This window comes from Panthera uncia, unplaced genomic scaffold (genome assembly GCF_023721935.1).
Source record: "Panthera uncia isolate 11264 unplaced genomic scaffold, Puncia_PCG_1.0 HiC_scaffold_1315, whole genome shotgun sequence".
Lineage (NCBI taxonomy): Eukaryota > Metazoa > Chordata > Mammalia > Carnivora > Felidae > Panthera > Panthera uncia.
In genome coordinates, this window is record NW_026057937.1 from 1 (window position 1) to 70,088 (window position 70,088).

General features: G+C 38.3%; 2 protein-coding genes across 2 annotated transcripts; one reads left to right on the top strand and one right to left on the bottom strand.

Annotated features, from left to right (window-relative positions):
• Positions 1-814: 814 nt before the first annotated feature.
• On the bottom strand, positions 815-9,000 carry LOC125916913 (probable dimethyladenosine transferase). The gene is made up of 10 exons (XM_049623156.1): positions 8,918-9,000; positions 8,520-8,593; positions 7,067-7,153; positions 4,886-4,947; positions 4,710-4,803; positions 4,574-4,623; positions 3,357-3,480; positions 2,891-2,983; positions 1,788-1,852; positions 815-1,014 (listed from the first exon to the last, which is right to left on the bottom strand). Exons 1-10 carry the CDS (start codon positions 8,994-8,996, stop codon positions 828-830), a joined length of 915 nt encoding a protein of 304 aa, XP_049479113.1. The 5' UTR covers positions 8,997-9,000; the 3' UTR covers positions 815-827.
• Positions 9,001-20,545: 11,545 nt separating this feature from the next.
• Positions 20,546-59,411, top strand: LOC125916912 (importin-11-like). Its single transcript, XM_049623155.1, has 5 exons — positions 20,546-20,799; positions 40,066-40,209; positions 43,777-43,877; positions 56,562-56,634; positions 58,215-59,411. Exons 2-5 carry the CDS (start codon positions 40,072-40,074, stop codon positions 58,434-58,436), a joined length of 534 nt encoding a protein of 177 aa, XP_049479112.1. The 5' UTR covers positions 20,546-20,799; positions 40,066-40,071; the 3' UTR covers positions 58,437-59,411.
• The last annotated feature ends 10,677 nt before the right edge of the window (positions 59,412-70,088 follow it).

Consider the following 70,088-nt stretch of genomic DNA (forward strand, 5'->3'; position numbering starts at 1 on the left):
GGTCAGTTTCAGGATTAAGGTACTTTATGTCACAAAATAAATCAAGCTACAAACTAAATTTTAAAGCAGATGTTATTCCTTTAAAAATAATCTCACATTTTCTTGGCACAAATTTAATTTTACCAGCCAAATTTTCTCAAAGAGATAACCTCCAACCTTTGAGAATATTAAATATTTCATACCACACATTTTTTTCTCCAAATATTTTTCTTAACCCAGTTTAATGTTTTCCTACCCAGGCAGATGTTTTATGACTTTGTCCATAAGAAGAGAAACTGAAGGTAGCAATATATTAAGCTATATAAAAGATCTGAGTCCAAAAATACAATGGAAATTTGGTTTTATCTTTCTGCTGTTTAATTAATTTGAATTAAAAAATTATCAAACATCACATAATTACTATATAGTTATGTGTAGGTGGGCTTACCCACATACAACATTGGTTAAAGAAAATGCTGCACAGATAATGATAAAGAGGCTCATAACCAAAAATCTACTCAGCCTATACTTTATTCTAATTATGCCAATGGATTTAAAAAAAAAGTCACAGAATGGTAACTTTAAATCTGGAATTGCTACGTGAGCAACAAACAAGGAATGATCACAATTCAGAGTATAGCAAATGGTACATAATTTGAGCCAAGCAAACTACACATGCCTAAAGCTTTAATAAAATTACGAGTCAACTGAATCTCTTTTTATGTCTAAGAACAACTGTACAGTTAAGCTTAGTGGTGTAATCCAGGCTGCTCAGCTCTGGTCCAAGAATATACTGCAATACTGACATTAGGGTTCAATATTAAGGTTGTGTTAGTTTAATATCACTTTTAAGGATCGCATGGAATGTGCAAAATTAGTAAGCTAGCGATGAAAAGGAGTAAGAAGTAGAGGGGCATTTTGAAACACAGCAAATCGAAACCGAAGAGACCACAGAAACTTTTTTTGCTTACAATATTATGGACCGAACAGTGAATTCTGTAGTTTTTTTCCAAAAGCTGTTGCACTGCACTTGACCTATAATATAAAGGAAGTGATATCACTATTACTCCAAAATCAGAGATTATAAATAATTTCCTTTCAGTTTATTATAAATTTAAATCTATGTTCCACATGGTAAAATTAAGGGACTAAAAAAGGTGTTAATATTTAAACTTGTGAAACAACCACAAACTGGTTATATTTAAAAGGTAAAGTTTCCCAAGTAGGTCCCATGCGGTCAGTGGCAGCCCGATGCTGAGCTAGATCTCATGAACCATGAGGTCACGACCAGAGCTGCAATCAGGAGTTGGATGGCTAATTGAGCCACCCAGGGGCCCCTTTTTGAAATTCTTAAAGGAGTTCTAGACTCTCCACAAAACATCACCTCAAAAAGAAAAAAAGAGTGAAATTACAGCTTTCAGAACCTCTTTTTTTCCTTTAGGCCTCAAATTGCTCTTACAGAATTTTTTCCAAGTTAATAAAATTGCATCAATTTTTCATAGGTGTGGAAAGGACCCACTACCCCATTTTTCCAAGGAAAAATGAGACAGATGTGTGGTCAGTTTTTGGTTTTTTTTTTTTTTTTCCGTTTTGCCAAAAAACCTGATCTAATTCCAAATTCCTAGGAACGTTCTTTGTTAAATTTTCCTGCCTCCCAGAGTACCAAGTTAGTGTAAAAGGTAAAGTATATCTGGACACGGATAATCTTTACACTTTAGGATATCTGTTCAGGTATCTGTTACCAAATTCTAATACTTAGTTTTTACAGCAATAGTCCTTCATATATCATAAATGAGAAAAATTCTCACTTAAATGCCGCAGACAGTGTCTTGTTCTTCCTAACAAAGGTGATCCTTACTAGGCCATCCCATTCCTGAAACAGAAAATGGATCATTTGTTATAAAATATCAAACCTTGCCTATGTCTTCTAGGTATTGTCTTTTAATATATAAAACTGAAAAGAACCTTCTGAAGTTCTGTATTTTGATCTAATTGACATGTGTAAAATAAGATATGTACTTGATTTTTGCACTTTTGTGCACTTCACTGAATATTTTATCCTCAATTTTAAAAATAAAAAATTATTCCACATCTGAATAAAGAATGTGACATTTATTAAAATCAAAGTACCATTTTCAAAAAACATAATTCCAAATAGGATTTAGAATATAGCCTATGCAACATCCCTAAACGACCCAGAAGAGGTAACTAACCAGTCCATTTACCACTGGTTACTGACCACACAAGAAATCATGTTTTTATCCAAGCCGACCGCAGTATGGTTTTACATCCAGTGATCTAACTACTTAATTGCAGAAACATGAATTTTGATTAAAAACTGCTACCCAGAAGATTACTCAAATCCAACTATTTTTATTTTATCTTGTTTTCTATCTTGTTTATTCAAATTTTTATTTGAATAAGTCGAATAGATACAGGTTTTCCATGCAATTATGTATGCATAATGCAATTATGCACTGGCATTCTATTTTTTTTTTTCTGAAAGGCAGAGAACGTGCAGGAGAGGGGCAGCAGAGAGACAGGGAGAGAGAATCCCAAGCAGGCTCCAAGTTGTCAATGCAGAGCCTAGGATGGGGCTCAATCCCATGAACCATGAGACCATGACCTGATCCGAGATGAAGAGCCAGGGGCTTAACTGAGCCACCAGGCAGGCACCCCTGCAATAGCATTCTAATCTGCACTTTTTGCAAACATTTTCCACGCTTTTTTGTGCTTTTCACAATGATCTTACATCCAATTATTCCATCTACTCAATTACACAAATGTCATAATTAGCATTTTCCTGCTTGGACATTTAGGTTGACTCAATATTTTCTGCTGCTAGAGACCCACATCTCCCAGCTTGGTCTTTTTTCCAACTTTATTGAATGACCTAGTATTTTAATCTCACCTGAAAATTGATAGGTGGTGGTGGATTCTTGGGTTCTATTCTTACGACACTGGATTCCACCTTTGGTGGTGGCCTGAAATTGTTCTTTCCAACCTATTAATCAGAAAATAAGGAATCCTCTCAAAAACTGCTTGTTTTTTTTGTTTTTGTTTTTTTTGAGAGCGAGAGAGCGCATGTGCATGCACCCACAGGAGCAAGGAAGGGGGAGAGGGAGAGGGAGAGAGGCTTAAGCAGGCTCCACTCTCAGCACGGAGCTTGATGCAGAGCTCAATCTCATGACCCAGGGACCATGACCTGAGCCGAAATCAAGAGCCAGACACTCAACCAACTGAGGCAGCCAGGCACCTCCCTCCTTTTTTTTCAAATACAGTTTTAAATTAGTGATTAAATATGCTTTCCTCACAGAAGGCACAACTAGATGCTCAAGAATGAGGTAAGCCATATTATTTCACTAACAGTCACTTACTTTCATCAGATGGTCCACACGTGCTAACAGCTGTGTATTGATAGATAGTCTGCAGTATAATTTATCTCCAGGCTTTGCAACTAGTCGGAGAGCAAATTCTCTTTGAAACATAAGTACAGCACATCTGAAGAGACAGTAGTAGAAAAGAGTAAGGAAAATGGTCACTTTTAACTGTAAACGTATCTTAACTTCAATTAATTGTCTTAGGTGGGAAATAGCAGTGCAAGATCTGTGGTTAATGAGAATTCATTCAGCTGCTGAGAAGGCAGAACAGTTTCAGATTTAGCTTTATTACCATAAAATGATCCATCTGGCTTTTCTTTTTATAATGGCTGCACCTTCAATCCTTGCGTATGTAAGCCCTCGGCGATCAGATGAGAAAGTATTTCAGATAAGCCCGAGTCCATTACCCTTGCTAAGAAAACAAAACCCAAACTAACAAAATTGGCTCAGGAGCCCAGTGGTATTTATAGGGTAGCAAACACCCTTATGGAAGGAGAGGCAGGAGAGACAGATTGTGACGTTGGCGTCCTCCGGATATAACAGGTAAGGAACGTGGGCTTTTTATTCGGCAAGCAATGGGGAGGCTTTTCGGAGGCTCTTGAACTGGAGAAGAGCACCTTCAAAGCTGGGCTTTGACTTTCAAATTTTTTTGACAATGAATCAGACCAGGAAATACCTTTGACATTGCAGGCCATGCCACAACTATCTGTATTATATGTGTTTTTATGTAACTCAAGCAAAAGTTTCATAAAATTATAATCACCTGGGCCACATGCAATGCATGCTCTCTGATATACTCTATGCCATGTGATTTAAAAAATGACAGTCATGACTCAAGAAATTTAAACTACTAAAAGGTTTTTGACTTGGAATTTGAAAACCCCTGTTACATATCGTGCTAGAGACCAGTTAGGAGACCACTGCAATTGTCTAGACATAAGGTAATAAAAGAAGTCTGACCTGGACTAATGGAAAGAGTATTAGAAAACAGGGAAGGGCTGCCTGGTCTCAGAAGCGGGATTTATACCACACCTCCCCCAAATAACTATGTCAACTGAATAAAAAGGAAACAAAGACCTCCATACAAATAGATACTTTCTACAGAACACATTCTTGATTCTCCAACAGTTTTTTAATTGAATTGACTTTCATCTTTGGCTGTGTTTCATCTTTGGCCCAAGATATGGCGGTAATTTTGGTCTTTTGTCACAAACCTGAAAAAAGGTCGGTGCAGCAACAGCTTGAAGACAAAGGGGGAAGAGATCTGTAAGAGAGTTCACGAGTTACTTCTGAGAAAGACACACCACAGAAGTATGTTTGTATAATGTTCCCAACAATTTGGACACATACCTGATATGGCAAATTTGCCACACAGGCATCAAAGAATGGCAAATCTGTTTTCAACACATCACCCACCAGTACTTGAAGTTTGCTGGCCAGAGGCCTAATAATAAGGAAAAAAGCAATTAAAAAAGATAGTGTTTCACAAGATTGAAATGCACTCTAATTCTAACTTGCATACTCACGTGCCCTGAACTCTTTTGTGAAGTTCAGCTACTAGTCTTGGGTCAAGTTCACAGGCAATTACCTATGTTAAAAAACAACACAACACAAAACAAAAAACGGTATTTGGGGGTAAATTATGGAGCGTAAATCTTGTTATCTCAGTCATAACTCTTACATGATTAAGAGGAATTAAATTTTTTTCCCCATTCTACCATTAATATTCCTTCATTTATACTCTACTATTTCAAACAAAAAAACCCCCACCATTGAGATAAGTAGACTCTGAGTGGCACCTGTTCAACGGCTCCCCTTCTTACTGGGCTCTGGTAACACAGTTCCCTCCTTGTGCCCTTGAGGCCTCTGGATAGTAACTCTCTGGCTGTTGCTGGCCTGTGGGTATTTCACTAATGTGTACTGGTTCCCTTAACCCCACTTTGAAATTTTGGATGCATTTAATTGGAAACTGAGACACAGAAGGTACCAGCAGCAGCCAGGCAGTATCCCAATCTCAGAGACTCATGCTTCAGCTCTTCAGATCTGCTCCTCTAGCACCCAATACTCCAGCCTCCTTGCTTTGTCCCCTGGAGCCTAGAGGCGGTAGCTACTCTTTGTAATTATTATTTTTGGGTTACTTCAGTGTTTCCATTTTATTCTTTTAGTCACCTAACAACTTTGTAACTAATTCCCTCTATTAAATACCCTGTATTGAAATATCTAACATGGGTTCTATTTTCCTGACTGATCTATCCCATACTTTTTTTTGTAATCCATTTTTTTAAATTGAGATATGGTTGACATATAACATTCTATTAATTTCAGGTGTATAGCATAGCCTATATTTATATTGCACAGTATGTATATATTTTGAAAAAGTCTAGTTAGCATCCATTACCACACACACAGTTAAAATTTTGTCTTGTAATGAGAACTTTTAAGATCTACTCTCTTTGGGGTACCTGGATGGTTCAGTCGATGTAGCGTCTGACTTCGGCTCAGGTCACGATCTCACTATTCATGGGTTTGAGCCCTGCATCGGACTTTGTGCTGACAGCTCAGAGCCTGGAGCCTGTTTTCGATTCTGTGTCTCCCTCTCTCTCCACCCCTCCCTCACTTGTGCTCTTGTCTCTCCCAAAAATGAATAAATGTTAAAGAAAACAATTAAGAAAAAAAAAAAGATCTACTCTCTTAGTGACTTTAAAATATACATACAACAAAAGGAGCGCCTGGGTGGCTTAGTCAGTTAAGTGTCTGACTCTTGATTTCAGATCAGGTCAGGATCTCCTGGTTGGTGAGTTGGAGCCCCATGCTGACCTCTGTGCTGACAGTGCAGAGCCTGCTTGGGATTCATTCTCTCTCTCTCTCCCTCTCTCTGACCCTCCCCTGTGCACTCTCTTTCTCTCAAAATAAATAAATAAATAAACAAACAAACATTATACACACACACACACACACACATATATATATGTGTGTGTATATATATATATACACGTATATATATATATATATGGGCACCTGAGTGACTCAGTCGGTTGAGCGTCCAACTTTGGCTCAGGTCATGATCTCACAGTTCATGATTTCAAGCCCTGCACTGGGCTCTGTGCTGACAGCTCAGGGCCTGAAGCCTGCTTCAGATTCTGTGCCTCCCTCTCTCTCTGCCCCTCCCCTGCTCACACTCAGTCTCTCTCTCTCAAAATTAAATATTAAAAACATTTATATATATATATATTATATATACAATGCATGTTATTAATTATAGTGACCTGCTGTACATTCCATTTCTAGGACTTACTCTTTTTATACCTGGAAGTTTGTATCTTTTGACCACTTTCACTCATCTTGCCTACATCCTGCATATGTATTTTTTAATTAATTAATTTTGAGAGAGACTGAGCAAGGTAGGGGCAGAGAGAGAGGGAAAGAGAGAATCCCATGTAGGTCCCACATTATCAGTGCAGAGCCCAATGTGCGATCTCACGAACCACAAGATCATGACCTCAGTGGATATCAAGAATTGGATGCTTAACTGACTGAACTACCCAGGCGCCCGTTGCCCATATTTTTAAAGATAAAGCTTTTAGCAAAGGATCAAGGGTTGCTGTTAAAATAACAGCAATTAATTAAAAATAGATTTCTATTTGTAAACCAGGTGAGCTTGCCGACATAATGATTTCTGATACCAAAACACAAAATTCCCTTTTTACCTTTTTTGCCTTTTCTAGCAACTTTACAGTCATATTGCCAGTTCCAGGTCCAACTTCCAGCACCACATCAGTTGGTCTTAAGGCAGCCTGCGAGCAAGCACGACCACGTTAGCTTTACTAGCACATATGAACACATCATTTAATTTATACCTATCTTTGCTTAAAAGCATATGGTTAAGAGATCTTATTCTGATCCACTGTTATGAGTCCTTCATGATCTATGTGCTTAACAAAATTTTCTCTTTAACGTTAGGTGCAAGTGGAAATCTATCACCTGTTGTTTTTTTTTTAATGTTTATTCATTTTTGAGAGACAGAGAGCACAAGCAGGGGAGGAGCAGTGAGAGAGAGAGAGAGAGAGAGAGAGACAGAATCCAAAGCAGGCTCCAGGCTCTGTCAGCACAGAGCCCGATGCGGGGCTCGAACCCATGAACTGTGTGATCATGACTTGAGCTGAAGTTGGATGCTTAACTGACTGAGTCACCCAGGTGCCCCTCTATCACCTGTTTTAAGTTGGGGCAGTTAGGAGTCAGAAAACAGTTAGGAATCAGAAAAGCAGGAATAGCTATTCTTTCTGGGAATGGCTTTCTGTTTGCTATCTTACAAATGATTCCAACAGCATCTTTTCACCAACTCTGTCACTATCAGCACGTTCAAACAAGAAAGGACTATATATGAAGAGCTCGCCTGAGAATTGTAGCATGTTGTACCAGCATTTCTCAATTTTCAACTCAGTATAGTTTCAGGGATAGGAATACTTAGAAATTGTACACAAACCTGGGTGTTTGTATGTACAAAGCTGCAGTGTCCTGGGTACACACCTTTCATCAGACGCTCAAAGGAAATCCATGAGCCAAAAAGGTTAAAACATTAGGCCTTCGTTTTGCAAATGACACTAAGTCAAGATGAGATTCTCTAAATACATAATGCTCTCTCTACAGCTCTAGGATGCTTCCTTTGTAACCGTGAAAATATCCTGTACCACATAAATTTCATGTTCTAGTACTCAATCATCCAGAATAGTAAGAGAACATCCATAACTCATAAAGGAGGCACTGGATTGTACCATATAAGGTTCTTTGGGGGAAAAAAAACTTCCCAAGCTGTCATTAAAACATCTTTTTAGGCTCTGGAGTAAACAAAAATTGATAGACGGTGTCTATAAAAAGTGATTAGGCATAGAGTAATAATACTAATGTGGAACTGAACAAGTCCATATGTCTACCTATGAGGTAAATAATCTACAGAAAGAATTTGGAGGCAGGAGAAACCCAGACCTACAGAACAAAGCAAATCATGCCAAAGACAGTCTGTGAATCCTAGACAGTTCTTCGATTCATTCCACAAGTATTTACAGAACAATTGTTTTGTGACAGACATCCTCTATGCGCTTTAGTATTCCTAAGAACAAAATCAATAAGCCCACAACTCTCATTTTCCTCTTCCACACCCACCTTATCGATAATACTGTTAACAATGAGAGGATTTTTCAAAATATGTTGCCCAATCCCCGTGTTGAACATGAGTCCTGGAAGAAAACACGGAAGAGCCTTAATTTCCCGACGAAAAGTAGACATTAGACCGTCCTAGAGAAGAATGCAGGGTGGGTGGGGGAAGGTGTCTGCGCCAACCAGAGGCACCAAACGTCATGCTAGGAGCCTAGGTGACACCCTGTTCAAGTCCACCCCTTCTGCAGGAAAGGAAGCCAGAGGCTGCGCAAGGCCTGCGGCCGTCGATCCAAGAGCGCCGCGCCACCGGCCTCACAGTCCCGGCCCAGATCAGGGCCCGCGCCCCCGACTATGTCTTGCCCGGTGATCGGACCTGAGCATAGCCCCTTCCCGGCTGTCCCCACCTCCGGCGCTCTTCAGCTCCCGGCTCTGTTTAAGTCGATCGCGGCGGCGGCCGCTCGTCCCCGGCTTGATCTTTGGCATCACCACGGGCGCGGACCTACAGGCCTTGCAGATCAGAGAGGACCAAAGCCGGCTACCCCGTACTACACGTGGGAACTTGCCACCCTAGGAGTGCCTGGACCACTCCCCGCCACGTGGGGGATGGGGGAGGGCCCGGCCCCTGTTCGCCCTGGGCCCCGCCCCAAGAAAGGGGAATGACCTTGAGCCCAGTGGTCGCCGGGAATTGTAGTCATGAGCAGGCGGAAATCCTAAACTCGAGAAACTACAGATCCCAGAAGACACCGCGCCGCCGATTCTGGCAGTTAGGATTGGCTAGTTTAGAATCGAAGCGGGTCTCTCGCCTAACTGCGCGGAGTTGGTCAAGTAAGTTTTGGGGTGGTGATCTCCATGTTGTGGAGGAGGTTTAAATTACGTGAGGCCTTTAGGATTGTGGATGTTTCCCTCAAGCCAGGTCCTGGATCCCTGAAATCCAAAAAAGGTGTCTTTCCGTCATGCACCTCCCTCCTGTTTCCCAGCAAATTCTGGAGTGGGAAACCTAAGATCTCGGCTTAAGGAGCTTGCTCTTGGGGCGAGCGAGTTCGCCTCTTGGGTTGTGGAGGGGAGCTCCGAGAATGTTAACAAATCTCTTGTTGAGCTACGGCGTCTAGTTGCTTTGCTCCCTTTTTGTGCCATTCATTAATTACCTAAATGTTTATCGGGCTCCAACTATTAAACTCTACTGGGTGCTGGAGATTCAAAGTTTATACAGGAAACCGCTCTTCTCAGTCTATTCTATTGGGAGCGAGAGGCAGAAAGTCCGAAACGCTGTAAATGTAATAAGTATGGATTGAGTATTGTTGTAGTACGGTGTATCTGACTGTAAGCTCCATGCGTACAAAGTCCACGTCTGTTTGGCCACGTTTTTTATTTTTTTGTGTGTACTCTATTTTCTTGAAGAAACGGTTTGAATTACCAGCGCTGCCTCTTCCTTGCTAAATTAACACGTGTGCGTTCCCCAGCGTTGGCCTCTCTTTGCTGTTATTCTAATTCAGTAAAAAACTCATAACCTTAGTAGCATCTTCAACTACTTATGACATTTCATTAATGATTAATTTATTACACAATTCTGGAGAATCTACATTATTCCAGGTACTGCGTCAACTATTAGGAATAAAAAGCGACGTGATCTCTGCTTTTAGGGAACCTTCTGTCAAGAGAGGGAGACATGCAAGTTATTACAATAATAACACCATTTGGTGTTCAATTACATGCCAGATATTTTGGGTACATTATTTAATCTTTTCAAACAAGTCTCTGAAATAGGTCTTATCATTATATCCATTTTACAGATGAGGACGATGAAGGATAAAAATGTTTATTATCTTGGGGCACCTGGGTGGGCCAGGCGATTAAGTGCCTGACTCTTGATTTCGGTAGGCTCAGGTCATGATCTCAGGGTTAATGGGATACAGCCCTGAATCCAGCTCTGCCCTGCTGCGGATTCTCTCTCTCTGCTCCTCTCCAACTTGTTCTAACAAGCTAAAAAAAAAAAAAAAAAAAAAAGCTTACCTTTAAGAAAATTAATACCTTGCTCAAGTTCACACAGTAAATGACAGATGCATCTGTATTCCAAAGATTGTGTATTTGTAAAAAAAAAGGTATGATCATAGCACAGTGAGGAACATTTTCAAAATACAATATTTGAGTGGAGTCTTGAAAGACAAAAATTAGCAAGGGGAAATTTGGGAATTCAGAGGAAACCGTACTCACAAAGCGAAGATATAAACGAGTTTAAGGGAGAAAAAGAAACGTGGTATAGCTGAGGAATTAATAGGAAACATAAATAGGGGCTTACTGCAAATGGCCGAAAATGTTACGCCAAGGAGTATTGGTAGAATCAAAGTAACCATTTTGCATTTTCTCCTCCTCTCTAGGCTGTGAGAATTGTGGGACATCACACAGTACCATAGGTAGGAGATATTCATGGGCTCCACTTTTAGCTGGGTTTTGAACCCTGCCCAGCCAGTGCTTTTGAATTTCCTCTAATCCTTTCCCATTCTCCATAAAAGATCTTCAAACCTGAATTCTTCTCAGGCCCGCTTGCCTACCACCTCCCCAGTTCCCTTTCAGCAGAAGGCCCTGCCTTTTACTTCACAAAAGAAATGCAAGATCACCTCAAGGACATGCTCATTTTCCTGGGTTACTGTTCTGCACTCTGGGGATACAGCTGTGAGCAAAACAAAGCAGAGCTTACCCTCTAGTGGGGGGAAAACAGACATTCTGAAGGTGGTGATGAACATGCAGGGGAAAAAAGCAAGGCAGAGGAGCTAGATAAAGATCAACAGGGTGTGTGGGAGAGGTTATTTTATATAGCATGGTGTGGCGAGACTCCCATGATGGGGATAATTTGATCAGAGACCTTCGGGCACAAATCTAAAAGTGACTCACAGTACATCTCACACTCTGGCCGTTTCTGCTACAACTAACTGCAGGACTGAGGAAAGCTTGAAGGTAGGAGATACTGTGAAGGTAACTACAATGGTATGCTAGAAAGAAAGAGGGGTGCAGGTTTTGCTAGGAGAATTCATATGGATAGGCCAGGGAGAGCTTGAAATTTTGCAGTGGGGAGATAGCTCTACCAGTTGGAAAAAAAAAAAAGTGGTTTAGCATTAAACTCATGGGTGAGTCTGTGTCCTAGACGGAATCCCTCTTTTCATAGTTTAGGATTCTGCAAAAAGGAAGTCCCCCGTTTGCTTTTGCTAAAGAGTAAATAGGGTAGACCATAAGGATGGAAAACCAAATGATAGCCAAATGCTATTTTTTTAGGCGTAAAATAGCAAGACCCTCCTAGAAGAGGCTACATCTTTTAAGCCACAGAAAACAAAGGGACGGAGGTGACTGTGCACAGTTACCTTGCCTAGAGTCTAAATTAGTGTTTGTCTAAATATGAATCTTCGACCACCTGCATCAGAAACACTAGGGCACATGTTATGGGCTGAATTGTATCCTCCCAAAATTCATATGTTAAAGCCCTAATCTCTCGTACCTCAGAATGTATCTATATTTGGAGATAGGACCTTCAAAGAGATGATCAAGCAGGAGTGAGATCACTAAGCTGGGCCCTAATCCAACAACTGGTATCCTTTTAAAAGGACGTTTGTATACACATCTGTATACACAGACGTTTGTATACACATCTGTATACACAGATACCAGGGTCATGTGTGCACAGAGAAATGACCTTCTGTGCACATGGAGAAGGTGGCTATCTATAAGCCAAGGAGAGAGGCCTTAGGAGAAACCAACCGTGCTGACACCTTGATCTTGGATTTCTGGCTTCCAGAACTGTGAAAAATACATTTTTGTTTTTGCAGGGAGGGAGAGAGTGCAAGGGAGGAGGAGGAGAGAGGGGGACAGAGGATCCGAAGAAGTGGGTTCCACACTGATAGGCTGATGGCATCGCCCGATGTGGAGCTTGAACTCACACCACAAGATCATGACCTGAGTTGAAGTCAGACCCTCATCCGATTGAGCCACCCAGGTGCCCCTATATTTCTATTCTTTAAGCCCCGCAACTTTTCTAGTGGTATTTTCTATGGCAGCCCAAGCAAACTAATATAGCCCATAATGAAAATTTACATTTCCAAGCCCCACCTTGAACATTCTGGATCAGAATAGGATTGGGCCCTGGCAAATGCATTTTTAACAAACCCTCCAGGAAAGTCTGATGTACACCAAAGGTAAGGATTTATTGCTTTCTGCAATAAAATAAAGTATGTTGAGGAATTTCTACAGAAATGAAAGAGGATGGGGAGGGCTACCATCATAAGCACAGGGGTCCCCTTATTACATAATTACATAAATAAAATGGCCATATGACATCATCTTTTTTTTTTTCTGTTAGTTTCAAGGCGGCATTCAGAAGTGAGACAAAATGGGTTGCACCATGGATCCATGAATCCTAGGAAGTTGTGTGACACTGGGTTATGAGCTGCATTAAAGAAATGAGAATTGGAAATTGATGCTGGAATGTATTTGAGTTATCTTTGCAGCCACGAATGGCTTTGAATTATATAATCTTATGCTTTTCTGGTTCATGTTTATCTCCATTGTTAATTAAAAATATTTATTTTTCAATTTGGAGTTGCACAATGGATTCATTGCCATTTTTATTTTATTTTATTTTGTTTTTGATATAATGTGTCATAACTGGAAAAAGAATTATAATCGAGGCGCCTGGGTGGCTCAATTAGTTGAGCGTCCATCCTCATCTCAGGTCATGATCTCGTGGTTTGTGAGTTCGAGCCCCACATCCGGCTCTGTGCTGACAGCTTAGCACACATTCTGTGTGTCTCTCTCTCTGCCCCTCCCCTGCTTGTGCTGTGTCTCTCTCTCTCTCAAAGATAAATTTAAAAATGTTGAAAAAGAATTATAATCGCAGTTGCTTTGGTAGAAGAGGCTTACTTAAGTTTACCAGCATGCCTGAAATGATAACATTTTAAATGTGCCAGGGAATACAATAAGGAATAACAATAAAAGGTAAGCATTTTCCTGTGTAAAATATATTTCCTTATACACTTTTAATGTATTGAAAAGTCATAGGAGCGCCAGGGTGGCTCAGTCAGTTAAGCGGCCTGCTTTGATTCAGGTCATGATCTCACAGTTCTTGAGTTTCAGACCCACTTTGGGCTCTGTGCAGACAGTTTGGAGCCTGGAGATTCTATCTCTTTCTTTCTGTGCTCCTCCCCCACTTGCAATCTGTCTTTCTCAAAAATAATATACATTAAAAAAAAGTAAAGAGAAAAGTAAAAACATTAAGAATGTTTGAATTTCACACTTTTAACACATTCATTAACATCTACTGTGTTCTTATGAAAAAGGAGTATAATTCGCTTGGACAGAAAACAGATTGAAATCTAATAATATCAATTGTTCAATTTCATTAGAACAATGAACGTTATTGTGCCAATATTCAAATCTCAATGGTAAATAAAATTATACCTTACAAAGCTGGACAATTTCAAAAAAGTACCTAGTGTCTTAATTTCTACTAGGCTGTTTAAATCTTAACAGAAAAGTATAATGAAATTTGGCTGAAAGAAGTTAATATACCTTGAATATTATGGGCAAGATTCTTCTATAAACATACTCTTAACTTTTTTTCAGATCATTATAAATGCTATCTTAAATTAAGAAAAGTAATTAAGAAACACAATTATGGCCTCTGTTTATTATCAGCAGGAGTCTAAACATTGTCACTGAATATCTAATATCTAATAATTGTTTCTCCCCAAAGTGTCTGTCAGATAAATTTTTTCATATCCTCCCCATAAAATAGTATGTATCATGTTACAAAATGAAGTTTTTTGAAGTTTTACAAATATAACAAAAATAAATTATTATCGTACTAAGAATTCTACTTGTGAATTATAATAGAGCCTGTTATATATTTTATTTTAAGATCTACAGTTATATATTTTTATATTCTGTTTTATGGATTTTGAAGTGCTTTTCACAGAATTTAATTTTCAGTGAAACCCTGGGAAGTTTGTTAGGGCAAGCATGATTACCCTATTTTACATAGGAAGAAACTGAGTCTCACTGAGATTAAAGGTACTTGCTTGGGGTCCTTCAGGTAGTAAGCAGCAGAGGAGGAAGTGGAAGCCTGTGCCCATCCCACAACAGGACACCTGCCTGCATCTGTGAGCTCCGTTGGTCTGTAGTTTCAGCTGAATGTGAACATTCGAGTCATTTGCTCTCATCACTTGTGGGAGATCAGGGAAGTAAAGGATACTGAGTCATTCTAAATCCAATTTTCCTTAAAAAAAATTTTTTTTTTAAATGTTTATTCATTTTTGAGAGACAGAGCGCAAGCAGGAGAGATGCACAGAGATAGGTAGACAAAGAATCCAAAGCCGGCCCCAGGCTCTGAGCTGTCAGCACAGAGCCTGACACAGGGCTTGAACTCACTCACGAACCATGAGATCATGACCTGAGCCAAAGTCAGACACTTAACTGACTGAGCCACCCAGGCGCTCGAATACAATTTTACTTTTTAATAACAATCTAATATACTTTTACATTTTTATAATTTTGTACTTTTATAATTTTACTTCAACAATCTAAATCAATTTTATTTTTTAATAACAATTTGATCTAAGATTCATGATAAACAAAATACATTGTAAACAACATAACAAAATAACATTGTAAACAAGATAACAAAACCAAAAATTTAACTTGGAAAAATCTTGGAAGATACAGAAACTAGGAAGAAGATGAAAAATTTACCTATAATCTCTCCATGCTAGGATAACCTCTGAACATTTTGACATTCCCTGCTTTCTTCTGTTGTTTTAGCAACACGTAACATAATTGAAGTCATACAGTTTACTGTTATTTTTTGATAAAATATAGTAACATGAAAAGCACTTTCCCAGGTTGTACAGTATTGATCACCAGTATCCAAAGATGCTGAGGAAGATTTCCTCTTGTGAATGTGTAAGAGTTTACTAAATCATTCTCATACCATTGTTGTAAAAAAAGAGTCATGCACACTTTAGTACATACGTGAAAAATATTTTCTGTCTTTTGATAATTTCCCTATTACAGATTTCCACGAATGGAATTATTTTGTCAAACTGTATGAACATTTAAATCTCTGGGTATATATTAACAAATTACTTTCTTCTTATTATTATTTATTTGAGATAGAGAGAGTGCGTGTGAGCAGGAGAGAGGGACAGAGGAAGAGAGAGAATCTTAACCAGGCTCCATGCTCTGCACGGAGCCCAATGCGGGGTTCGATCCCACAACCCTGGGTTATGACCTGAGCCAAAATCAAGAGTCAAACAGTCTTGGGGTGCCTGGGTGGCTCAGTTAGTTGAGCACCCGCCTCTTGATTTCGGTTCAGGCCATGATCTCATGGTTTGTGAGTTCAAGCCCTGCATCAGGCTCTGAGCTGACAGCATGGAGCCTGCTTGGGATTCTCTCTCCCTCTCCTCTCCCCACCCCCACATGTGTGCTCGCTCTCTCTCAATAAATAAATTAAAAAATAAATAAATAAACATTAAAAAAAAAAAGGGTTAGATGCTCAACTGAGTCACTTAAGGGCCCCAACAAATTATTTTCTAAAACAATTGAATCAGTTTTTGTTCTTACCAGTAGGAAAAAAATGCCCATTTCACTGAAAAAAGAACTATAGGTAGAAGATGTTCTTACATTTCCTTTTCCAAACTAGAAATTTATTTATTATTTTTCTTTGTTTAATTTTATTTAGATCCAAGTTAGTTAATATATAGTGTAATAATGGTTTCAGGAGTAGAATTTAGTGATTCATGACTTACCTGTAACACCCAAAGTTCATCCCAACAAGTGACTTTAACGCCCATCACCCATTTATCCCATCCCCCCAACACCCCTCCAGCAACCTCAGTTTGTTGTCTATAGTTAAGAATCTCTTATGGTTTGCCTCCATCTCTGTCTTTATCTTATTTTATTTTTCCTTCCCTTCCCCTGGATGTTCATCTGTTTTGTTTCTTAAATTCCACATGTGAGTGAAATCATATGATATTTGTGACTTATTTCACTTAGCATAATACATTCTAGTTCCATCCACATTGTTGCAAATGGCAAGATTTTATTTTTTTTGATCGTCAAATATATATATACATATATTTATATATATTCTGTGTCTCCCTCTCTCTCTGCCCCTCCCCCACTCTTACTATCTCTCAAAATAAAAAATAAACTTAAAAAAATTAAGAAAAAGACATTTATATTGTTTCAAGTTTTTAAAAACTCATAAAACTGAATCTGCTACAAATATTAATATTATTACCAAGGGCAGATCAATTAGTTTCCCGAAGACTTATTTTCCTAACCTGGTTAGCATTGATGAGTTTTTTGATAAGCATGTAATGAGAGCTATCTTAAAATAACAGAGTTGCCCAAGACCTAATTTCACACAAGTTGCATTATTAGCTCAAATGTAGCACACTGGAAAGCCTATGACTTGGAACATGTGTTAGTTTTCTTTTAAATTTTTATTTATTTATTTCTTAATGTTTATTTATTTTTGAGAGAGAGAGAGACCATGAGCAGGGAAGAGGCAGAGAGAGAGGGAAACAGAATCTGAAGCAGGCTCCAGGCTCTGAGCTGTCAACACAGAGCCTGATATGGGACTGGAACTCACAAACTGTGAGATCATGTCCTGGGCTGAAGTATGCCGATTAACCGACTGAGCCACTCGGGCGCCTCATTTTTTTTTTTTTTTTTTTTTTTTAATTTTTAATGTTTATTTATTTTTGAATTTTTTTTTTTTAAGGTTTATTTGAGAGACAGAGACAGAGTATGAGCAGGTGAGGGGCAGAGAGAGAGGGAGACCCAGAATCCGAAGCAGGCTCCAGGCTCCAAGCTGTCAGCACAGAGTCTGACATGGGGCTCACACCCACGAACCGTGAGATCGTGACCTGAGCCGAAGGTGGACACTTAACCAACTGAGCCACCCAGCTGCCCCATTTTTAAAAATTTTTAATGTTTGTTTATTTTTGAGAGACAGAGACAAAGTGCGAGCGGGGGAGGGGCAGAGGGCGAGGGAGACACAGACTCTGAAGCAGGTTCCAGGCTCTGAGCAGTCAGTGCAGGGCCCAATGTGGGGCTGCAGCTCAGGAGCCTAGCTGTGAGATCACGACCTGAGCCAAAAGTCAGGGGCTTAACTACTTAACTGACTGAGACACCCAGGCGCCCCCATGTGGTAGTTTTCTATTGCTGCTGTAAAAAATTGGCACAAACTAGTTTAAAACAACACAAATTCATTATGTTAGAATTCTGAAGGTCAGAAGTCTGAAATCCTCTGCAGGACTGAGTTTCTTCCACAGGCTGCAAGGGAGAATCTGTTTCTTTGACTTTTCCAGCTTCTCTAGACTGCCTGTATTCCTTTACTCATGGCTTCATATCACTCCCAACTCTGCTTCCATGGTCACATCTCTCCCTGACACTCCTCCCTCCCTCTTATAAAGCACCATTATGACTACATTAGGCCCACAGGATAATGCAAAATAATCTTTCCATCTCAAGATTCTTAATTTAGCCATATCTGCAAAGTACCTTTTGCCATGAAAACTAATATATGCACAAGTTTTGGGTTATTAGGATGTGGATATCCTTTTATCCTACCAACTATAACGCATATATCTAAATTTGATTCTGGGTTCCTCCAGAATTTGAACCTAGACAAATGACAAATTCCCATCATCTAATCTGTAAAATAAGGAAAAGGATACTCTCCATATAGGGTAGGATGAAAATCAATAAAATAAATTATGTGAAATGTCTACAGTTCAATGTCAGACACTTAAAAGACACTTAGAACTGGCACATAGGAAATATTTGGTAGTAGTTAGTTGTAATTATTGATGCAAAATGAGTTGCATTGTTGTTACACTTATTTGCATCTTGGAAACTACTTGAGATTGAGAGGTGAGTAAGCCAGTGTTTCTTTAGCATTTGCTTCCTCAACTTTCTTCTTTCTCTTCAGTTCTCAGGTATTTAGGGGGGAAAACACTGAATTTATATTTATATTTCAAATATATTCTGAACAGACCCAATGATGATTTAATTATTTGTTTGCCCTTTCCTCTAAAGAATCTGAGAATATAAGGACATAGCAATGAAATGCAGTAATATGAGGTTATTTATCTAGGTGTACATATTTCTCTTGTACATAGTATGTGAGTAGGTTTTACATTCATAACAGTTGAAGCTAGGACTTCCCAAGTGCATTTTATTGGGAGTCCGGGAGTTGTAGGCAAAATTTGTATGTGTGCATTTTTCTAAGTTATACCTTTTATTAAATTTCCAAAGGATCCATTATCCCATTTCATATATATATATATGTGTAGAATTTAAAAAATTTTTAAAAAATGTTTATTTTTGAGAGAAGGCGTGATTAGGGAAAGGGCTGGTGGGGTGGAGGGGAGGGGGCTCTATGGTGACAGCAGACAGCCCAGTGCAGGACTCGAACTCACAAACTTCAAGATCATGACCTGAGCTGAAGTCAAATGGTTATCTGACCGAGCTGTCCAGGCTCCCCAGAAAAGATCTATTCTTCTAAAGCAATTTCTTCATTTTAATTCAAATTAGGTTTCATATGTATATTTATACACATACACACACATATTTATTGCATATTCCTAATAAACTTGTTACTCATTGTGTGATCTTTGGACCAGTAGCATTGGCATTAACTGGAAACTCATTAGAAATGAAGACTCACCTCAAACCAACTGAATCAGGATCTGTATTTTAACAAGACCCATGTGATTCTATGCACATTTAAAACTTGACAAGTATTACCTTAAGTAAAATCAGCAGATACAATCAAGCAAAACAAATAAATAAATGAAACATGTCCACATTACCATTCAACTAGTGACAAACCTTGTTAACATTTTGGCATATATTTATTTATTTTATTTTTGGCCCCATATAAAAATGGGGCTATACTTAACCTAATTTTTTGTAAACCACTCTTTTCCCAATGCATTGTGAATGTGTTAGCATGCAACAAAAACATGGCAACATAATTTATATTGGCCAATTTGTAATTTATTATATATGCATGTATCATGATTAGGCATTCCTTTCTTGGTGGTTATTTAGATAGTACTGTATTTTTACTTTAAAAACAGCCCTAATGTGAACATCCTTGTAATGTAGGTCTTATGATTGATTCAAATCCTAACAATGTCCCTTACTAGCTGTGTGACTTTAGGCAGATTACCTGACTTCTCTGTGCTTCAGTTTCTTCACCTATAACAGTAGCATAATAGCACCTCACAGATTGTTTTGAGGATTAAAATACATGATCATGTTAAGATTTTAGAATTGTACCTGGCACATTCTAAATGTTCAGTAAATGTTTACTATTATTTTTTATTATTAATGTTTATGAACCCTCAACCATGTCTTTACAACTTCTCTTTCTAAGGAAACCTTAGAGGTGGCGCCTAGGTGGCTCAAGTCTGTTGAGCCTTAGACTCTTGATTTTGGTTCACCGTCCCTGAGTTGGGAGTCTGGGATCCGGCTCTGCTGAACAGTGCGGAGCCTACTTGGGATTCTGTCTTCCTCTCTCTCTCTCTCAAAAAAATAAATAAAAATAAAAACTTTAAAAAAAGTAAGAAAACTTAGGTCACTAGCTAGTAGCAGAGGCAGGCAGAACTATACTTCCACTCCTGCTATCGTTCTGGAGTAGAGCGCCCAGCAAATTTAGGACTTGAAAAAAAATATTCACGGGAGGTTTGACCAATGGGAGTAAGATTATTTTAATAACTCATTTACGCTGAGACGCACTCGGAAAACAATGCAGTTTAGAACCGATATCCGGAACGGGGAAGGGAAAATGGTTCCGATTCAAGCAGGCTTCAATCAAACCAGGAGACAGCGATTTGTCCTGGGAATTGGGCTACGCGGGGTTAACGTTTCCATGGTTACAAATCCGGCTGGCTCCAGGCGCCACGCTCTGTAATGCGCAAGCGCAGATAGCTGCTTTAGCCCCCCGGCGCCTTCAGTTTCGAAGGGGAAGCACCTCCCTCCTCTTGTGCAGTTCTCCTATCGCCTTCTCACTTTGCCAATTCCACGCGTTCCGGGTGTCTGTGACGCAGTATTCCTGCGTCCGCGTCGTTTGGAGCCGCGACGCTGAACATGGCGCGTTCCTAGAAGCCGCTTTCGGCATCAGTAGGCGGCGGCGTGTGGACTGGAAGCGTGAGGCGCGGGACCAACCGACTTCGCTTCGTGTTGGGGACTGGAAGCGGGAGAGCCGGGGTATTCCGGACCGAACCAAACGGTGAGGCCTGAGAGCTACAGAGCGCGCGAGTGGAAGGGAGGAGTGGGCTGGGCAGCGGAGACGGGAGAGGCGAGGGAAGAACGTTGGGCTAGTCGGAGAGGAGAGAGAGCAGAAACGCGGCGAGAGCGGCCTGCAGGCTTGGCTCTCTGCGTAACCCTAGGAACTACTTGCAGCTGGGGCCTGGCCGAGTCAGCCCTGGGAGGGGGAGGCTTGGTCGAGGAGGAATGGGGGTGCAGGAAGACGGGCTGGGTGCCAAGATGAGGAGAGCATAGGGTGCCCATTGTGGCTGCGGTTGCGGGCCAGGGTGGTGTATTTGCCCTTGGGGCATAGGTGATGCCCATTTTGAGAGAACGTGGTCAGTTTTAGTAGAAAGCCACTGTATATTGTTAGTGCACACAGCACATTGCTGCTAATAGCAATGCTGTGAAAGCTCTAATTAAACATTAGACCCTTCCTTGCCTTTAATGAACAGGTGCAGGAAGTTAACACATTTTCCGAGGAGCCGCTTGCTGAGGTATGGCCGCCAATGCTCAAGCTCAGCGACTTCTGCAGCTTTATATTGAGGGTATTTGTGATTCAGCAAAACTATTTTGAGGCCCATTGCATTTGTCATTCTTTTTTATTCTGTTGTTACATAGTGGTGAATGAGGGAAGTATTATTAGTTGAAAGTGATTTGAGTAAATTAGGTAGGAGTGGTAAATTGCCTGCAGGTGACAAGATTGCAATGGACATACCTTCTCCCCACCCGAGTGTGAGCGAGCTCGTTTGTAGTGCTGTAGTGCTTTTGAGAATTGGTTATTCTTCAGTATAGGGTAAGAAAGAGCAGTTTACAGCCCTAATTATTTTTTTCTTTCTTCCTTTTTTTTTTTTTTTTTTTTTTTTTGGTGTGTGTGTTGGTTAGAGAGTTCATGCCTCCGTTTTAACGTTATTTTAAACTTCTCTTTTCAGTATAGAAGCTTCAGGTTAAGGGTAGAGTGACTGTAAGGCTTCCATTGCATGACACCTTTTCTTCTATCTTGCATCACTGAAGATTGCTATGAAATTAGAATGAAAATCCTTGTTGGTTGTGATACGATTGTGGAATTTTTTCCCTCCTATAACCTAGTACAGGGAATAGTAGAAACAGTTTAATTAGAGCAATGGTTTGTGGCCATATATTATAGCCCTAGGTCAGCTGGGCTGTCTCTGTCCTAGTTACGCTTCCTGAAGCAAAAGAAAATTCTCATCACAGATGAATTTAGTTGTGGTAATAGGATTGGAGGTTCTAAACAAATGCATGAAGATTATTTGGTAATTAGTATAAAAATCTTTAAATTTTATGACATTGAATGTTAGTATTCAGAATCCAGAATGCAAAAGAACCCTTGTAGGCATGTGGCAGTTAGAATATACAGACTTGTCTAGAGCTAAATGTTTTTCTAGAAATAAAAATATTCATGTTTTGAGAAAGATAACATGGTTAGATGGATTTTGACCATTGTGTTGTGTGTATGTGCATATATGTGTGCATGGTGTGTATTTATATTGTTCTTGTTGAAGTATCGTTGACATACAGTGTTACATTGGTTCATGTGGTGTTCTGATCAGTTCATGCTGATTCAACACTTCTATACCTTATGCTGTGCTCCCCATGATAAGTGTCGTTACTGTCAATATACAGTGTTGTTACAGTATTATTGACTATATTTCCTGCACTGTACTTTTCATCTCTGTGACTTACTTTATAACTGGGAATTTGTACCTCTTAATCCCCTTCCCCATTTTCTGTGCATTGGTATTTAATCTTGCTTCTCCTAATACGGTGTTACTGATTCCAGTATTATTCATTTCTGTGCTAATCCTATCTGTACCAAATGATGACTATCATCAAGTTAATTTCAGAGTGTTTTAGGGAATGGCAAGACATACTTAGTGCAGGTGTGAGTCTGGAACATCTTTGTTTTTGTTTTCTAAATATCAGGCTGATTACAGATAAGCCCACAATTATAAGCTTTGTAGAGCTTGAGTTGGATCAGTGTTCTGCACCGTTCCTACTCTGAGTATGATGTATGGCATCACGTCAGTGTTTGCTCAGAATGCCCAAGCTTAAGCTTAACCCTAAACCTAATGAATCAGAACCTGCATCTTAACAAGCTTTCCAGATGATAGGAATTTATGTTAAAACTTGAGACACCCTACTTTGGTTGGGAAGAGTTGGAAGACTGAGGTCATGGGTAAAGCTATGTAAAATTAGAGCATTTATTTTGATCTGAGGTAATCCTTTGCTGCTTATTGAGTCTGATTCATCTGGTTGAAGAAACAGACCTGGCAGTGGTAAGTAACTTGCCTGATGTTCATAACCCGGGTTCAGACTTACTCGAACGCTTTTCTTTTGCTATTTATTGCCATTTTAAAATGGAACTAAAGCTTTCGTGAATGAGAGCTAGGAATCCATTCCACAACAAACATTTACTGAGTGATGGGCAAGCAGTCCAATAATTCTGTGTTTCTCTAGAAACTGCTGTTTCCTATGGTGGTTATGAACCCACCACATTCCCTCCTTATTCTTTCCTGGATAATGTCACTTCTGCATGACAGAGGGGGGCACCTGGGTGGCGCAGTCGGTTACACATCTGATTTTGGCTCAGGTCATGATCTCACGGTCTGTGAGTTGAAGCCCCACGTCGGGCTCTGTGCTGACAGCTCGGAGTCTGGAGCCTGCTCGGCTCCCTCTCTCTCTGCCCCTGCCCTGCTCACACTCTGTCTCTGTCTCTGTCTCTCAAAAAGTGAATAAACACTAAAAAATATTTACATGACAGAGGAAATGAAATACATTGGTGGCATTGGTTACTGTTTTTTGTCCTCTTGCACTTGCAAACATGTCTACTTCTATCTGGTCATCTCTCCTGTGCTCTGAGTTTTTTCTCCTCAGGGACAGTGTTTCCTTGGTGTATTATGTTGTTTTTCCAGGGCTGCTGTAACAGTACCACAGGCTGAGTGGCTTAAACAATGGAAAATTTTTTTCTCACAGTTCTCGAAGCTGAAAGGCCAAGATCCGGGTTCCAGCAGGAGTGATTTCCTCTGAGGCTCTCTCCTTGACTTAGAGGTAACCACCTGCTTTGTGCACTAGAATCTCTGGTATCTCTTTCTTATTAGGACATCACTTGCATTAGATTAGGGCTCTACTCTAATGACCTCATTTTAACTTAATCACTTCTTTAAAAATCTTATCTCCAATTCTGAGAGTCCTGGGAGTGAGGGCTCCAACATGTGAATTTTGGAGGAATGCATTCAGTCCATAACATTTGGTTGGTCCTGTTTTACTTTGAATGGGCACTAACTTATTAGGGTTTAAAAAAAATTCCTTTAAATACACTCTCACTCTAGATTCCTCTTCAGTTTCATCTGTAATTATTTCCTTTAAGTTTCTGGAAAAGTTACCTATATTAATTTTCTCCACCTCCTTATTATTTGCTCCTCCTCCCTCCCCAATATATTGAAGTCTAGCAGTCCAAGTCCCTGAATTTGGCCACCATTGATCGCTTTGTGGTGAAATCTAATGGAATCCGTGTCATCATTTGACATGTTGACATTTCTCTTTGAAATTCTCTTATGCTTCTGTGACACTGTGGTCTCCTTATTTCCATGTATGTTGGCCAGTCTTTCCTTGGTGCAGTTTTCTGTCTTTGACCAATGTTGACCAGTGACGCACAGTCTTCTCTCTTCTGCCTCTACCTGCTCTTAAATGGTCTTATCTCTCATGACTTCAACTATTGACTTTATTTTGATAACTAGCAGATCTCTGTCTCTTTAGCACAGATTACCCTCCAACTGTGACACATTATGTGGTTGTCTTAAGATATATAAAGTTCAGGTAAAAAATTAGATCTATCACTCTTTCTGAAGTTGCTTCTCTTCCTCCTATGATCCATGCCTGCCAGTCAGTTGGAGATGCCCCAAGTCTTAACTCTACCCTCTAATTACCCTTATGTACCACCCTGCCCCCAGTCATTTACCAAATCTTCTACGTCTTTCATCTATTTTTCCTTGCCAGTTACTACCTTGGTTCGGATTATCATTAGTATGTGGACTTTGGTGTAAGCATTGTAAATAATTTCTTTGAATCTGAGAATGGATATAATCCCTCTAAACCCTTTCTTGTTTTGTAGACAGATTGTAATGTTCTTCTGCCATGCAGGCTTTCAGATTAAAATCCATACTACCAAATTTAGGAAATAAGGACCTTAGTGATTTGGACCTTGCTTGCTTTTTGCTTTCATCTTCTGTTTCCTGCCTCACATGATTCTGTCATGCTGAACTATTTGCAATTCTTCAAAAGTGTTTGAATGTTTTTTAAAGTTGAGACATCAGTACGTTGTGTGTATTCTGCCTAGAATATACCTATCACCTTTTTGACAACACATACAACCTACTCATTTGGATAACTCCTACTCAGCTTTCATGACCCAGCACAAATGCTATCTTGTCCCCCTTTCCTGCCTCACCAAGCTTTCCCCAACCTGTTTAGGCTGAGTTAGGTCTTTCTCTTAGGTGTTTCCAAAACAGCTTTGTTGTCTTTTTTTCTCTTAAGACTGGAAAGCAAAGACTCTCTTGTTTGTTTGTTTGTGGACTAATGTAAGTTATTTATTTAAGTTATATCCTGCCATAACCAAAGGGATGGAAGATCAGTATACTGGTCATCATTTGAGGCAAGTAAGGAAGGTGCACTTAATGTCCCGTATACTTCTGGTCCATGTGCGGAGTCATGGTCCAAACCGCTGCTGTGGTCCCTGCTGGGTAGTGGTCCAGGTTCTCTTTATTCATCCTCATAGCCAGTCGGGAGTGGATTCACATGAGGGTTAAAGGATAGAGTAATCATACTCCCCTGGAGTAGGACTTGGAAAAGAACTCCCCCTGGAAAAGGACTTGGACTTGATGCGGAGTTGTGGGTAGGTGATGAACTCGGATCTCTCGAGCTCTCCATGATCAACTTCAGGAAGATGTTCAGCATGCTCACTTTTACGTATGAGAGTGCTATAAAGTAGTGAGTGGAGCTGTCCCTGCTGTGGGTGCTACTTGACATGGATTGCTGTAGCTGTGCCCTGGATCATTCTAGCAACCCTGAAACCTGGGACCCAGCTGCAGTCATCATTTTTGAACTGGAGCTCAAAGACTATTTATGTTTGTATGTATGTATGTATTATGTTTAATTTTATTTTTGAGAGAGAAGGAGAGTGCATGCACACGCGGGGAGAGGCAAAGAGAGAGGGGGACAGAGGATCTGAAAGGAGCTCCGTGCTGACGGCAGAGAGCCTGATGGGGGGCTTGAATTCATGAGTGGTGAGATAATGACCTGAGCCAAAGCCGGATGCTTAACTGAGCCACCCAGGCGCCCGACTCTTTTATTCATTCTTTATCTCTCAGAGTAATGCCTGGCCATTAGAAGCTGCTTCCTTGTTGAGTACCATGAATGCAAGTTGAACTACCAGAGAGTTTACGGGAGCCGGGGTGGCTTAGTCGGCAGAGCATCCGACGTCAGCTCGGGTCATGATCTCAAGGTTCGTGAGTTCGAGCCCTGGGTGGGGCTCTGTGCTGACAGCAGCCTGGAGCCTGCTTCAGAGTCTGTGTCTCTCTTTTTCTCTGCCCCTTCTCTGCTTGTGCTCGGTCTCTCTCTCTTTCAAAAATAAACATTGAAAAAAAAAAAACAATTACCAGAGAGTTGAAACAAAGTGGGATGTTACATACTCTGGAGGTTAGTTTGAATGGGCTTGAAAAGTCAGAGATGGGTTCAGATTTGAGACTTTACACAACTGTATGCAGAGATTGGGATTTAGTAATTGAATTCATTTATTTAACAAATATTTATTCATCACTTTCATATGTGCCAGGTGCATTTTTAGATTCTGGTGATACATCTTTGAACAAAGGAAGTTCCTGGTGTCTGGACCTTAAGTTTTAATTGAGGGAGTCTGTACAATAAACACATAGATATTAGAATGTCAAATAGTAAAAAGTGTCATGCAGAGAAATTAAGAAAGATATCCAGAAAAGAGAGATTCTGGGTTGAACGTAAGAGGGTAAGATACTTTAGATTGGGTGGTCAGCAACAACCAACTTGATGAGTCAACAACTTGAGCAAAGACTGAATTGAAGTTAAAGAGCAAAACATGCAGGTACTTAGAGGCAAGAGTTTTCTAGTCAGAGGGAGCAAAATCTATAAGATAGATTTGATGTATCTATTCCACTGAAGATGGACCCATGTTGTCTCTTTCTTACTATAGAAACAACTCCCAGGATCAATGCCCTTATCCTTGTCTGCTCTTATAAGCCTGTATAGGAGTTTCTTTGGTTATAGCACCAAGTGTGCGATTGCTGGGCCAAAGGATAAAACCTGTTTGGTTGTAGGATACACACACACACACACACACACACACACACGCATACACATACACATACACATACACATTTAGGTTTTTTAGAGATGGCAGGATTGCTCTCCAGAGTAGTTGTACCAATGTATATATACTCTTAGCAAGCATAAGGGTCTCTCTTCCACAGGCTAACGTTGAATATTTTGGGGACTTTTTAATTTTTGCCAGTCTGACTAATTTTGCCAGTCACAGTCGCATGTTCTTCCGACTGAGCCAGCCAGGTGCCCCCACCAGTCTGATTATTGTAAAGTAATATATCTGTTTTTTTAAAAATTCCTGGGGTGCCTGGGTGGCTCAGTCGGTTGAGCGTCCGACTTTGGCTCAGGTCATGATCTCACAGCTCGTGAGTTCGAGCCCCGCGTCGGGCTCTGTGCTGACAGCTCAGAGCCTGGAGCCTGCTTCTGCTTCTGTGTCTCCCTCTCTCTCTGCCCCTAACCCACTCGCATTCTGTCCCTGTCTCTGTCTCTGTCAAAAATAAACATTAAAAAAAATAAAAATTCCTGATAACTAGTGAGGTAGCATCTTTTCTGGTATATATAACCCATTTGGCTTTTTCTGTGAATTGTCTATATGCTTTGTCCAGTTTTCTTTTGTATTTCTTGTTGATTCACAAAAGTTTCCTGTATGTTCTATGTAATCTATCATTGTTTAGTCATTTAAAATATCTTCTAATTTTTATTTTGTTAATATTGCCAATGATATTTTCGTTAACTCCATTAATTTTGGTTTTCAACTTTTGATGTAGTATAATTTACCAGGAAAATGAGCGATAGTTTTCATGTATTCCGGTTCTCAAGTTTAGAACTTTATAAAAAAAAATCTGTTAATTTCACTTGAGGTATCAATGGACAACACGGATCAAAAAGAAAATGTGGTAGTCCGTGGAGTATTAGGCTGGGGTAGTAGACTTCTTTCTAGTTCTAGAAATGTCACTAATGAACCTGGGACTTAAGAGAAGTCACAGTTTATCTTCTTAATCTCTTTGAGACACAGTATCTTGGTCAGTAAAATAAAATGCTTAAATCAGATGTGCAGTTGACCCTTGATCAAATGGCTTTGAAATCTGTGGGTCCGTTTTCAGGTGTGTGTGTATTTTTTGATACATTATAGTACTATAAATGTATTTTCTTGTCCTTATCTTAATATTTTTCTTTAGCTTATTTCACTGTAAGGATATAGTATATAATATATACAATATGACATACAAAAATGTGTTTTATTCAACAGTTTATTGTTAAGGCTTCTCATCAGCAAGCTATTAAATTTTGGGGGAGTCAAAACATTTAAGCATTGTTTGAGGGTCAGCTATATTTACTATTTAGAGAACTGATATGCATAGCTCCAAGATGATAAAAAATTATTTTAATGTTTGAAAACATTATTTTAATGATAAAATGTGTCATAGTTCCGAACGGTGGAGACATTACTGGTATGCATTCCATACATGTTTTAATGAATGAATTTTTATAAATGCAGTGACTCTTTAGGCTAGACTCTCACAAGAGAGACCCCAAGCAGTCTCTGCGCTGTTAACACAGAGCCCAGCGGGGGCCTCGAACTCACAAACCGTGAGATCATGACCTGAGCTGAAACCAACAGTAGGACACTTAACCTACTGAGACCCCCAGGCGCCCCTAAAAGAGAGTATTTTTAAGTCCTGACTGGTTTAGAAGGGTTTAAGCTTACTTGTAGTGTCTGTCACCAAGCAGGAATTTGTAGGTCCTTTAAAATTCTTAATTACATGAGATATTTTATCAGAGAAGAGAAAGCAGACAAATATCTTCTCTTTTCCGTGTTATGTATGTTCTGTTTCATATCTCTTATTCCAAAATAGATCAGTCTTTGACAGTCTAGCATGAGGTCTCATGGGGAATGCTTTAATAGCCTTGGTGATTTAAACTTGATGGTATTTGGACATATATGGAAGCATATCTAGTCAAAACCATTTCTAGGAAGTGTTATTAACATACAGTATACAAGGATGCTAAACAGCCTATAACATGTGCACAGGGAAGACTTTTCTTGTTCAAACTGAACTGACCTCTGTTGAGAAGTGTAAATGAATCCGAATGGTGCAGTATGGATTTGAATGAGGCTAGTGTCTTTGCTACCTCCTTGGTTTGTGTCAAAAATCTTAGGTCCTTTTATCTTGCTTTAATTTTTTGAAATAGTGGTGTTCCCTGATCTGAATTAACATCAGTTATGGTTGTTGATAGTCCAGCCACATATTTTTCATTTATTTAGTAACTTCCTTGTTTCTTGCTGATTTGGCATTTACGTAGGGCACTTAAAAGAAGCAGCTTTATTAAGGTGTAATGCACAGACCATACAGTTCACCCACTGGAAGTGTATAATTCAGTTGTTTTTAGTGTATTCACAGAGTTGTGTGACTATCACTACAATCAATTTTAGGACATTTTTATCAACCCAAATAGTAACCATATCCCCATCAGCAATCGCTCCACCTTTTCCCCCAATCCTCTGGCCCTAGGCAACCACTTATATACCTTTTATCTTTATAAATTTGCTTATTTTGGGCATGTCATTAAAAGAGACACCTTGCAGTCTTTGTGACTGGCTTCTTTGACCTAGCAGGTCAAATGAATCAGGGTTCATTTGTGTTGTAGCATGTTGCAGGATTTCATTCTTATTAATTGCCAAATACTATTCTATTGGATGGAATACGACATTGAGTTGTTTTCACTTTTTGCTATTACGATATTGCTGGTCACGTTTTTGTAGTGTACAACAAATGTAGACCTAAATCTTCATTTCTTTTGGGTATATATACCTAGAGGTAGAATTTTTTTTCATATACTAACTCTGTGTTTAACATTTTTAGACCCTGACTTTTCCGAAGTGGCTGCACCATTTTACATTCTCACTAGCAAAGAATGAGGGTTCCACTTTTTCAACATCTTCACCAGTATCTTTTATTATGTCTTTTTGTTTTTAGTCATAGTAGTGGTTTTGATTTGCATTTCTCTAATGGCTAATAATTTAGGCATCTTTTCATATGCTTATTGACCATCTGTTCATCTTTGTAGAACTGTATATTCAAAACTTTTGCTTTTTATATATATATATATTTTTTTAGAACAGTTTTAGGTTTACACTAAATTGAGAGGCAGGTACATAGATTTCCAATAGACTCTGTCCACACACGTACACAATCTCCATTACCAACATCCCTCACCATAATTTTTTTTTTTTTTTTTAAACATCATTCACCATAATGGTGCAGTTTTTTTTTTTTTTTTTTTTTTACCAGGATGAACCTACATTGACACATCATAATCACTCAAAGCGTGTAGTTCCCTTAAGGGTTCACTCTCGGTGTTGTGCATTCAGTGTGTTTGGACAAATGTTATAATGACATCTATCCATCATTATAGAGTATTTTCTCCATCTTAAAAATCTGTGATCTACCTGTTCATCTCTCCTCCCACTCAACTGATCTTTTATATCAGTTTTGACTTTACCATAATGTTATATAGTTGAAGTCTTATAGTATGCAGCCTTCTTGGATTGGCTTCTTGCACTGAATAATGTGTGTTTAAGTTTCCTTCATATTTTTTCATGGCTTGATAATTTCTTTTTAGCACTCAGTAATCTGTTGTCTGGATGTACCATAGTTTATCTGTTCACCTACTGAAGGATGTCTTTGTTGCTTCTAAGTTTTGGCAGTTAGAATAAAGCTTATGTGCAGGTTTTTGTGGACATAGTTTTCTTTTATTTTTTAATGTTTATTTTTGAGAAAGTGTGTGCATGCGCACGTGAAGGCAAGCAAGGGAGGGGCAGAGAGAGGGAGACAGAGGATCTGGACCAGACTTCACACTGACAGCAGAGAACCCAATGTGGGGCTTTGAACTGTGAGATCACGACCTGAGTCAAAGTGACGTTTAACTGAATGCGCCACCGAGGTGCCCCTTGTGCATAGTTTGATCTTCTTTGGGTAAATACCAAAAAGCACAATCACTGCATTGTGTAGTAAGAGTATGTTTACTTTTGTAAGAAACTATTAAATTGTCTCCCAAGGATATTTTGCATTCTTTCCAATAGTGTCTGAGAGTTCCTGTTGCTCCACATCCTTGCTTGGCATTTGGTATTATCATTGTTCTAGATTTTGACATTGTAATAGGTGTGTAGTGTTATCTTACTGTTGTTTTAATTGTCATTTCATAGGTGACATATGCTGTGTATCTTATTGTTTCAATTTGCATTTCCCAGGTGACACATGATGAACATCTTTTCATATGCTTATTTGCTATCTGTTTATCTTCTTTGGTGAAGTGTCTGTTAAGGTCTTTGTTCTCGAAATTGGATTCTTTTTTTATTGTTGAGTTTGAAGAATTCTTTGTATATTTTGGATAACAGTTTTTTGTTTTTTTGTTTTTTAATCAGGTATGTCTTTTGGAAATATTTTCTCCCAGTTTCTGGCTTGTCTTCATACTCTTTTGATATTGGCTTTTGCAGAGCAGAAGTTTTTAATTTTAATGAAGTCGAGCTTCTTAGTTATTTCTTTCATGGATTCTGTCTTGGGTGTTGAATCTAAAAAGACATCACTGTACCTTAGAAAACCCATTTAGATTTTCTTCTATGTTCTCTTCCAGGAGTTTTATAGTTTTGTGTTTTACGGTTAAGTCTTTGATGCATTTTGAGTTAATTTTTGTGAAGGGGTTTAATTAACGTCTGTCTGGATTAGTTTTTTTGAATGTGGCCATCTAGTTGTTCTGGCACCATTTGTTGAAGACACTGCCTTTGCTCCATTGTATTGCCTTTGCTTCTTTGTTAAAGGTCAGTTGAGGGGTCTATTTCTGGGCACTCTGAGCTGTTGGAGTGATCTCTTTGTTTTTTGCTAGTACCACGCTGTCTTGATTACTGTAGCATTAACACTAAGTCTTGAAGTTGGGTAGTGTCACCCTTTCACCATTTCTCTCTCTTTTGGCTCTTTCCAACTGGAAGTTGGGTCTAGAGTCTTGGTTAATTAAGGCTGATGATATTTGGTATTTTAGAAGTAAGGTTGTATACTAATTGCATCACATCAGGAGGCACTTAAGGTCAAGTTGTGCAGCTGTTGTTGATACTAAGTTTGTTCTTTTGGTTGAGCTGGTGACTGACAGATCTCTTCATTTTAAAGGTCTGTTTGTTCACTGAATTTAGCAAGTCATTGGTGGGTGGTATTTGAACATACTGGGAATATTCTGTTCTTAATTTGTCGTTCTTTCATCTAATGGTTTTAGCATCCTTTGTTGAGCCATGCCTCAGTAAATTATTTCATTGAGGGAGGCTTTTTTGTTTTTGAAATTTTTCTTCAATTTTTATTGTATTTTTTTTCTAAGTCATTTCACTTACAGCTTTAATATTTAATAGTGGTGTGGAGTTATTGTTTGTGTGGCATGTTTTCAAACTAAGGACAGATACAGATAATGGGACAGCCTATAGCCTATGGTTATGGCTGCAGTGAAGGTCACTGCAGGCCAGGGAAATCTGTTTGTTGTTGGCAGGCAGAGGTGCTGAGTTTTCCCTTATCTAATTGTTTCTTTTAATGAAAACTAGAAAGTTTCCAACTGTAGGCACATCTGTATGTCTTTGGATTTTGGGTTTTTCCAGGATTTGGAAAGTAACTTCCAGGAATGGGCCTAGAAAGTCCATTTATAGGGTATGAGTATTTTTAGGCTCTTGGTCACTTATTTCCAGGTTATTTAGACTTAAAAGTATCAAAGACTACAACAAGTTCAGTGATGAATGAATTGAATTGACTAAATTGTAAAATAGTGAGAAGATTGAAATGCCTCCCCTTTTAATTTGCACCTTCTCTTTTCCTATTGTTCTTAGGGAAAAAGAATTTGCGTTTAGATTTTTAATAATTCTCTTCTATAGTTTAGTTCAGAGCTAATACAGTACTCAGAAGCACTATCTTTCTTGCTTATGAATTTGAAGTTATGTGCAGTAACGAAAATCAGAGCAGCCTCATTGTGTGCATTATGTTTTTATTTTTTTAAGTAGGCTTTGCACCCATTGTGGAGCCCAGTGTGGGGCTTGAACTCAAGACCTGAGCTGAAATCAAGAGTTGGACGCTTAGTTGACTGAATCATCCATCCACTCCATATTGTGTACGTTATTAATTAGGAAACTGAGGCATCCATTCTTTTAATACGGTTAGAAGATTTCTTTCACTCTGTATGGACATCTGTACTGCAGAGACACACCTGTGCTTCCACTGTGAGGGAGGGACTTGCTTCCCGGGCTTTCAGGCTTATCTGGTGATGGTCTCCAGGAAGATTCTTTCAAGTTCTTGGAGACATGCCTTTAGCTCTTCCCGCAACGTAGTATTTGTCTCTCCCTATTCCTTCCACCTGCCTCCCTCACTCCCTCCCCTTCTTCCCTTTTCATCTTTTGCTATTTACCGTCAAGTCTTCAGATTTTTTTTTTTTTTTTTTATGGAGATGAGCTATGTGTCTGGATCATTACCAGGTGGCAGTAACAGTAGCAACCCTATTAATTTCTGTATTCTAATTCCAAAAAAGGGTATTGAAGTGTAGTTTGCTGTGTGTACCACCCTCTAACCTGACCACCAGTCATCAGTGGTCATCTTTTTAAAGATTTTATTTTTATGTAATCTCTGCACCCAACATGGGCTTGAACTCCACAACCCTTCGATCAAGAGTTGCATGCTCTACTGACTGAGCTGGCCAGGTGCTCTGGTAGTCACCTATCTTTTATTCAAATAAAAGTTTATTTCTGTAGTGTTATGTTTGAAGGTCTCACTACGTTATTCCCCGTTCTTTGTCACCATTGCTATCCTTTCAAATGAATTCTACAATTGAGTACTCTGTTAATATTTCCTACATAGAAAACGTGATCCTTTTAAATTATTAGGGATTCAGGAATCTTTTTGACAGTTTCTCCAGGAACCTATTAGGTGAGAACACAGTGTGTTTGTAGGTGTTCGGGAGTAGGGTGGTGTGGTGAGTGCATTTTATGTTACAGTAGGAAGAGCTTGTGTTCTAAAGACTTGGTTATCAGGCCTCACTCTGCCATATACTAGTTTGCTACCTGACCCTGGATAACTCTGTTGATAACTCTAAGTCCTTCCTCTTATAAAACAGTGATATTAATCCACATGCCAGATTTGCTTTTATAGGCTTGTTATGGCATCTTTAAAAAAGTTTAATAGGCTTTAGCATTGTGGTATTTTAAATAATCCATTATAGGTCTGTCATTCCTGAATCGTTATTTTTGATGATGCATTTAATCTGCAATTTAGGAAGTGATTGCTTTTTAAAGCTTCCTTTAAAAGTTAATTAGCACTTTGTAATCTTTCTAGCAGAAGTTCTGAATGGTGGTTTCTCAGGCCTAAAAGCCTTTTGCCCATGAAATAAACCATTCATAATATTGTTTGTGTGGAGGAAATACACTGGATTCCAACTGGTATTCTAGAATCTTAGTTTTTACAGTTAAAAAAATTTTTTTATTCATTTTTGAGAGAGAGAGAGACAGAGGATGAGTGGGGGAGGGGCAGAGAGAGAGGGAGACACAGAATCTGAAGCAGGCTCCAGGCTCTGAGCTGTTGGCACAGAGCCCGATGTGGGGCTCAAACTCGTGAACTGCGAAATCATGACCTGAGCTGAAGTCTGACACTTAACCTACTGAGCCACCCAGGTGCCCCTTTACAGTTTGTTTTAGTGATTAGAATAGTTCTCTCTGCTTCACACCTCAGTATCTCCCAGAATTTGGGTAGAGAAAGAGACCCTTTTTGATTCTTAACCTAACAACTATTATAGTGCGTGGCACAAAATTGGTTCTCCAGAAGTATATGAACTGAGCTCTTTGTCCCAGACTATATGGGCTTCTTGGGAACAAAGTTCAAAAGCAGGGGGAGGAAGGACAGAGTATATACTTCTGTGGAAGACCTGAATGGAGCAATCTACTGGAGGGAGATAGGGATGGAAACTCTAGCAGCTTCCAGCACAACAGGTGAATGGTGATGGTAAAGTGAAGCATAAAAGATACAAGTACATAGGCTTAAGGATTGCCTTGCTCTGAAGGTCCAGACAAGTGTGAAGCTGTGTATGTGTGTGTGAACACTCTGCACTGTCTTTGCTGTAGGTAAGAAGTGCTCTGGAGGCTGACATTAGTCAGTGATTTTATTTTTCAAGTAGTAGTTCCCAAAATGCTAAAACCAGTAAGTGAAAGAACAACTGTTGAGAAACAGAATAGTTCCAGCCATAGATAATTTGCTGAGTACAATGTAGAAACAAACAGACCTTTAGAGTGAGGATGTCTATCAGTCACCAGCTCACCTAGGGACATGGCCTTTTTCTTTTTTGAGTTGGGTGGAGATGAGTTCTGCCAGAACCTTTTCTCTGTTATTTTTGAATTTTTTGAATTTTTATTTTTTTTTAACGTTTATTCTTGAGAGAGAGAAAGAGAGTGTGAGTAAGCAGGGAAGGGGCAGAGAGAGAGGGAGACGCAATCTGAAGAGGCTCCAACCTCTGAGCTGTTAGCACAGAGCCTCATGTGGGACTTGAACTCAAGAGTTGTGGGATCATGACCTGGGCCTAAGTCAGATGCTTAACCAACTGAGCCACCTAGGCACCCTGTTTTTCTCTGTTATTATATTCATATATTCACATATTCTTCCAGTGACTTTGTTGGTACAGATGTAAAAGTCCAGACTTTTTTTTTTTTCTCCTGCAAGGTCACACATGATCTGTTCCTGTCTGCTTCTTCAACCTCATCTGGTTCCATTTTCTCCTTTTCTCATTAAGTGTCAATCGTATTGGCCTTCTTAAGTTTGTTTCTGATCTTAAGGCCTTGTTTTCATTTGTTTTCCCTGTCTGTCTGGAGCCCTGCTTTCAGATCTTTGCCTGCCTGGGTCTCTTGTCTTTCACGTCTCTTTTAAATGTCACTTAAGAGAAGCCTTCCCTGAAGACCCAATCTAAAGTAACACATTCAGAGGCACCTGGGTGGCTCAGTTGTTTGAGTGTCCGACTTTTAATATCAGCTCAGGTCATGATCCCAGGGTGGTGGGATTGACCGCATTGGACTCTGTGCTGAGCGTGGAGCCTGCTTAAGATTCTTTCTCTCTCCCTCTCTCACCCACTTGTGCACATGCACACTCTCTCTCTCTCTAAAAAATAAAAATATAAAATAACACATTCACTTATGGTCGATATTTAACATGATTGTATTTTCTTCATATTACTCCTTCCTCCCTCTCTCCCTCCCTCTCTTTCTTTCACAGAAATACCTTTTTCCATTGGAATGTATGCAGCCTGAAGTTAGGGACACTATTTTGTTTGCTGCACTATTTTATTCTCAGCACCTAGAACAGTGCCTGGTACATAGCAGGCTTTCAGCAGTTTTATTAAATAAATCCATTAATTAGCTGTCATGTGGTACAGTGTAAAGTACTCTTTTGTTCAAAATTGATCACTTACTTTATTCACCAGATACCAATAAAGCATATATCCTGTATCTTGTTGGGCTCCTGGTACTACAAAGTTGTCAGTTTTGTCCCTGGAGGTAGACAGTATTGGAAACTGATTAAGACCATTGGCTTTGGTGTTCAAGTTCAAGCACTGCTGCTTAGTAGATTGTGGCCTTGGAAAGGTAAGGTCTCTAATCCTTTAGTTTTTTACCTAAAATATGGGGATAATTGGGGAGCCTGGGTGGCTTAGTCGGTTAAGCATCTGACTTCAGCTCAGGTCATGATCTCACGGTTCGTGGGTTTGAGCCCCGCATTGGGCTCTGTGCTGACAGCTCAGAGCTTGGAGCCTGCTTCGGATTCTGTGCCTCCCTCTCTCTCTGCTCCTTCCCTCGCTCATGCTCTGTCTCTCTCTCGCTCTTTCTCTCTCAAAAATAAACATTAAAAAAATTAGAAAATGGGGATAAAGATATCTGCTACATAGATTTATTACTAGGAATAAATAATAAAGCATTTAGTACTATGCTTGGCATATATATATGTATATGTATATATGTATATGCTCAGATTGGTGCTTTTTTTTTTTCCTTTTTTGTTTTTAAGTTTATTTACTTCTTTTGAGAGAGAGTGTGTGTGTGCACACAAGCAGGGGAGGGGCAGAGAAAGAGGAGGAGAGAGAATCCCAAGCAGGCTCCATGCTGTTAGTACAGAGCCCAATGCAGAGCTTGATCTCACAAACTGAAATCATGACCTGCGCTGAAACCAAGAGTTGGACACTTAAATCAACTGAGTCACCTAGGCGACCCAGATACTGGCTCTTTTTAAGAAAAATTTTTATTTTGAGATGCCTGTGTGGGTCCTTTGGTTGAGTGCCTGACTTTGGCTCAGGTCATGATCTTGAGGTTCATGAGTTTGGGTCCCATGTCGGGCTGTGTGCTGACATCTCAGAGCCTGTAGCCTGCTTCAGTTCAGATTCTGTGTCTCCCTCTCTCTCTGCCCCTGCCCTACTCATGCCCTGTCTCTGTCTCTGTCTCAAAAATAAACATTAAAAAAAATTTAAAAAAAGAAAGAAAAATGTTTATTTTAGCCAGGTGCTCTTCCATTAATTGGGGGAGAATCACTGAATTTAGTGTTTTCCATACCCTAGACAATTCCTTGTGAGAACTACAGATCAATGCTGGTCTGTTCTTCTTTTATAGGAATGTATGATCGAAACTACTGTACATTTTGACATCCACTGAGTTGCTGCAGAGCTGGATTTTCAGGTGTACCTCAGTTGTAGATGTTCAAAAGTTGTATTTCTCATACTTTGGCAGTGATAAGATTTACCTAGAGAACTTACTACTAAGGCACTCATTTTTGACCCCCAGCCCCTATTTTCATGATGGAAGTTTGGAGAGAGACTTGAGAATTTTTATTTCTGTGAGGTGATGCTGGTATTTCTAAAGTAGGGCTTTTCAAAGTTACCCAAATACAGTAGCCACTAGCCACATGCGGCTATTGAGTACTTGAAAGGTGGCTAGTTCAAAATACGATGTGCTTTAAGTGTAAAGTACACAGGACTTTGTAGACTTACTATTAAGAAAAGCGTAAAATATCAAAATTAGTTTATTCAAAATATTGATTATATGTTAAAATGGTAATGTTTGGGATATATCCAGTTAAATATAATATTAAAAATAATTCCACATCTTTTCACTTCTTAATGTGGTTGCTAGAAAATGTAAAATTGTGTACATGACTTGCTTTTGTGCCTTGTATTATATTTCTCTTAGAAAAACATACTGCCCGTCTCTTGAAAATATCTTCTAAGGTCTCCATAAAGTAAATTTCTCTGAGATAGCCTGTTTTTGAAATCATACATTACCAACAAGCCCTCTAAATTGAGTGAAAATCCATTCACTTGTTTTCAGGTGATAATGAACACAGAGACTTACATTGTTCAAGGAACTCCAGGTTAGGGAGGGAGGCAATATATATTTACAAGGCATCCTAGTCAGTTCTAAAGTACAGACCAGAACAGACTACTAATTTAAAATTTGAGTTTACTTCCGTTGCTAATTGGTAGTATTTTGTGTTCCACTTATCGTATCCTAGCCCTGCTTTACTCACACAGGCTTTAAAATTGTTGGTTTTCCTGGGGCGCCTGGGTGGCTCAGTCGGTGGAGCATCCAACTTCAGCTTAGGTCATGATCTCAGTCTGTGAGTTTGAGCCCCACGTCAGGCCCTGTGCTGACAGCCCTGAGCCTCAAGCCTGCTTCAGATTCTGTGTCTCCCTCTCTCTCTCTCTGCCCCTCCCCCACTTATGCTCTGTCTCAATCTCTCTCTCTCTCTTTCTCTGTCAAAAATAAATAAACATTAAAAAAAAATTTAAAAAATTGTAAGTTTTCCTTGAAAAGTTTAATATTTTGTGCCATTTCTTGTTGAGTCAGCATTTGGATCCTCCTTTTCATTAGTCTTTGCAGTTTAATTACAACTCTTAGGAATTGGTTGCTTTGGCTGTGTTTATGGGTTAATGACCTTCATACTTTTACTATCTGGAACAGTCTTCAGTTTTAGATAGAATTACAATCACAAGGCTGATTCTCAGTCACTTTTGCTTTGAGATTTATTTTCTGTTTTTAGCTTTCAATTTTTTGAAAATTGCTTCATATAAGCATTTTGTGTACATGCTTCATATAAGCATTTTGTGTACAATTATACGTACTTGGGTCAGTATACAATTGTACACTGTTTCGGGGGTGATTAGAAACAATGCTTAGAAAACTATCAATAAATTGCTAAATGTATTTTTAGAATGGCTTCAGATATTTGGTATAGGATTAGATGATCCAGTCCTTAAGGTTTATATTTTTATATTTTATGTTTATTGATTTAGTTCATTTTTTCCCCACAGTATTTCTTGAATATACCTTTGTCTTTTAAATTTTAGAAAATACTTTGAACACGTGTTATTGATGGAATATAAGATGATGTTATGAGGTACTTAGCAATAAGTCAAAGAATAAATTTCTTTTTCATTTTTCTAACTTTGGTCTTAGTAGGGATAAAGTGGTAAATTCTTATAACACTTAATATTCTTCTTTTAAAAACTAGGAAGGTATTATACTTAGCCTTAGGCAGACCGTGATATTTAATCAGAATTTAGTTCTTTGGTTTTTGTGTGTGGGTTTCTTATTTGCACTTTACTATTACCTTCTACTAATGGGACATTGAAGACAGTTTCCATCAGAAATAAGTTGATTTAAGCAGAAGTTAGTTGAATTACCAAAATTCTAAGTTAGAAATCCAGCAGAAACATGCGAGGGTAGGTGAATGAAGTACAGGAATAATTCAGATCATTGAACCTTTTTCTCCACTTATGTTACTGTTGATTTTTTATGTATAATGTTGATTCACATATGTTAACTTATCTTTACCAGGTGTCCATGGATCTCAATAGTGCCAGCACTGTTGTTCTTCAGGTCTTAACACAGGCCACCAGTCAGGATACTGCTGTATTAAAACCAGCAGAGGAGCAACTGAAACAGTGGGAGACACAGCCAGGTTTCTATTCAGTGTTATTGGTAAGTTGTTGTAAAATAGTTGATTACTATTTTTAATAAAATGAGACACCATTCATTTAATTGTTCTCAGAATCTACTTGTACTGGTGGTTTACTTTAGTGAAACTGATCCAGATGTTTGCCTGTCATTGCCACTGCCATTTATTAATTCAGGGCATGGCACTTGAGAGTGTTGAAATGTTTGTCGATTGTTGAATAGATAACTGAACAGGGTATTGGTAATGTCTGCTCAGAAGGCAGGACACTGCTGATACTCTGTTTTAGCATGTTCATGCTGACTTGAGGACTGTAGACAGTACACTTTCATGTTTTGTCTTTATTCTTGACCCAGTTAATTTATGTTGTCACAGTTGTTCAGTCTCTCTACTGCAGCATAAGTCTGCTCAGTGTGTTGCTTTATTATTATTATTTTTTTATTGCTTATTTATTTATTTTGACAGCTTGGGGGAGGGGGAGAGAGAGAATCCCAAGCAGGCTCCATGCTGTCAGTGCAGAGCTGGCTGTGGGGCTTGATCTCAGGGACTGTGAGATCATGACCTGAACCAAGATCAAGAGTAGGATGCTCTACTGACTGAGCCACCCGGGGCCCTTACTCACTGCATTGCTTTAAAACATGGTTTTCTTTTCCCCATCTAAAAATTTCATTTTCTTGACACATTTGATCTTATGGGTGTTATGGAAAATAGTCTAATAATTAGCAATATATGCTTTAACTAAACTTTTCTAGGAGTTCAAAGCTTTGGTTTATAAAAATTATTTTCTGAATGCCAGAATAAAAGAATGTCTTTTTTTGTATTGACAGTCTTCTTTATTCTTTTCCTTCTTATGAAAATTTCGCAACTCTGATGAGTGTTTTTTGCATTTGGCAAGGGCAGTAAGGCTGCCAATTGGATCACAATTTGATCCAGTTTTGAAACTTGGTTGTAAATGCCGAACAAACTCTTCACCATATCTTTTTTTTTTTTTTTTTTTTTTTTTTTTGAGAGCATGAACAGGTAGGGTGGGGAGAAAGGTGGAGTGGGTGGGGGGAAAGAGAGAGAGAGAACAGAGAAAGAAAGGAAAGAAGGAAGAAAAGGACAAGAAAAGGGAAGGAAAGAAAGAAAAGAAAGAAGAAAAGGAAAAGGAAAGGAAAGGAAAAAGGAAAGGAAGGAGAATCTTAAGCAGGCTACATGCCCAGTGTAGAGCCAGACATGGGGCTTGATCCCATGACCCTGGAATCATGACCTGAGCCCAGAATCAAGAGTCGGATACTCAACTGGCTGAGCCACCCAAGCACCCCTTGTTTACTGTATCTTATAAAAATAGAAGATTATGAAAGTTGACATACATATTCTTGATTTCATGGCTAAAATGCTTGAGTTACTTGTTAAACTTAGGAAGATACTAGTCATACCTAGAATCATACTTGATATTCTGAATATAAGTGAAAGTTGGGTGTTTGGCCCAGTGGAAAAAAGGTAAAAAACATTGATTAAAAAATAAAAACAGATTGCTTTTTAAAGATACTGAAGATAATATTCTATCCTTTTTTGGATAACCCTACTGTCACGTTTGTAAAATTTGGGTACAGAATATTTCTGAGTATCTTTATTCTTCATATGTTTATTTAAATGAATATACTGGATAATTAGCCTTGTGTTTTTTCAGGTCAAAATATAAAACACTTGTGGTATTTCTAATTTGGGTTACTCCCAGACCTTAAAAAAAACAGTAGCTTGCTGATTAACTGTTTGCTTCTTGTGCAGTTATGAATTGTTACTTTTAAGTGCCTAAGCCTTTTGTTTTTATATTTACTAGCTCTACTTTTCTTCTTAGAGGGATAGTAAAATTTCTTTTAGATGGGATAGATTATAACAGATGGAGAAATTAAGTTACAGGCAGGAATTTTTTAATTTTCCCTGAACTCACTGTCTTGGTACTTTTAATCTCTTGTTGCCTTAGCTGTTCTTTCTAGTTTGGAGGTGGAAAATTTGCATTCCTGATCTTCAGACTTGTGTTCCTGTCTTGTTCTTCAAAGTACTTCAGGAATATTTCTACTTGGATTGACACCTGCAGCTTGACTTTTCTTGGTTCGCGAAGTTTAGGCGAGACAGGCAGATAGCCACCAACTTTCCACATTATTTCCATCCATTTGTTCATTTGCTCCTCAGGTATTTATGACTCTGTCTTTTGTGGAAGGCAGACATGTAAAGTGTTAAAATCGAATGCGATTAATGTGGTGGAGAAGTCCATTCTTTCTTTTGCAAAGGAGACCTAAAAGAGGGTCTCTGTCTTAGTTGTCAGGGGTATTAAAGAATAAATGGACATTACACAACTCTCTTTGTAAATTTTATTTCTGGTATGTACGTGGTTTTCTAAAAATGGGATATTTCTAAAAACATACCTGTTTTTTATAGTTTACATGTGATGTTTTTCTGTAGTAAGGAACATATGTCCACATCATTGCTTTTGGTTTTGAGGTTTTCCCACACAAGGTTGTGTTTAGGAGTTCAAATTTGGGAATTTGAGTAGTTTTTGGTCTGAAGTGTAGTGCAATTTCAGTCAGTTAAGATACTCCTCATTTCCCCTATGTAACCACTAACCTAGATAAGTTTTTTATAAAGAAACAAAACACTTTATGGGCACCTGGGTGGCTCAGTCGGTTGAGCATCCTGAGCATTCGGCTCAGGTCACACTCTTCATGGTTTGTGAGTTCAAGCCCTGCATCGGGCTCTATGCTGACAGTAGTGGGGGCCTGCTTTGGATTCTCTGTCTCCCTCTCTGTCTGCCCCTCCCCTGCTTGCTCTTTCTCCATCTCTCTCTCAAAAATAAATAAACATTAAAAAAAAAGAAATAAAACACTTTAATTCTGTGTTTGTGATGTCTTAGTGTTAACATTTGTTGTATTTTTATTTCCATATACAAGTGTTAGGAATTTTTGTTAATTTTAGTAATGTTTTTGGTAAAAATGTATAAAGGTCACAGAACAGTTATAATTTTCTCCTTGATCATTAAGACCTTGTTGCATGCTTTATTTGCACAGTCATTTTTATGATCTCCTGCAGCTCTGCAAAGCAAGGACTCTCTGTACTTGAATTAATGTTCTGTCACATTTATTTGTAAGCTTGATTATTTTGATAAGAGAATACTTTGAAATAACTCCTTTCATAGGATGTGCTGATAATGCAGGGGCTTTGACTCCTTAGAATCTTTGAATGTATGCTTTGGTGGGTCTACTTTTTTTTAATTGAGAAGATATTTATTTCAGTGTTTTGTGTGTAGGTTGTGGTATATAATTATGTTTTTTTCTGAGTTTAATTTTTTATTAGGAAAATTTTCAGACATCTAAAAGTAGACTAAATGGATCCCAAATATTTATTACTCAGCTTAAAAATGAACATACTTCTACCACGTACGCTTTCTTACATGAACTCTGGAGCTCATAGAGATTTAGAAAACATGTTCTCTGTAGCGATAACACTTAAGTGAAACATTTAAAGTGTTATCCATATTTCAGTATGGGTAAAGTAATTATACTTTAACTTATGACATGTTCATTTTAATGCTTTGTTTTTTGTTTTTTTTACAGAATATTTTTACAAACCACACTCTGGATATAAATGTAAGGTGGCTTGCTGTGCTATATTTTAAGAATGGAATTGATCGTTATTGGAGACGTGTAGCACCTCAGTAAGTTCTGTCACTCTCCCTGGCCCATGTAATCCTTTCCAGATTCGGGGCAGTATACAGATGTTCCTCTTAATCTTTATTCTTTATGTGGAAGAATGCATTTGTGCTTGCTTCAGCACACACATTAAGTTAGAACAGTGCAAGGAAGGTCAGCATGGTCCCTGTGTAGGATGACATTCACTTTCTTAAAGCATTTGATATTTAAAAGAAAAATGTGTTAACTACTGAAGAAGTAAAGGGTTCTATATGTCAGTATTCCTATTACTGCTTTTCTCCCCGAGTTATTTTTATTTAAGAGGGAGGCTGTGGATTTCTTGCTGTCTTTTGCTTTTGAGGGTATCCAATTTTATGGGCACAAAAATGCTAAGTGAATGAATTAGGTTGCAAAGTTTTTTTGTTTTTTTTTTTTAAGAGAAGTATGAAGTTAGGATTTTGAAAAAAAGTTACTGAGAAGGAAATCCCAGGTCATTTTACCTTCCAAGTCTTCTGCATAATTGCCTTTGTGGTGGGAATAGGGTCGTAGCCATTTGTCATCCCCTCAGATTGAGTTGTAACTGCTCTATAGATGGTTAAGTGAAAAGATATCTCTTGATAGTTAATTATATGTTATGTAATAGATGGAAATTAAATATAGACATGACCCTTGAATTCATTTGATAAAATAGAGTGAACTTTGCTAAAGAAGTAACTTAGTCTTTGTTCCCCAGTAGATGGCACTATAGCTCTTTATGTTCTTTATATTCATAAGTCCTTAAAAAAATAAACTTGTCAGAGTACTTCAAGGTGCGTATAGAATATGCTCTTGAATAATATTAGAAGCAATTAGAATATTTAAAGAAATTTTTTTTGATGTTTATTTTTGAGAGAGAAAGGGAGAGCGTGAGCAGGGGAGGGACAGAGAGATAGGGAGACACAGAATCTGAAGCAGGCTCCAGGCTCTGAGCTGTCAGCCCAGAGCCCAATGCTGGGCTCAAACTCATGAGCCATGAGATCATAACCTGAGCCGAAGTCAGACACTTAACCGACTGAGGCACCCAGGCACTCCAAAACAACTAGAGTATTGTAAGGCTGCACTAAGGATACTGTAATATAAAATAAACATTTCTCTTACTTTAGAATTCATAATTTTGAGAGAAATGAAGTAGTGATGAGGAATTGTGTATTATTGATCTACTGGAACCATTGCAGCACTGCACACCTTTCTATTGCTCTGTCCAATTAAATTTTAGATAGCTCTGAAAATTCATTCTGTTTTACCAGTTAATATGAAGAATATGGTTACCAATGACAATTTTGGAAGGTAGAATTAAAGGTAGATTCAATTAAAGGTAGATTCAATATTTCAGATCATACATTCACATAAAGAATTAAAAATGGGAATTTAGTTTAAATATGAAAAGTTAAAGGGGATATATGGTATTAGGTACTTAAATCCGAAGCTTTTTCTTTTAGTATAGATTGAGATATACCCTGGAATGGAGATGAATGTGGGGAGGGAGCAAGGATGGTAAGAATGTACTCAGAAACGCAGCAAGGGAGCAACACTCAGTTATAGAACTCATTTAAATTTAACACACTTAAAACATCTGCTTGTGTGTGTTCTTATCTAAGTTTCATCTTATATAGTTCCTGCCCCTACCGCTATTTTCACGGAATGAGCATCAGTTTGAACTTACAGATCATTACTGTATATAATTCAACTTTAACTGGGTCCTAATTAATTAGATACTATGCAGTTTGTGCTTGGAAACTAATCTGAATTCATCTAATGATAGCATGTGCATGAAATTAAAGGTGCAGTGTTAACCATTAGTGGAGAATTGCTAAAGACATGAGTTTTCTCCAGGTTAATATCTAAGTTGGAAGTACAACACAATCATAAAAGGATTAAAGAGATCATTTTTCATGGGAAAGCCTAGACTTGCATTAGGCTTTGACTCTTTTTCACCTGAATGTTTATCTTAATCTTGTTTTCTCATTTGTTTACTCACCTGGTCATAGTTAAGGTTTATAGAGACTGTTATTGAAGTACAATATACAACATAACTGAGAAAGTGCACAAATGAAGGGTACAGTTTTAATATTTATAATGGGACCACATCCATGTAACTAGCACTTGCAAGTAGGTGGAACATTAGTAGCGCCCAGAAGCCTTCCTCCTGCCTCGCGGTCACCTGTGCACCCCTCCCCAGCAACATTTGACATCTCTTAACCATACATTAACCTTACCTGTTTCTGAAGTTCCACAAATGGAAATCTTATACTATGTTGTTTTGTGTGTCTTTCATTCATTTTTACATTTGTGAGATTTACCCATGTAATTGCCTGAAAAGTTTTCTCATATGTAGGAGGAAAATATTCCATGTTAGGAACATAGCATATCTATTTGTTCTGCTGCTGTTGGGCGTTAAGGTTGTTCCTAGTTTTTGTCTATTAATAGTAATGCTTCTTGAAAACTCTTCTGCATATCTTACTGCACATAAGTGCATTTTTTGGTCATGTGTAGTCAAATGTGTGTTCAGCTGTAGTAAATACCATCAATTTGTTTTCAAAGGTTCATACTAATTTACATTTCCACAGGGGCATATCACTGTTGACATTTGCTGCTCATTAGCACATTTGGTCTTATCTGTCATTTTGGTAAATTTTTCATTTTTCTGACCAACAATGAATATCTTTTTCATATACTTATTAGCCATTTGAATATCCTGCTTTTATAAAGGGCTGCCATTGTGCAAAAAAATGGGTTATCTTACTGATTTCTGGGACTTCATAGGTTTTGGACTTTTGTTGAAAATACACATTGGAGGGGCGCCTGGGTGGCTCAGTCGGTTAAGTGTCCGACTTCAGCTCAGGTCATGATCGCACGGTCCGGTCCGTGAGTTCAAGCCCCGCATCGGGCTCTGTGCTGACCGCTCAGAGCCTGGAGCCTGTTTCAGATTCTGTGTCTCCCTCTCTCTCTGACCCTCCCCCGTTCATGCTCTGTCTCTCTCTGTCTCAAAAATAAATAAATGTTAAAAAAAAAAATAAAAAAATAAAAAAAAAAAAGAAAATACACATTGGAAATATTTTCTCTCTGTCACGTGCCTTTTCACTTTCTTGTGTTTTTTGAGGAGAAATTCTTAATTTTAATGAGGTTCAACTTAGCTATTTTTATATTTTTTTGGAGCCTATTATAAAATGTTTGCTTAGTCCAAGATTATGAAAATATTCTGCACTTTCTGCTAGAAGCATTGTTTTCTGTTTTACACTTAGGTGGATTGTCTGTCTGGAAGTGATTTCTTTGTTAGGTGTGTATGCGGAGTGAGGCTGCAGCCGGTATTCCTTCTCTAACACATTTCAGTGGTTCCCTTGTATGTGCTGTTCATATATAAGGATCTGTTTTTGGATTCTCTCTTTGTCCTGTGGCCTTTCTGTCTTTGCTTTAGTTGTTACTACTTTCTTTACTTTTTCCGATTTAACTTGCTGGTTTCTAGCTTTTTGAAATGGAAGCATAGATAATTCACTTTTAGTTTTCCTTATATATGCATTTAAAACATTAGGTGTTTTCTTGTAATCTTAGCTTTAATTCAGTTTTATTACCACTCAGTTGATAAGATTTTAGAATTCCTCTTGTGATTTCTTTTTATACCCATGGGTTAATTAGAAGTATATTTCCTGATTTCCAGGATGTGGGCTTTTTAGTTATTCTTTTGTTACCGATTTCATCCTTGGAAATGTGCTGTCTTGTGTTACAATCTCAGTATATTGTTCTGTGTTAAATGTTATATGTGTGCCTGAAATGTTATATGTGTGCCTGTTATATGTGTGTTTTGCCATAATTGGTCAGTTATGCTATTCACATTTTCTATATCCTTATTGATTTTGTTGTTGCTTTTTTCATCATTTTCTGAGACAGATATGTTATCTCCAAATAGGATTAAGGATTTGGCCATTTCTTCTTTACATTCTGTTTTTGCTGTATATGTACAGGGACTATATTATTAGGATCATACAAGTTAAATGTTTTTACATTTTTGTTGAATTGACCTTGTCCTAATCATGAAATGTTCCTCTTTGTTTCTAGTAATGTGTGTGGCATCCAGCATAGTTTGTCTGATTTTAATAGAGGTACATCAACCGTCTTATGGTTGCATGGTACATCTTGTTCTGCTTTTTTCTTTCAATTTCTTTGTTCTATTTAAAGCCTTTTTTAAATTTTTTTATGTTTTATTTTTTATTTTTTTTAATTTTTTTTTTTTTTTAACGTTTATTTATTTTTGAGACAGAGAGAGACAGAGCATGAACAGGGGAGGGGCAGAGAGAGAGGGAGACACAGAATCGGAAGCAGGCTCCAGGCTCTGAGCCATCAGCCCAGAGCCCCACGCGGGGCTCGATCTCACGGACTGCGAGATCATGACCTGAGCTGAAGTCGGACACTTAACCGACTGAGCCACCCAGGAGCCCCTAAAATCTTTTTTTTAATGCTTATTTATATTTTTTGAGTGAGAGACAGAGTGGGAAATGGGAGAGGGTCGGAGAGAGAGGGAGACACAGAATCTGAAGCAGGCTCCAGGTTCTGAGCTGTTGGCATGGAGCCCTGTGTGGAGCTTGAACTCATGACCTGTGAGATCGTGACCTGCGCAGAAGTCGGATGCTCAACCGACTGAGCCACCCAGGTGCCCAATCTTTGTTGTTGTTTTTAAAAATAGTCCTTTTGTGGGGCACCTGGATGGCTCAGTCGGTTGAGCATCCGACTTGGGCTCAGGTCATGATCTCACGGTCCGTGAGTTAGAGCCCCGCATCGGGCCCTGTGCCAACAGCTCGGAACCTGGAGCCTGTTTCAGATTCTGTGTCTCCCCGTCTCTCGGTTCCTCCCCTGCTCACGCTCTCTCTCTGTCTCTCAATAATAAATAAACGTTAAAATAAAATAGTCCTCTTGTAAGCATCAGAGGTTTTGGCCTGTTGTAGTTTTTTGTATTATCTTCATCTGATTTTGTTATCTGTACTCCTGGCCCCATAGGCTGAATTTGGAAACTTTCCCTCCTCTCTTTTTTGAAATAGTTTGATAAGAATAGGTATTAATTTTAATATGTTAAATTTGATGTTTACCTTTAAATGTTTGCTAGAATTTGCCTATGAAGCCGTCTGGTCCTGGACTTTTGCTTGTTGGGAGGTTTTTGACTACTGATTCAATTTCATTCCTGGTAATTGGTCTTCAAAAAATTTTGTATTCCTGATTCACTTTTGGGAGGTTCTATATTTTTAGGAATTTATCCATTTCTCATAAGTTGTCCGTTTTGTTGTCACGTATTTTTTCATAATATTCTCTTATAATACTTTATGTTTCTGTGGTGTTGGTTGTTATTTCTCCTTTTTCATTTATGATTTTGAGTCCTCTCTCTCTCTCTCTCTTTTTTTTTTTTTTTCTTTTCTTTTCTTTTTTGGTCTAGCTAAAGGTTTGTCAATTTTGTTGATCTTTTGAAAGAACCAGTTCCTGGTTTCATTGATGTGTTCTATTGTTTTTTTTTTAGTTTCTGTTTGATTGATTTCTGCCCAAGTGTTTATTTTTTCCTTCCTTCTACTGGTTTTGGATTTTGTTATGTTCTTTCTCTAGCCCCTTTAGGTATAAAGGTAGGTTGTTTATTTGAGATTTTCTTGTGTCTTGAGGTAGGCCTGTGTGGCTATAAACTTCACTCTTAGAACAGCTATTGCTGTATCTCAAAGTCAAGGGCTTTTCATTTTCATATGTCTCTGTATTTTTTAAATTTCATCCTTGATTTTTTTGGTTGACCCATTCATGGTTTAGTGTATGTTGTTTAACCCCCTGTATTTGTGTTCTTTCTCAATTTTTTTTCATGTGATTGATTTCTTGTTTCATAGCATTGTAGTCAGAAAAGTTGCACGGTATGAGTTGAGTCCTTTTGAATTTGTTGAGGCTTGTTTTGTGGCCTAATAGGTGATATGTTCTGGAGATGTGTTCCATGTGCACTATCTTGTTGGATTGTTCCCTTTAAGGTTACCTAGTGTCCTTCTTTGTCTCTTGTTACAGTGTTTGTCTTAGAGTCTATTTTGTGTGATGTAAGTATTGCTACCCCATTTTCTTTGGCACTCATTTGCATGATACCTGCTTTTCCATCCCTTTACTTTCCATCTACATTTGTCTTCAGGTCTGAAATTAGTCTCTGATAGGCAGTGTATAGATGGATCTTGCTTTTTTATCCATTCTGTCACGCCATGTCTTTTGATTGGAGTATTTTTTCCGTTTGCATTCAGAGTATTTATTGATAGGTCTATACTTACTGCCATTTTGTTACCTGTTTTGTGGTCGCTTTTGTAGTTTTTCTCTAGTCCTTTTTTCTCTAGCTCCTTTCTCTCACAGTTTGATGGCTTTCTTTAGTGATGTACTTGTTTTCTTTCTCTTTATTTTTTGCATATCTATTCCAATTTTTTGACTTGTGGTTGCCATTAGATTTACATATGACATCTGCAGATAGCAGTGTATATTAAGTTGATGGTTGCTTAAGTTTGAACCCTTTCTTTACTACTCTCTCTTCCACATTCTTTGTATATGGTGTCATATTTACACCCTTTTATTGTGCTTCCTACTTTTCTTACTCCTACTTATGGTCTTTTTTTTTTTTTTAACTACAAGGATCCCCTTTAACATTTCTTGTAGGGCTGGTTGTAGTGGTCATGAATTCCTGTAAATTTGGTTTGTCAGTGAAACCCTTTCTCTCTCCTGATCTGTGTGACAGCCTTATTGGATACAGTATTCTTGGTTGTAGTTTTTTTTTCCCCCCTTTTCTTTCAGCATTTTGAATATATCATGCCACTTTGTGCTGGCCTACAGAGTTTGTTGAAAAATCCCGATTATAGCCTTGTGGGGTTTCCCTTGTATGTAACTGTTTTTTCTTGCTGCTTTTGCAAATCTTTCATCACTATTTTTTGTCATTTTAATTACTACTTGTCTTGGTGTGGACCACTTTGGGTTGTTTTTTTGGGGAGCTTTCTTTGCCTCCTGGGTTTGGGTGTGTTTCTCTAGATTTGGGAAGTTTCAGCTATTTCTTCATGTACATTTTCTGCTTTCTTTTCTCTCTGTTCTCCTTCTGGGATCCCTGTAATGTGAATGTTATTATGCTTGATGGTGTTGCTAAATTCCCTTACTCCATTTTCATTTCGTATTTTTTTTTTCTCTTGTTCAACTTGATTACTTACTTTTCACTACTCTGTCCTCCATTCTTCTGCTTCCTCTAATCTATTTACTGCATCCATTGAATCTTTATTTTAAGTTACTGAGTTGTTCATCTCTGATTGTTTCTTTTTTGTTTTCTGTCTCTTTGTTAAGACCACTGAAGCAGTTCTCTCTTGTCAAGTCCAGTGAGTAGCTATGATCATTACTTTAAATTGTCCTATCGGGCATATTACTTACCTCCATTTCCTTTAGCTCTCTTGCTATGATTTTGTCCTGTTCTTTCATTTGGGACACATTCCTCTGTGTCTTCATTTTGTCAGACTCTCTGTATCTGTTCCTGTGTGTTAGGAAAAGTCAGCCACCCCTCCTGATTTTGAAAGTCGTGGCTTAATGAAGAAGAGATCCTGTAGTGCACTTTCCCATTCACCACAACATGGCACCTCAGTGATAGCTCCTGTGTGTGTTGTATGCACCCTGCTCTTGTGATTGAGCTGTTTTGCTCTTAACTTCCCTCTTAGAACCACTTTTGCTGCATCCCAGAGATTTTGGACCATTGTGTTTTCATTTGTTTCCTTGTATTTTTTTTATTTTTTTATTTCCTGGTTGCCCCATTCATTGTTTAGTAGCTTGTTATTTAACCTCCATGTATTTGTGATCTTGCCAGATTTTTTCTTGTGAATGACTTCTAGTTTCATATCATTGTGGTCATATGTGTGGAATGATTATAGTCTTAATTTGTTGAGGTTTTTTTTTAAGGGCTAATGCGTAATCTATTCTACAGAATGTTCTGTTTGCACTTGTAAAGAATGTGTATTCTCCTGTTTAAGGATGGAATGTTCTGACTATATCTGTTAAATTCCTCTCTTTCTCTTGCTGATGTTCTGTTTAGATGATCTGTCCATTGATGTAAATGAGATATTAAAGTCCTTTATTATTATTGTGTTATTATGGATTAGTTCTTTTATGTTTGTTATTAACTGTTTTATGTATTTGGGTACTTGTATGTTGTGTGCATAAATATTTACTATTATATCTTCTTGTTTGATTTTTCCCATTTTTTTAAAAACTTTTTAATGTTTATTTTTGAGAGAGAGAGAGAGAGAGAGAGAGAGAGAGAGAGAGACAGAGTGCAAATGACGGAGGGGCAGAGAGAGAGGGAGACACAGAATCGGAAGGCAGACTCCAGGCTCTGAGCTGTGAGCACAGAGCCTGATGTGGGGCTTGAGCCCATGAACCATGACATCATGACCTGAGCCACCCAGGTGCCCCTTTCCCATTATTATTGTATGGTGTCTTTCTTTTCTCTTGGTTCATCTTTTTGTTCTGAAGTTTATTATGTCTAATATAACCTTGGCTACTTTGGCTTTCTTTTGACATCCGTTTGCGTGATAGATGTTTCTGCATCCTCTCTCCTTCAGTGGTGGGAGCCCCTTTGGAGTATTCTGGCCCGTTTTGGGGCTGTGTGCACACTACCCGGCTTGTGGCACTGCTTTGTATGGCTCTAGCCAACGAGGTATTGTACAGGGCAGATCCTCAGGAGAATACCGGAGTGGGGCACACTGTTAGCAGGCTAGGTGAAGAGCGTTGGTGCTGACTGGTTCCATCATTTGTCTGCATTTCTAGGCTGTGGTTAGGGGAGGGAAATGGTGCCTGATATCTCCTTTGTTTTTGGAGAAGTCTCCCAAAGCTCCCTGCCCCTCCAGCACAGGCTTTGAGAGTAGTAAACAAATCTCTTTCCCATGTTTTTCAGACTGCTGCCTCTTTGCTTGCTGTTTGTTGTGCTGTCTCTTCAAGGGCAGGGACTCCTACCTTCCCAGCTTTCCCAGAGCTTGCCCAATGATTTTTAATGTTCCAGGGGTAAGCCTCACTGATTATGCGGCCTCTTTGGTTTTTAAGCCACATGTTACAGGGATTGGTCCTCCCTTTGTGTACCTGTGTGTGTCCTTCATGCCTGGGGTACCTGGTGTGGGGGTTTGCTCCTCTTCCCTCTCTGTGCCTGTCTCATCCTTCCCTCCTTAGGACAGTCCTGCAGGTCTCTTTTGCTCTTGACCGCGCCTCTGCCCAGCCTGCCCTCTTCAGTATTGCCTCTTGTCTACATTTAGCTGTGAAGAGTCTGTTCTGCCATTCTTGGGGCCGTTTTCTGGATTATTTACACAAATGTGGGTGTTATCTCGTTGTATGTGTGGGAAGATGATTTAGGATTCTCCTTCTCTGCCATCTTTCCCTGAAAAGCCAGCAGCAGTAGTGCTTTACATTTATCTTTCTAGTGTTCTTCCTTTCGGTGGTATTGGGCTTCCATCTGGATCCATTTGTTTTCAGCCAAAGAATTGCCTTTAGCAGTTTTTTGGTGTACATCTGTCAGTGAACACCTTGAAACTAGAAATCTAGTTTTTTTTCTTCTCCTCTTCTTTTTTTTTTTTTTTAAAGTAAGCTCTGCGCCCATGGTAGGGATTGAACTTATGGCCCAGAGATGAAGAGTTGCATGCTCTACAGACAGAGCCAGTTAGGTGCCTCTAGAAGTCCATTTTTCCTCATTGTATTTTAATCTGTATATTTTCTGCTGACTTCTCTTTAAGTTTGTTACCTTTATTTTGCTATTTTTTAAAAAGTCAATTCTAGGATTTTCCTTTGGTATTTTTTAAAACATTGTTTTTGAAGTTTATTTATTTTGAGAGAGAGAGAGAGCATGGGCAGGGGAGGGGCAGAGACAGAGGGAGAGAGAGAGAAAATCCCAAGCAGGCTCTGGGCCTCAAACCCACAGACTGAGATCATGACCTAAGCTGAAACCGAGTTAGACACTTAACCTACTGAGCCCCCCAGGCACCCCTATTTTTGTTTTTTGTTTTTAAATGAATTCCAGCTCTGTGGTGAAATAGTACAGTTTTCACCTATTTTGATCAACAAATTCATAATTTTTTTAAAGTGTGATTTTGATAATTACAATGTCTGTATTTCCTGTGTGTGTGGTGTTTTTGTTTGTTTTTTCTTTTTTCTTTTTCTTTTTTTTTTTTGTTTTTTGTTTTTTTTCTTTTGTTTTGGCATGGCGCCCACTGTGGGACCTGAACTCAGTACCCTGAGGTCAAGACCTGAGCTGAGATCAAGAGTTGCATGCTTAACTGAGCCACCCATGTGCCCTGTGTATCTTCCTATTTTTAAAAAAAAAAAAAAATTTTTTTTTTTTTTTTTTTTTTTTTTTTTTTTACATTTTATTTATTTTTTGAGAGAGACAGAGACAGAGCACAAGTATGGGAGGGGCAGAGAGAGAGGGAGACACAGAATCGGAAGCAGGCTCCAGACTCTGAGCTTTCAGCACAGAGTCCGACGCGGGGCTCAAACTCATGGATCGTGAGATCATGACCTGAGCCAAAGTCGGATGCTTAACCGACTGAGCCACCCAGGCACCCTTGTGTCTCCTATTTTTATTTGTGTTTTGATTTTAATAACTTTTACCTGGTTTGTAGTATACATAGTCAGTTTTTGACTGAATGCTAAGCATTGTTGAGGGAAAATTGGAGAGGCTTGAAATTTTGTTATTTTTCTTTAGAGAAAATTTTAATTTTTTCCAGGCAGGCAAATAGAATATGACTTCAACCTTGACTTAGTTGAGGGTGATCTCTTTTTGGTTTACTTTTTTTTTTTTAATTTTTTTTTTACATGTTTTTATTTATTTTGAGAGCCAGCAGGGGAGGGTCAGAGAGAGAAAGAGGGAGACACAGAATCTGAAGAAAGCTCCGGGCTCTGAGCTGTCAACACAGAGCCCCATGCGGGGCTCAAATCAATGAACCACGAGATCATGACCTGAGCCGAAGTTAAACCCTTAACCACCTGAGCCTCCCAGGCACCCCATCTTTCTGGTTTACTCTTAATCCTAATTTTTAGCCTTCTTCGGGTTTCAGCTGCAATCTTTGGGTGTTTACCAAAGTACTGCCTTACTGGTTCGCCCTGAGCGTCAGTTTTTGCCTTTTCAGCACTTGAGACTTAGTGAAATCTCTTAGCTCATTAGTCGTGTAGTTCCTGCTTTGATTTTTTATGGGCAGATAGCTCCAGGGGAAATGTTCTGGTTCATCACAGTTCCTCTCCCTTTTTTCTAGACCTTCATCTTCAAGTCATGGCTGCCTACATTGTTTTAGATGCTGCATTAGTTTCTTCAGTCTGCCATAACTAACTACCAGAAACTGGGTAGCTTACAACAACAGAATTGTGTTGTCCCGCAGTTCAGGAGGCTAGAAGTCTAAGGTGAAGATGCTTGTCAAGGCTTTGCTTATTCTGAAGGTCCTAGGGAAAAATCTTTCCTTGTCTCTTTTTAGTCTCTGTTTGTGGTCTGCAATCGTTAGGGGTTTTTGGCTTGCAGTTGTAATCCCAATCTCTGCCTCCATCATCACATGGCCGCCTTTTCACGTGTTTGTTCCGTGTCTGTCCACGTTTTCCTTTCCTTGTAAAGGGCACCACCAGTCATTGGATCAGGGCCCACCCTAATTTGTTATGACCTCATTCTGACTTGATTACATCAGCAAGTGTCCAGTTTTAAAATAAGGTCAGATTCAGAGATACTTGGGGTTAAGGCTTGAACATATCTTTTTGGAGGGACACAGTTCTACTCGTAACAGAGAGATGCCTTAATACTTAAAAAACAAAGTTGTGTAGCACTTTTATAGCTGATCTTACTGGCATGATTCATCTGATACCATCTACTCTATCATAGCCATAATGGAAAACCTTAATATGGGGGCTTTAAAATGTAATTTTTAAATAAACAATACATTCATATATTTCAAAAATCAAAATGTGTATACTCTAATAGTGAATATTCTCCATCCTGGTCTTTTGCTCTTGTAGTTTACTAACTCATTTGCAGGCAGAATTGTTAGTATTGTTTTTATCCTTCCTGGAGGTGTAAAATGAAAAATTATAAATTAGTTGATTTTTTTTTAATGTTTATTTTTGAGAGAGAGAACATGTGCAGGCGTGGGAGGGGCAGAGAGAGGTGGACAGAGGCTCTTAAGCAGGCTCTGCGCTGATACAGCAGGGGGCCTCCAAGGCCCCCTAAACTAGTTGCTTTCTAATAAGTCTTGAATTGCAAATATCCTCTGATTCCTGATCCCTTCCCCTATAGAATAACCTCACTCAGATTTTATAAAAGAAATCAGTGGAAGGCTAATATTTATTCATACACACTTTTTTTTTTTTTTTAAGAAGCCATTAATTTTTTTTAGGCAACTATTTTTATATTAATAAAGCAGATGTCACAGTACCACATTTGTCATTCTGGATTTGTCTTATTTCCTGTTGCTTACTATTTTGTACTTTGTATTCACTTGTGAAGGAGCTTTACACTTAGGAATTACTTGATGTGTCAATATACAAGTAATGGCAATAATTCTATTTATTTACCAAAACTAATGAGTGGCCTCTTTTTTGAAAGGCTTTTTATTGTTAAAATTCAAAGTAGTGCTTATCTATGTTTATTGTTAGGTAGCATCCTCTTGCATAATGAATTTATCTTTTTATAGTGCTCTCTCAGAGGAGGAGAAATCTACGTTGCGTGCAGGGCTAATCACCAACTTCAACGAACCAGTAAACCAGGTTAGTGAGAAAATGAATGCTAAGTATGCTTTCTGTTCCCCTACTTTCTACTTCGTTTCCGAACTAATTTTGTTTTTTGGCAGGAAAAATGCAATTTTATCATGTCTATTTGTAATATTTGTGGGTTTTAAATTTTGAGGTTAATTTCTAGCTGTCAAGAATTTTCGTTATATTTGGCTGTTTTAAAATTCAGAAGTCATTTTAAGAAATACAGTATTGAAAGCAAGTTTCTATATATTTCTAGTCTTATTGCATAGAAATTAATTTTGATGATTTGTTATTCTCTACCTCCTTTTTAAAATTTTATTTGAATGTTTATTCATTTTTGAAAGAGTGAGCGAGCAGGGTAGGGGCAGAGAGAGCAAGGGACAGAGGATCTGAAGCGGGCTCTGTGCTCTCAGCAGCAAGCTCAGTGCAGGGTCTAAACTCACAAACCTGAACCCATAAGATCATGACCTGAGGGGAAACTGGATGGATGCTCAGACCACCCAGGCACCCCATTCCCCTCCTTTTTTTAGACTACAGTATATCTTGTCTATTCCCGACACCCATGACATTTTCACTTCTCCCTATATACTGTAATAGATTATTCAGTTCCATTTCTTTCTTCCCTTTACAGTGAGATTTTGCATGTAAGAATGTTTTGCATATGGATTCAAAAATTCGTAAATTTTTACAAGTTACTATTTATTACACTTAATTATTTTAATTTGAATATTTAGCCTCACTGGATTTTGTGATGTATCTAATCCAGTTCTATCTCAATCTGTTCTACAGTGATCTTAGTTCTCTGCTTTGTAGTCCCTTGAAGGAGGTGAGGGAAGATTGGGATTAAAGAAATATTTCTCACTGGGGCAGGAGATGGTTGGGAGGGGTTTGTGATAAACCATTGCTTAATATGTTCTGTCAGCCAGCATTTGGGAAACACTGATCTGTACAAATGTCATTATTTACAAACATAATATTTGATGTTCATTTCTACTCTTAGGTCAGTGATTCTCAAACTTTGTGGTCTTAAAACTTCTTTATTCTGCTAAAATAAAACGGCACATTATATCTTGATATTTACTGTGTTATCAATTGAAACAAATTTTTTAATATTAATAAAACCATTACTTGTTAACATAAATAGAATTAAAAAAAAATGAAGCATAGTTGTTTCCCCCAACAAATACATATTTAAGGAGAAGAGTGGCATTGTTTTGCATTATTGTTTATCTCCATAGTGTCTGGATATTTAAAAGAAAACATCTAGATTTTCATATCTGCTGCTTCCTATACTCTGTTGCCAAGTATTATTTTAGGAAAAGTTACATGAAGAACATCTAGCATCACAGTGATAAATTAAAGAGAGACCTTGCAGATCCCTGAAAGGGTCTTAGCCCCCTTCCCCTCTTCAAGGGATTCATAGACCATACTTGGTGAACCACTGTCTTAAGTAAGAAGTTTTCAGTGAAATTGTATTCACTTTTGTCAAATGTATAACTGACCAGAAGGTAATTTTCAACTGTGAATGCATTCCTTATCTGTTGCTTTGATTATATATGTGTGTTTCTGATGACTACTTTGTTTCCCTTTAGATTGCAACTCAGATTGCAGTGCTGATTGCAAAAGTTGCTAGATTGGACTGTCCTAGACAGTGGCCTGAACTCATTCCCACTCTTATAGAATCTGTGAAAGTCCAAGATGATCTTCGACAGCACAGAGCATTACTTACCTTCTATCATGTTACCAAGACTCTGGCTTCCAAACGTCTGGCTGCTGATAGGAAATTGTTTTATGATGTAAGTGATTTAACATAGTTAATTTTGATTATGAGAACTGCTACTTGTGTAGAAATGTTTGTAATTTTACTTCTCTATTGTATCGAAAGATTATGAATTCTTTCCATTTGACCTTAGAAAGTTTAGAATAATAGATAACATCTGAAAGATTTTAAACTGGATAGTGATGCGACCCATAAGATGGCTAGGTTGCCAGAAGCGGGGTATTGGTTGGTAGAGAACAGTCTGAAGGCAGAGACTGTTTTGAGGGTATTGAAGTTCACATGGGAAAAAGAAGCTGCGATAAAAGGGAGCATTTATGAGGGATAGAGCTGAAATTCAGAAAGTTAAAATTTTGACTTGCTTGGGTAATTGATGGATGTAGGTCAGATATAGGGAGGGAGTTTGACATAACTGGTGGGTGAGAGCCCTTTATTGGTTGTTTTAACACCATTTGTTGAAAAGACTTTGCTTTTTTCATTCACTTACTTTGACATTTTTGTATTTGACTGTTTTCACCTTACTAAAGTAGTGATTTTCATGCTGTTCAACCTGTTTTGGACTGCACCTTGTAACACTGGTGACTCTCATAGTATTTTTGCCTTTTGTAAGCCTCACTTTGACCATATAATTTGGGAATCTGCATTTTTAACAGGCTCCCCAGGTGATTCCTACGTACATCAAAGTTTAAGCCAGAATTCCATTAGGTTCCCTATACTTTCTTTCAAAAAAAATTTTTTTTTAGTGTTTGTTTATTTTTGAGGCGGGGGGGCAGAGAGAGAGGCAAAGATTCTGAAGCAGGCTCCTGTCTCTAAGCTGTCCGCACAGAGCCCGATGTGGTGCTTGAACTCCCAAACTGAGAGATCATGACCTGAGCTGAAGTCACATGCTTAAGAGACTGAGCCACCCAGGTGCCCTGGTTCTCTTTACTTTTAACCTAGTGGTTTTAAATAGCCAATCTTAGATTTATTCAAGGATGTTGAATATAAGAGAAATTGCGTTTGTTGAAGATTGCTTTTTTTTTTTTTTTAATTTTTTTAAAATGTTTGTTTATTTTTGAGACAGAGACAGAGCATGAACAGGGGAGGGGCAGAGAGAGAGGGAGACACAGAATCTGAAATGGGCTCCAGGCTCTGAGCTGTCAGCACAGAGCCCGATGTGGGGCTCGAACTCACAGACCGTGAGATCATGACCTGAGCCGAAGTCGGACGCTCAACCGAATGAGCCACCCAGGTGCCCCGAAGATTGCTTTTTAGATCATTGTTGCTTTTGCTTGATAGCCAACTAGGATTTTTTTAAAAAAGTTTATTTTCATTTATTTTGAGAGAGAGAGCGTGCACACACACACATACACACACACTATTTGGGGATGGGCAGAGAGAGAGAAAGAGAATCCCAAGCAGGCTGTGTGCTGTCTGTGCAGAACCCAAGGCAGTGCTAGATCCCATGAACCATGAGATCGTGACCTGGGCTGAAATCAGGAGTTGAACACTTAACCAACTGAGCCCCCCAGGTGCCCCAAAAGCCGACTAGGATTTAAAAACTGGACTGTTTATCCTCTTAGGTTTTTCTGTGAATTTCTTGCTGATTTTCTCACCTTTAGCCTCATCTTACACCTTTCCACTTAACTTTCATATTTGCTGTTTTCCGAAATCAAGTGTCTAAAGATTGTTACAGTTATTTTGTCAAAGAGTACCCTTCTGTAAAGTCTCAATTCATAGTTCAACTTTCCCGAGTTGTACTCTCATAACGTGTTGTTTTAGTTTTAGGTATAATTTATATTCAGCTTAAGCAGTCTCTACAAATTGTATTTTTTTCCCCTAAAGTCATGCTCATTTATTTTACAAATTGTGCCTAATCAGAGGCTGTATTCTGAATAGCCTGTTTGACTTAGCTTTCTCACCCTTTCAACTTTCTTGGCTCATTTACTTGTAGTATGAGGCTGTTTCTACTGTATTTGCAGTAAAGTATAGGTCTACCTAGCATCTTGTGTGTACTTTCAGCATAGTATCAGTTCCATAGTGCTGACTTTCAGTTGTTGACTTATCTTTCTTAGATCCCCTACACTATGAGTTTCATGAGAGAGGAATGTAAACCTTTATTGTTACAGTCTTCCTGTCAAGTTCAGAAGAATGCATATGAGTGGGTGGTGCTCAATAAATGTTAAATGAATATATAGAAGAGGAGACTTGTTCTACATACCTTCTAGGTTTCAAAGTGGCATAGTGCAAAACTTAAAAGAGCAGGAGTTTTGGGAAAATATGCAAAAACTTAAGATACCTGGAAACAAATTCAGCTTAACGCCTTCAATTTAGATTGAAGTAGCCAAACCTGGAAACGTGGAGCATGAGTGAGTTTGGGCCTCATTTGGGGGGGGGGGGGGTTCTGTGCTGACAGCTCAGAACCTGGAGTCTGCTTCAGATTCTGTGTCTCCCTCTCTCTGCCCCTCCCGCATTCATGCTCTTTCTTTCTCTTAAAAATAATTAAACATTAAAAAAAATTTAAGAAAAAAAAGGAACTTTGCTAGTTAATAATGTTATTTAGGTAATCTAAAGGTGGGAAAGTTTTCTTTAATAATACTTTTACTATAATGCTAAGATGGTCTTCATGTACTAAATTAGTTTCCTACAGCAATAAATAAAATGTAAGCTCATAGCTGAGCTAGTTGCTATAGCACAGTATTGCAGTGTGCACTTAAAAGTGCAGCCTGCTTCTCTTTGTGTGCCAACAATTTCTATATTCTATTTTTCTTTCACATTAAAATAATTTATGCTCTTTTCAGGGGTGACATATTAGAAAATCAGCAGTTGAGAGAAAATTGTTTTGCAGTAACAAAATTGAGCTTGATTTGACACAAGATTTTGTTTTTTATAAACAGTATGCTTTTCACAGAAACTTGAATATAAAAATGTTGTTATAAAGTACTGTTAAAATCTGGAGTCTATGAAAACAAGGAAACTTAAGGTAGAAATAGTTATTCTAATGTAATTATAAATGTTTTAACCAAATAATATTTTGTAGACATGATGTGTAACTTGTAAAATTATATGCTGTGGTAAAGGAAGCAATCGAAACTTAAAAAGAGGAAAAGATCTTTTGAAAGCAGCAATATATTGTACTTGTTGTTAGAAGACAAGTGAACAGGTTAACAGGTGTGAGAAGAAATGTTTTCCAGTGTAGAATACTTTTCTGTACTGAACAGCTTTGGGATTTTGAGCAAGATACTTAAACTTGGTGATTCTTTAAAACCCTTTCAGTTCTAAAGTTGTGTAATTCTATGAATTTATTATCTCTATTACTCTAGGTTAATCTGTATAAGCACCATGAAAGTTTTGAGATGAAAATCTGAGTTACAGCCTGATTTAAATACAGATGTTAGTGTTTTTAATCACTGTTTTGGTCTAGAAGCCAAGACCTGTGTACACTTAGTTTCGTCCCAAGCAGGCTCTGCACTGTCATCATGGAGCCCGATGTGGGGCTTGGACTGTGAGGTCGTGACCAGAGCCAAAGTTGGGACGCCCAGCTGACTGAGCCACCCAGGTGCCCCAGTAGTTTAATTTGCTGGAGCAAATCCTGACCTGTCCTTCCATTGAAAAGTACTTCTGCATGAATCTCTAAAAAGGACGTTTTCCATAATTTGTTTTTGTTAGGAATCTTTCTAGGCTGGAAGTTAGGAATTAATCTTAAAATTTTTCTGCTTAAGGGTCATTGAACAGATAATTGATTGCTTATCATGTACAAGAGATACGTCCAGTACTGAGGGAGATGAAAGACATGGATAGTCTTGTGGTGTTCATTGGGAAAGTCCTAATATACAAACTCTTAAAAGTCATTTAGTAGGCTATTAAAATCTGCTACAGAAGAAAACTAAACACTCTTTTAGGTTGTTTATGTGGTCAAAGCTAAAACTTAGACTTTTTAAAAACTCAAGGGTTAATGATAAATAAATTCCCACTAAACAGCGTGTGTATTGTTTTCATGATGAGGGTAAAACAGAACTGAGACGAGGTGAAACCAGGTTACCAAATATAGTTGATTCTCCAACAACACAGGCTTGAATTGTGTGGATCTGTTTATACAGATAAATTTTTACAGTAAAGTTTTATAAATGTATTTTCCCTATGGCTTTCGTAGTAACATTCTCTTTTTTCTAACTTAATTTATTGTAAGAGTAGTATATAATACATATAAAGTACAAAATACACATGTTACTCAACTGTTCATGTTGCTGATAAGGCTTCTGGCCAACAATAGGCTGTTAGTAGTTAGGTTTGGGGGGACGTCAAAAGTTACTCATAAAATTTTGACTGAGTGTGGCGGTGGGAGTTGGCCCTGTCATGTTGTTCATAGGTCAGTTGTACTTCAGAATAGTCTTCCCTCACTTGTTGGGATGAGCACTTGGATGGTATATGTAAGCGATGAATCACTAAATTCTGTTCTTGAAAAAAAATTTAAAAAAAGTGCTTCCTCAGAATTGTGGTCTATGTTGTGTTAGGAGAAGATCACATGACTGTGTATGTGTTTATGCTATGTGTATACAATTGACTGATCCCATGAATGTGAGAGTAAAAGAAAATGAGTAACTATGCTCGTAAAAAGTGTGAAAAACAAGCTGAAGCAAGAGAAAGGAATAAAAGTTTGTTCTGGAAGGAAAATAAAAAAGAATAGTCTTCTTGATGAGTTACTGTGTTTTCTAAATAAGTTAACAAAATGGAACCACGTGACTACTTTGAGATGGATTGATTAGTATAAGAATGCTCAGCCAAGTGTCACAGTCTTTCACACTTAGTCCTTAGAAACCTCTCACTTGATGATGTGATCCCTGGGGGAAATTTCCAAACAGTGGAAATTATGAATGTCCAATGTGAGACTACCTGGGTGCCACTTTAGGATATTATACTGTAGTAAAATTTACTTACTGTGTTTTTAAGTCCTCGGATAGGTGAAATAGCTTGTTTTTAGTTTTGTTTGGGTAATTTTAATTGTCCCACCAAATGCCATGTTAATTCTAGATCTTGTCTCTTGCTCTGCCAAATTTTATATTGGCTTTTAAAAACATGTTATTTAAAGAATGGCTCCAACTTTTATAAAGGGTCATTTCTGCTGCTATGAACTTGTGTGAGGATTTGAGAATGTTATGTCTCTGTCTATTGTTACAGTAATGGGAGGGAAAGAACCTATTGGTGGGAACTTTTTTTTTTTTTAAGTTTATTCATTTTTGAGAGAGAGTGCAAGCAGGGGAGGATCAGGAAGAGAGAGGGAGAGAGAATCCCAAGCAGGCTCTGTGCTGTCAGCATGGAGCCCAACTTGAGACTCAAGGTCATGAACTGTGAAATGACTTGAACAGAAATCAAGAGTTGAATGCTTAAAGGACTGAGCACCCAGGTGCTCCTTTTGGTGGGAACTTTTAAGGGAGGAGAGACTCAACAGGACTAGCTTGATCAAAAACAAAACAAAACAAAAAAAAACTGTGTGCTGAACACTGAACAGGAGAATTTTATTTTATATATTTTGAGGAGTGAGGGGGAGAGAGGGAGAAAATGAGCGGGAGAGGGGCAGAGAGAGACAGAGAGAGGGAATCCCAAGTAGGCTTTGCCCTGACAGTGCAGAGCCCAATGCTGGACTTAAACTCATGCACGATCAGATTGTGACCTGAGCTGAAGTGGAGTCAGCCACTTAACAGACTGAGCCACCCAGGCGCTCCAGGGAGAATTTTAGTATAGCATGGTGCTTATCCTTTCTGTAGTACACAATCTCTTACCTGACTCCTAGGAAAAGGGGCTCGTAAAAAGGAGAATAAAAACTCAAAAAATTTATTGCTGAAGTCTTTATAAGTTGCTCTTGAAGTAGTGTTCTTTGCTTTGTCCATCTGACAAATCCATTGTATTGGATGCCTGAGACACAGCTGTGAACAAAGATAACGTCCCAAATGGGGAGGGAGGGTAGTTTCACCTTTTCTTCATTCCTAACGAATTGTGATACTTTGGATACATGAGAGCATCATGTAGGCACCAGTGGCAGAAGACAGGTTTGTGGCTATGTTAGGATTAGAGGACTTTAGGGATCTGTAAGATGGGTCACAGCGACCCTTGTGGGCCTCAGTTATACCGGTGGCATGTTTGAGAACAAAAGGAAAATGAGAGTTTGCTAAAAGATATGTAGGTAACATGTGTTACTGGTCTTTAGGAATGTCCTTCAGTGACAGTGAATAGGTATCAGTTGAGACATTGGCAGTTCGATTGGAAATTGTTTTTGAGGTAGATAGATCTTGTACCCACCAGAGTTTCTGTTGTGAAACATTTTGGTAATTTGAGATATATATGTATATGTATATATATGTATATGTATATATATGTATATATATATATGTATATATATATATGTATATATATATATGTATATATATATATGTATATCATGAGTAAATGGAAGCAAATTTTTATTTAAGCCTTATATTAAAGAAAAAATGATGACTACCAAAATAACTACCTTTTTTGTCATTGAGAACATACAGGTGTTTTTAAAATTTCTTGTTATGAAATACTTAATATAAATTGTCATGTACCCATCACCAAGATGTAGCAGTTTGCATTGTGTCATTTTTGCTTTATCGCTTTTATCCTAAGGTATTTTAAAGTAATTTAAAGATTTCATGAGATTTTATTATGAAATACTTGAGTATTCATCTGTAAAAAGATTATTTTGTTTATTATCATTTAACTTTTACCAACCTAAGAAAAGTAAAAATAGTGATTTAATACCATTTGATACTTTCAGCACATTTTCTACATTGTTCTCAAATATAGTTTAACAAGTGGTTGGTTTGAGCCAGAAGAATGACTAAGGTGGATACATTTGGTTGTCTCCTAAGTGTGTTTTAATTTAGAATAATATTCATTTCCTTCCCCCTTTTTTTTTTTTCCATGCCACTCACTTGGTAAAAGATTTCGTTCAAATGTCTTACAGGATGTTGTACATTATGTATCTGTTGATTTTATGCCTTATTGATTAGAATGAGGTTAAGCAGGTTTTACCACTATTAGATTATGGGTAATATTTTGTGCCCCACTATTGGTGATTAATTACAAGACATTGATTTTTAAAGTTTTTCAGGCTAATTTTTCTTGCGGGAAAGTTGTTAGAACAGTGGTCTTGAGGGTAAACAAGCATAAGAATATTTTAAATGCCAGAAGAAATCAAACGTCCTGTAATGGTTCCCTTTTGACATTCAAGGAATCAAGTCTTGGGACTTATCAGTTAAAATCACTCAGCAGCCAGTGGGTGGCGCTGTTTCTTGTGGTTTAGGAAAAGAAAATGCAAGTATTGATGGATCTTGTAAACCAGTACCTAAAATGTTTCATTAAATAGCTTATTTTCATATTGTCTTACTGAATTGTCTCCCTTCTGCCTCTGTATTTTTGAGAAGAAAATGTAGAAGAAATATTTTTTATTTCACCTATTTCATTTTTTCCCCTTTTCCCACTGAGCCTTCTATAAGCATACATCAGTTGGTGTTTTCTGGAGCAGGTAGAAGCTTGAGTGTGTAGGATAGCTGACAGTGTTTCTTCCCAAGTTCTTTTGGTCTCTTTCTTAATTATATGTCTTTGTCCTTTTACTGTTGGGCTGAGAGGGTAGTGCCATTGCTGCCTCTTCATTTCAGCCATCTCTGTGTAGAGACCTTTTTTTTTGTAGGCTAGTTAAAAAGAATCTTGAATAGAGCTTTGATAGATGCCTAATGCCCTTAACCACGTGCTTAGCTCCAGACCTGGAACATAAGACAAAGGAGAATATTGATTAAAAGTTTTCCCCATATACTACTGGTTTTTTCTTGATGTGTGCCTTAAATGCTGTATGGCTTCATTCAGCAATACGCGCTGTGTGCCAAAGCTACTTAGGTGCTTTTCATATTTTATGACGATTTAAAGGGGCACTTTCATACTATTAACTTTTCAGGGCTAGAAAGAAGGAAGAATTAATAAATAAAGATCTGTGTCCTTAATATCTAAAAACCTTATGGCATTGTTTTTTTAGAAATGGGGATGCAAATTCCAAACGTTGTTGAAAGTTTTTTAAGGCAGAATGGTAGAACTTTGGATATTCTGAGTTACGCAACTTTCTTACACATGTTTAAAAAAGGAAAAGAGGATGATTTTATGGAGCAACATAGAATTTTATTAGGATGACTTTGATTCTACCATGATGAAATACTTCCTTTTGTTTACTTTTCTGACATTGAGAACCTTTGGTTCAGTATTCACAGTTGTTCTGTGGTATATTTTGTTTTTTGTGTTGGGTGTGAGTGGGGAGGATTTTATGTTTGGTATGTATATTGTAATTTACATTGTGCATATGCAGGTGGTAGCATTCTGTAAAGGGATATTCTCCTGGTAATAAGAAGTAGTGCCTGAAAAAATTATAACAGTAAAATAGTTATGCCATTTTGCTATTGTTCTATAAAACACCTTTAAAAATAAATCTGACGTGTTTTTGCTAGCTAAGATGCAAGGAGAAGTTACTCAAAGAGGGGTAAAAGTTAACAGTAGAAGGAAGGAGGGGAAGGGACAAAAGCAGGGAAGAAATGTGTTTTGTTTTGCCAAACCAGCAGTTCTAGCCAAGGAGACTCCCAACTGGGTGTTGGATCTGAGAGCTCCTTGCTTTGTGTATCTCCCCTGATAGCCCCTTACATGAGTCAGTTTGAGCTGGGTTGGAGCTGAGGACCTGCACAGAAGCTCTTCGGAGTTGTCCTGAAGTTACATTTAGTTCATTATAATACTAAGGTCTCCTATGGGCAGAGTTTTCTCCCATTTTTTGAACATGGGATATATGCACTAGCAAGCATGTTGACATGCTGTGCATGTGTACTTGAACCAAGGTGCGTATGGGAGCTCCCTGCCACTGCCCTTGATACACTGAATAAAGGCTTCCTGCACTAACCCCACAGGGACCAAATTCTTTGAGAGCCATCTCCCTGTCTTCTTACTTGTAACAAGTGATAGAGAATTTATTACTTTCAACACTTCCTTGGCTTGTGTTCCATTTGATGCACTCCCAAGCAGTGGACCTCTCAAATAGGGTCACAGTTTGAAAATATGCTGATAGTTTAGGCTGACAGGTTATCATATATATATGATATATGTTTGTTTATTTTGAGAGAGAGGGACAGCGCACGCGTTTGAGCCAGGAAGGGGCAGAGAGAGAGGGAGAGAGGATCTCAAGCCAGCTCCTTGCTGTTATCACAGAACCTGATGCAGGGCTTGATCCCATGAACTGAGATCATGACCTGAACCCAAATCAAGAGTTGGACACTTAAATGACTGAGCTACCCAGGTGCCTTTCGTTATATGTTTTTTTCTTGAGCTGGTGTCAGATTCCATTTGGTCAACTTTTTTGCTCAAGCTTAAGCTTATTTTTAAGGAACTAGGGAATGGTTCATTTACTATTTTCTTTCTGGAGTCTGGCATGTACTGTTTGAGGAGGGCATTGAGAATTAGAAGGCCCCATGACTCTTAGGATTAATGAATGGAACTTGCTCCAAATTTTATATGTATATAAAAAATATATAAGAAGAATGTTCAGTTTGTATTAGGTATTCCATGTAAATAATGGAACAAAAGTACATGTTTTTCTGTTGAGTGGTGTAGAAAGGGTGAGATTTGTAGAAGAACCTTAGGTGAGATTCTGATTCACACAATTTATTGTATCCATATTAAGAGCATTATTGATCTTAGTGAATTTGGGGATTTTTTCCTTTTTGTTATGAAAATAACATTCTACCATTATTGAATTGTTATATAACTTTTGGAAAATAGGATATACTCTATTGACTCTGCCTATATGGGTATTAAGAGATATTAGAACATAGCTATTAAAAAGGTAATAAGCTCTGAGCACCTTCTTTGGTTTCATTCCTTCCTCTTCCTCTTAATTATTTATGCTCTTTGCTCTTGTGCAAGTTTACTTCATCTTTTTGTACCTCAGTTTTCTTATTGTAAAATGGGGATAATACCTACTTTGTAAGAGTTGATGGTTAAATAAGGTGATGAAGGTAAACCAAGAGCATTGCCTAGTGCAGAGTAGGGTTCAGTAAATGTCTGAATGTTGAATGTCTAAGTTATAATGTTAGCTTTGTTATTTTTATCATATAGTTAACATGATCTGCATAAATACTTGTTTTTTATGAAACAGAAAAGAGTTCAAGTGACTTCACATAACAGTGATAGAAAATTTTTTTTGTATAGACAGTCCAGCACATTAAACATTTTTTTTGTTTTAATCCCTATTTTTGGGAGGGAAAGAGGCAGTCTGAGCAGGGGAGGAACAGATAGGGAGACACAGCATCTGGAGCCAGTCAGCTGTGTCTCCCTCTCTCTGTGCCCCTTCCCCACTCATGCTTTGTCTCTCTCTCTCAAAAATAAATAAATGTTAAACAAACAAGAAAAATAGAGATGTGAAGGAGACTAGAAAATAATTTGTAAGCAAGAGGTTGGTTTAGAATGCTACTGTTTTCATATTTGGAATTTGGGTAAGGCACCCATTAGATTTTATTTACTAAAGAGAGTATAAAACGGATGTAAAAATTATAGACAAGGCTATAGACTTCAGTTAACCTGGTTGAAATATTTGCTACCATAAGAAATTTACCTTAAAGCTTTACTTTCAGATCTATGTACAATTCCTACCCTTTTCCTATCTCTAAATCTCTTTGTTTTCTTTCACTTTATTCTGGCAGATACATACTTTGATGATTTATATGTTTGGAAAAGTATATGATGCTCTAACTTACAGTTACACAGCAAGTGTAATAAAAATCAAAAAGGTGTATTTTCTGATTCTTAGGCATATATTTTAGCCTCATGTTTTCAGAAAGGATTCGATTTACTAAGAAAAATACTGAAGTTCATTATAGTTAGAAAATCTTACAAATTTTTGATTTTGGTTTTCAGCTTATATCCCTTCTGATTATTTACTTCTCTGTCATAGCAGTGTTTCATGAGATGATGTCAGTTTTAGATCCTTAATTTTTTTTTTAATTTTTTTTTAACGTTTATTTATTTTTGAGACAGAGACAGAGCATGAACGGGGGAGGGGCAGAGAGAGAGGGAGACACAGAATCTGAAACAGGCTCCAGGCTCTGAGCGGTCAGCACAGAGCCTGATGCGGGGCTCGAACTCACGGACATGACCGTGAGATCATGACCTGAGCCGAAGTCAGACGCTCAACCGACTGAGCCACCCAGGTGCCCCAGATCCTTAATTTTTTATGATACTGCTGCTTGTGCTGTAATATGGTGAGGTAATTATCACTACTATATTTTGGCGATCAAGAAATATTGGGATTAAATATTTTGATTACTTGAGAATATGTTGAAGTTACTTAATAAGTAGTCGTCGTACCTGTTGTCCAGCATGTACACAAGGCAAGGGTGGGCCAACTGCTAGCCCTGACTGATCAGTTGGTGAAGATAGGACCTCTTTTAGATTCAGTCAGTTTGTTACTTAGAGAAAAGGAGTCAGAGATTGGTACCACCAACTCCCTGTGGCTTTTGATACACACCAAAAAGAATGACCAAAGCAATATGGGCGAATGACTCAGGTGCAAATTGTGGGATGCACCATTGCTGAGGAGCCAGTTCTAGACCATAACTGGTTTCATTTTCTACAGCTGTGTTTGAGAGAAATGGGTTAGAAAACT

What these genes read in the sequence shown, in the direction of transcription:
- LOC125916912 (XM_049623155.1), top strand. Translation starts at nt 40,072, where the DNA reads ATGGATCTCAATAGTGCCAGCACTGTTGTTCTTCAGGTCTTAACACAG. An exon ending in TGGAGACGTGTAGCACCTCA is followed by an intron (nt 43,878 to 56,561) that starts GTAAGTTCTGTC and finishes ATCTTTTTATAG; the next exon opens with TGCTCTCTCAGAGGAGGAGA. An exon ending in TCAACGAACCAGTAAACCAG is followed by an intron (nt 56,635 to 58,214) that starts GTTAGTGAGAAA and finishes GTTTCCCTTTAG; the next exon opens with ATTGCAACTCAGATTGCAGT.
- LOC125916913 (XM_049623156.1), bottom strand. Translation starts at nt 8,996, where the DNA reads ATGCCAAAGATCAAGCCGGGGACGAGCGGCCGCCGCCGCGATCGACTT. An exon ending in CTGCACCGACCTTTTTTCAG is followed by an intron (nt 3,481 to 4,573) that starts GTTTGTGACAAA and finishes CTGTCTCTTCAG; the next exon opens with ATGTGCTGTACTTATGTTTC. An exon ending in GTGTGGACCATCTGATGAAA is followed by an intron (nt 2,984 to 3,356) that starts GTAAGTGACTGT and finishes TCTGATTAATAG; the next exon opens with GTTGGAAAGAACAATTTCAG.